Genomic DNA, 72,089 nt, shown 5'->3' with positions numbered 1-72,089 from the left:
CCAAGTAATACCTTACGTGAGTAAGGGTCGATCCCACGGAGATTGTCGGCATGAAGCAAGCTATGGTTACCTTGTAACTCTTAGTCAGGAGATTAATAATGAAAAAGGTTTTTGTTTGCAACGTAATAAAAGAGCATGAAATAAAAGGTACTTGTGATTCAGTAATGAAGAACAGGTTGGAGTTTTGGAGATGATCTGTCATCTGAATCTCTGCTTTCCTACTGTCTTCTTCTTCACACACGCAAGGCTCCTTCCATGGCAAGTTGTATGTTGGCGGATCACCGTTGTCAATGGCTACCATCCGTTCTCTCAGTGAAAAAGGTCCATGTACATGGCTAATCATCTATCGGTTCTCACTTATGTTGGAATAAGATCCACTGATCCTTTTGCATCTGTCACACGCCCAACATTCATGAGTTTGAAGCTCGTCACAGTCATCCCTTCCCAGATCCTACTCGGAATACCATAGACAAAGTTTAGACTTTCCAAATCTCAGGAATGTTGCCAAATGATTCTAGCTTATACCACGAAGACTCTGGTTGCACCAATTCAAGCAGTCTGTTGTCAGGAGAGATACTCAAATTCGTGAACCAGGAACCCAAGAGATGCACATTCAATATAAGGTAGAACGGGAGTGGTTGTCAAGCACGCGTTCATAGGTTGAGAATGGCAATGAGTGTCACAGATCATCACATTCATCATGTTGAGATGCGAATGAGTATCTTAGAATGGAAACAAGCGTGTTTGAATAGAAAACGAAAGTAATTACATTAATCTATCGAGACACAGCAGAGCTCCTCACCCCCAACAATGGAGTTTAGATACTCATGCCGTAGAGATACAATGTAAAACATGAAAGTGTCATGAGGTACAAAATAAATCTCTAAAAGTAGTTTTTATACTCAACTAGTAACCTAGGTTTACAGAAAATGAGTAAACTAAGATAGGTAGTGCAGAAATCCACTTCTGGGACCCACTTGGTGTGTGCTGGGGCTGAGCATTGGAGCTTTCACATGCATAGGCTATTCCTGGAGTTAAACGCCAGCTTTGGTGCTAGTTTGGACGTTTAACTCCAACTTTTATGCTAGTTCTGGCATTTTGACGCCAAAAAATGGGCAGAGAGCTGGCGTTTTGACGCCATTTTACATTGTTAAAACTCGCGCAAAGTATGGACCATTATATATTGCTGGAAAGCCCTGGATGTCCAATTTCCAACGCAATTGAGAGCGTGCCATTTGAAGTTCTGTAGCTCCAGAAAATACACTTCGAGTGCAGGGAGGTCAGAATCCAACAGCATCTGCAGTCCTTTTTCAGCCTCTGAATCAGATTTTTGCTCAGGTCCCTCAATTTCAACCAGAAAATACCTGAAATCACAGAAAAACACAAACTTATAGTAAAGTCCAGAAATATAATTTTTACACAAAACTAATAAAAAATATACTAAAAGTGGCTAAATCCTACTAAAAACTATATGAAAATACCCCCAAAAAGCATATAAAATATCCGCTCATCACAACACCAAACTTAAACTATTGCTTGTCCTCAAGCAACTAGATGAATGAAATAGGAAAAAGAAAATCAAGAGGCAATAGCATCTCAGAGTTTACATGAAGCTCAAATTCTAATTAGATGAGCGGGACTAGTAGCTTTTTGCTTCTAAATAGTTTTGGCATCTCCATTTATCCTTTGAAGTTCTGAATGACTGGCATCTATAGGAACTCATAATTCAAATAGTGTTATTGATTCTCCTAGTTTAGCATGTTGATTCTTGAACACAGCTACTTTATGAGTCTTGGCTGTGGCCCTAAGCATTATGTTTTCCAGTATTACCACCGGATACATAAATAGCACAGACACATAACTGAGTGAACCTTTTCAGATTGTGACTCAGCTTTGCTAAAGTCCCCAGTTAAATATGTCTAGAGTTCTTAAGCACACTCTTTTTGTGTTGGATCACGACTTTAACCACTCAGTCTCAAGTTTTTCACTTGGACCTGCATGCCACAAGGACATGGTTAGGACAGCTTGATTCAGCTGCTTAGGCTAGGATTTTATGCCTGTAGGCCCTCCTATCCATTGATGCTCAAAGCCTTGGATCCTCTTCACCCTTGTATTTTGGTTTAAAGGGCTATTGGCTTTTTCTGCTTGCTTTCTTCTTTTTCTTTCTTTTATTTTTCGTTTCAAGCTTTGTTCTTCACTGCTTTCTCTTGCTTCAAGAATCAATTCTATGAATTTTCAGATTATCAGCAACATTTCTCTTTTTTCATCATTCTTTCAAGAGCCAACAATTTCAACATTCATAAACTTCACTATTAAAATTTATGCACTGTTTAAGTATTCATTCAGAGAACAAAAAGTATTGTCACCACATATAAATAATTTGAATTTTTCTTATTAAGAACTTGAAAATAAAATTGCTTCCTTATTCTAAAAATCTACTACTTTATTCATGTTTAATGATGATGAGAAAAATAAATTATAGCTTACTTGGGGATAAAATTAAAAATGAAAAACAAAGACACTAATTACTACTATTCATATGACTCTTAAAATAGATTTCTAATAGCAGAGTTATCACTAAGTTAAGATTAGGACTCAACGATCTTTATTTTAGGAGGAGGATGCTCCTTCAATCTGTGGGGTGTCTGGCCCTTCAAGAGATAGCTTCTGGCGCTTCAGCTCCTGCAGTTCACGCCCTTGCTTCTCCTGTTCCTTAAGCAGCTTGCAAAGCATGCTATTTTGATTTTGCTGTTCTTCTTTCATTTGATTCATGGCTTCTTGCAGCTTGGTGATAGATGAAGCTAAGCGGTTCCAGTAGTCAATCTGTGGAATTTCTGGGAGAAACTCCTGCGCCCTCCTTTTGATGGGAATGTCTTGCACTTGTTGCCCTTCCATTGACTTTTTTCTGATTGGGAGATCAATTGAGATATACTCATCTACTCCCATCTTCACTCCAGCCTCTTTACATAGCAGAGAAATCAAGCTTGGGTAGGCCAATTTGGCTTCAGTAGAGTTCTTGTTTGCAATTGTATAAAGCTCACAAGCAATCAGATGATGAACTTCCACTTCGTTTCCCATCATGATGCAATGTATCATCACTGCTCTTTTAACAGTGACCTCAGAGCGATTGCTGGTGGGTAGTATGGAACGCCCAATAAAATCTAGCCAGCCTCTAGCAACTGGTTTAAGATCTGCTCTCTTGAGTTGAATTGGGACATTCTTTGTGTTGGTTACCCACTTGGCTCCAGGGATGCATAAGTCCTTTAGAACTTGGTCCAAGCGCTTATCTTGACTCACAATTCTCCTGTTAAAGGATTCCGGGTCATCTTGTAGTTGAGGTAGCTTGAAGATCTCTTTTATGCTGTCAAGGTGGAAGTAGATAATCCTCCCTCTGACCATAGTTCAAAGGGTATAGAAAGCGATTCCAGACATTCTCTATTTATCTATTTGCCACAAATTTGAGTAGAATTCCTGAACCATGTTTCTTCCCACCTTTGTCTCAGGATTAGCTAGGATTTTCCAGCCTCTGTTTTGAATTTGCTCTTGGATCTCCGGATATTCATCTTCTTTCAGATCAAATTTAACTTTTGGGATCACTGACCTCAGACCCATTATTTTATAATAATGTTCTGCATGTTCTTTGGTTAAGAACCTCTCTTGATTCCAAAGTGATTTTGGAATATTCTCTTTCTTGCCTCTTGAGGTGGTTTATTTTTCCTTAGAAGCCATGATCTTGGTGAGTCTTAGCTCAGTGATCATGAAAAGTACACCAAACTTAGAGGTTTGCTTGTCCTCAAGCAAAAGAAAGGAAAGGAGAGGAAGAGAAGGAGAGACAATTTCGAATGGCGAAGGAGAGGGGATGGCCGAATGTGAATTTAAAAGGGAGAGGGGTGGGTTCAAAAATTTTGAAAAAGATATGATAGAAGATATGATTTGTAAAAAGATAGTTATGATATGCAAAAGATGTGTTGTTAAAATTGAAAAGATAAGAGAAAGATTTGAAACGGATAAATCTAATTTTGAAAAGATAATGTGATGGGTTGAAAAAGATTTGAAAAGAAATAAAAAAAGATGTATGAGTTTTGGAAAAGATTTGAAAAGAAATAGAAAAAGAATTTTATTTTATTTTTTTTTGGATTAAGAAATTTTTGAAATTGAAATTGAAAGATGAGGATTTGTAACATATTCATGCAAGAAATGTGGGTGGAAATATGAAAATTTAAAAAAATTTGAGTTGGGAACAAGAACCTCCTCCCCTCCATGTTCCTGGCGTTAAACGCCAAGGAGTAGCATGTTTTGGGCATTTAACGCCCAATTGCTGCTTGTTTTGGGCGTTTAAATGCCCAGCCAGGTACCCTGGCTGGCGTTTAAACGCCAGATTTCCTTTGTCACTGGGCCTTTTTCTAAACGCCCAGGATGCTGCAAGTCTGGCGTTAAACGCCCAGAATGGCACCCATTCTGGTGTTTAACGCCCAGAAGGTGCTTCTTATTGGCGTTAAATGCCCAGAATCATACCCATTCTGGCGTTTAACGCCAAAAAATTCTCCTTACTGGCGTTTTTCTGTCAGTGAGCTCCTTTTCTCTATTTTCTGCTCTGAATCCTTCTGTAACTCTGTGAACTCCTATAATTGAAGATAAATTTTATATCAAACTCCTAAAATTATTATTTAAATATAAATATACTTAACCAATGGCTGGGTTGCCTCCCAGCAAGCGCTTCTTTATTGTCTTTAGCTGGACCTTACTGAGCATTATTCTAGTCTCAGTACTGAGCATTCTTGCTCAATATTACTTTCAAGATAGTGTTTGACTCTTTGTCCATTAACAATGAATCTTTTATCAGAGTCAGTATCCTGAAGCTCCACATATCCATTTGGTGACACACTTGTAATCACATATGGTCCCTTCCACCGGGATTTTAATTTCCCATGGAATAATCTGAGTCTAGAGTTGAATAACAAGACCTTTTGTCCTGGTTCAAAGACTCTGGATGACAATTTCTTGTCATGCCACCTTTTTGCTTTCTCCTTGTAAATTTTTGCATTCTCGAAAGCATTGAGCCTAAACTCCTCTAGCTCGTTCAACTGGAGCAATCTTTTCTCTCGAGCTAATTTAGCATCAAGGTTTAGGAATCTGGTTGCCCAGTAGGCCTTGTGTTCCAGTTCCACGGGCAGATGACAGGCCTTGCCATACACAAGTTGGTATGGAGAAGTTCCTATAGGAGTCTTGAATGCTGTTCTGTATGCCCACAAAGCATCATCCAAGCTTTTTACTCAATCCTTTCTACGGGCCATTACAGTCCATTCCAGGATTCTTTTTAGTTCTCTACTAGAGACCTCAGCTTGCCCATGTGTCTGTGGATGATACGGAGTTGCCACCTTGTGGCTAATTCCATACCGGACCATAGCAGAGTAAAGCTGTTTATTGCAGAAATGAGTTCCTCCATCACTGATTAATAATCTAAGGACACCAAATCTACTGAAGATGTGTTTTTGGAGGAACTTTATCACTGTTTTAGTATCATTAGTGGGTGTTGCAATTGTCTCTACCCATTTAGATACATAGTCCATTGCCACCAGAATATAAGTGTTTGAGTATGAAGGTGGGAACGGTCCCATGAAGTCAATACCCCATACGTCAAACAATTCAATCTCTAAGATACCTTGTTGAGGCATGGCATAACCATGAGGCAGATTACCAGCTCTCTGAAAACTGTCACAGTTCCGTACAAACTCTCGGGAGTCCTTATAGAGAGTAGGTGATGAGCGGATAATTTATACGCTTTTTGGCATTGTTTTTAGTATGTTTTTAGTATGTTTTAGTTAGTTTTTATTATATTTTTATTAGTTTTTAGTTAAAATTCACTTTTCTAGACATTACTATGAGTTTGTGTGTTTTTTTGTGATTTCAGGTATTTTCTGGCTGAAATTGAGGGACCTGAGCAAAAATCTGATTCAGAGGCTGAAAAGGACTGCAGATGCTGTTGAATTCTGACCTCCATGCACTCAAAGTAAATTTTCTGGAGCTACAGAAACCCAATTGGCACGCTCTCAATTGAGTTATAAAGTAGACATCCTGGGCTTTCTAGCAATATATAATTGTCCATACTTTGCCCGAGATTTGATGGCCCAAACAGGCGTTCCAAGTCAGCTCAAGAATTCTGGCGTAAAACGCCGGAACTGGCACAAGAATGGGAGTTAAACGCCCAAACTGGCACAAAAGCTGGTGTTTAACTCCAAGAAAAGTCTCTACACATGAAAGCTTCAATGCTCAGCCCAAGCACACACCAAGTGGGCCCGGAAGTGGATTTTTATGTCATTTACTCATCTTTGTAAACCCTAAGCTACTAGTTCTCTACAAATAGGACCTTTTACTATTGTATTAGGGAGATCTTTTGATCATGTTTTTATGATTGAACCCTCTTTGGGAGGCTGGCCATTCGGCCATGCCTAGACCTTGTTCTTATGTATTTTCAACGGTGGAGTTTCTACACACCATAGATTAAGGTGTGGAGCTTTGCTGTACCTCGAGTATTAATGCAATTACTATTGTTCTTCTATTCAATTCAGCTTATTCTTATTCTAAGATATTCATTTGCACCCAAGAACTTGATGAATGTGATGATTATGTGACACTCATCATCATTCTCACTTATGAACGCGTGCCTGACAACCACTTCCGTTCTACAAGCAAACAAGGCTTGAATGTTTATCTCTTGGATTTCTTAATCGGAATCTTTGTGGTATAAGCTAGAATTGATGGCGGCATTCAAGAGAATCTGGAAGGTCTAAACCTTGTCTGTGGTATTCTGAGTAGGATTCAAGGATTGAATGACTGTGACGAGCTTCAAACTCCTGAAGGCTGGGCGTTAGTAACAGACGCAAAAGAATCACTGGATTCTATTCCAACCTGATTGAGAACCGACAGATGATTAGCCGTGCTGTGACAGAGCGCGTTGAACATTTTCACTGAGAGGACGGGATTGTAGCCACTGACAACGGTGATGCCCAACATACAGCTTGCCATGGAAAGGAGTTAGAAGGATTGGATGAAGACAGTAGGAAAGCAGAGAGACGGAAGGGACAAAGCATCTCCATACGCTTATCTGAAATTCTCATCAATGAATTACATAAGTATCTCTATCTTTATTTTATGCTTTATTTATAAATCATTCATAACCATTTGAATCTGCCTGACTGAGATTTACAAGATGACCATAGCTTGCTTCATACCAACAATCTCCGTGGGATCGACCCTTACTCGCGTAAGGTTTATTACTTGGACGACCCAGTGCACTTGCTGGTTAGTTGTGCGAAGTTGTGATAAAGAGTTGAGATTGCAATTGAGCGTACCATTTTGATGGCGCCATCGATGATCACAATTTCGTGCACCAAGTTTTTGGCGCCGTTGCCGGGGATTGTTTGAGTTTGGACAACTGACGGTTCATCTTGTTGCTTAGATTAGGTATTTTTCTTCAAAATTTTTAAGAATGAATTCTAGAATTTCAAGGTGATGTTTTCATCATCACCAAATCTGATTGATTCTCATCAATTTAGCTCTTGAATGCAATGTCCTGCTGAAGCTTGGCTAGCCATGTCTAATTTCTTTAGACTAAAGCTTTAGACTAACATTGCATGATTCCTGGAATTCTTATTAAAAATTTTGAATCTCTTTATTTTCTTTTCCACTCAATTTTCAAAAAAATCCAAAAAAATTACAAAATCATAAAAACCAAAAATATTTTATGTTTCTTTTTGAGTCTAGTGTCTCATTTTAAGTTTGGTGTCAATTGCATGTTTCTATTCTTCTTGCATTTTTCGAATTCATTCATGTGTCTTCATTGATCTTCAAGTTGTTCTTGATGATTTCCTTGCTCTGATCTTTAAATTCTCTTGTCTTGAGTGTTTTGTTGTTTCTCATATGCATTCTCAATTTGTTAGTATCAGTAGTATACAAACTTCTAAGTTTGGTGTCTTTCATGCATTGTTTATTTGATCTTAGTTTCATTTTGATTATTCCTCATTATTAAAAATCCAAAAAAATTTTTAATTTGTGTCTTTTCATGTCAATAATACAGAGAATTGAAGATTCAGAACATACAGCAGAGGAATTACACAGAAAAAGTTGGGCGTTCAAAATGCCCAGTGAGGAAGGAAAACTGGCGTTTAAACGCCAGCCAGGGTGCCTGGCTAGGCGTTTAACCCCCAAAAGGGTAGCATTTTGGGCGTTAAACGCCAGAATGGATACCATTCTGGGCGTTTAACGCCAGGATGGCACAAGAGGGAAGATTTTGTTTTTAATTCAAATTTTTTTTTCAAGTTTCCATAATTTTTCAAAATCAAATCTTTTTCAAATCATATATTTTCAATCATATATTTTCAAAATCAATTTCTTTCCATTTTCAAAAATACTTGCTAACAATTAATGATTTGATTCGACATTTCAAGTATGTTGCCTTTTCTGTTGAGAAAGGTTTAACGTTTGAATCATATCTTTTCTTGTTAGCCAAGTCATTAATTTTAAAAATCAAATCTTTTTAAATTGTTTTTCAATCATATCTTTTTAAAACCATAACTTTTCAATCATATCATTTTAATCACATCTTTGTCAAAATAGTTTTCAATCATATCTCTTTGATTTCCAATTTCAAAATCATTTTCAAAATCACTTTATTTCTTTCTCAATCTTAGTTTTCGAAAATCAATTACCATTTTTTCAAAATTTCTTTTAATTAATTCACTTTAATTTTCGAATATTTCTTCCCCTCTTCTCACATCCTTCTATTTATGGACTAACATCCCTTCTCAATGCACAATTCGAACTCTATCTTTCTAAGTTCGAATTCTTCTACCTCTTCCTTCTATTTTTCTTTTCCTCTGACACATCAAGGAATCTCTATACTGTGACATAGAGGATTCCATATCTTCTTGTTTTCTTCTCTTTCATATGAGCAGGAGCAAAGACAAAAGCATTCTTGTTGAGGCTGACCCTGAACCTGAAAGGACCTTGAAGCGAAAACTAAGAGAAGCTAAAGCACAACTCTCTGTAGAGTACCTAACAGAAATCTTCAAAGAAGAAGACATGGCAGCCGAAAACAACAATGCCAACAATGCAAGGAAGCTGCTGGGTGACTTTGCTGCACCTACTCCCGACTTCTATAGGCACCATGACCTTTGAGAAGGCTCTGTGTGACCTAGGGTCAAGCATAAACCTCATGCCTTTCTCTGTAATGGAGAAGCTAAGGATCTTTGAGGTGCAAGCTGCAAGAACCTCACTAGAGATGGCAGACAATTCAAGAAAACAAGCTTATGGACTTGTAAAGGATGTTCTGGTAAAGATTGAAGACCATTACATCCTTGCTGATTTCATAGTCCTAGAGACTGGGAAGTGCATGGATGAATCCATCATCCTTGGCAGACCCTTCCTAGCCACAGCAAAGGCTGTGATTGATGTTGACAGAGGAGAATTGATCATTCAAGTGAATGAAGAATCCCTTGTGTTTAAGGCTCAAGGATATCCCTCTGTAACCATGGAGAGGAAGCATGAAGAGCTTCTCTCAAAACAGAGTCAAACAGAGCCCCCACAGTCAAACTCTAAGTTTGGGGTTGGGAGGCCACAACCAACTTCTAAATTTGGTGTTGAACCCCCACATTCAAACTCTAAGTTTGGTGTTGGAAGGTTCCAACATTGCTCTGAGTATCTGTGAGGCTCCATGAGAGTCCACTGTCAAGCTACTGACATTAAAGAAGCGCTTGTTGGGAGGCAACCCAATGTTATATTTATCTATTTTCCTTTGTTATTTTATGTTTTCTATAGGTTGATGATCATTGGAAGTCACAAAATCAATTGAAAAAGCAAAAACAGCATGAAAAACAGAAAGAAAAATAGCACACCCTGGAGGAAAACTTGCTGGCGTTTAAACGCCAGTAAGGGCAGCAAATGGGCGTTTATCGCCCAGTCTGGCACCATTCTGGGCGTTTAACGCCAGAAAGGGGCACCAGACTGGCATTAAACGCCAGGAAGGGGCAAGAAGCTGGCGTTAAACGCCAGAAATGGACACCAGCCCGGCGTTTAACGCCAGAATTGGCAGAAGGAGCATTTTTGCTCGCCACTTTGTGCAGGGATGAAGTTTCCTTGACACCTCAGGATCTGTGGATCCCACAGGATCCCCACCTACCCCACCACTCTCTCTCTTCTTCACCCATTCACCAATCACCTCAATACCTCTTCTCCAAAAACCCCTCACCTATCAAATCCCACCATTCTCTTCACCATTCACATTCATCCTTCATAAAACCCCACCTACCTCACCATCCAAATTCAAACCACTTTCCCTCCCAAACCCACCCATATTGGCCAAACCCTACCCCTTTCTCCACCCCTATATAAACCCATCTTCACTCCTTCATTTTCACACAACCTACACACTACTTCTCCCCCTTGACCGAACCACAAAGCCGCATCCGTCTCCTCTATTTCTTCTTCTTCTACTCTCTTCTTCCTTCTTTTGCTCAAGGACGAGCAAACCTTCTATGTTTGGTGTGGTAAAAGCGTTGCTTTTCGTTTTTCCATAACCATTTATGGCATCTAAGGCCAGAGAAACCTCTAGAAAGAGGAAAGGGAAGGCAAAAGCTTCCACCTCCGAGTCATGGGAGATGGAGAGATTCATCTCAAGGGTGCATCAAGACCACTTCTATGAAGTTGTGGCCATGAAGAAGGTGGTCCCCGAGATCCCTTTTCAAACTCAAAAAAGGTCAACTTTAATCAAAGGTTGGACCAAGTCCTCATGGATATCTGTGTGGAAGGAGCTCAATGCAAACATGAGATCCCACTCATAGACATGAGCATGAGGAAATTCCTCATCATGAAATCCCTGAGATGCCTCAAGGGATGCACTTTCCTCCATAAAACTATTGGGAGCAAATCAACACCTCCCTAGGAGAATTGAGTTCCAACATGGGACAACTAAGGGTGGAGCACCAAGAACATTCCATCCTCTTCCATGAAATTAGAGAAGATCAAAGAATCATGAGAGAGGAACAACAAAGGCAAGGAAGAGACATTGAGGAGTTCAAGCATTCCATAAGATCTTCAAGAGGAAGAACAAGCCACCATCACTAAGGTGGACCCGTTCTTTAATCTCCTTGTTCTTTAATTTTCTATTTTTCGAATTTTTATGCTTATGTTTATCTATGTTTGTGTCTTATGATCATTAGTGCCTTAGTGTCTATGCCTTAAAGTTATGAATGTCCTATGAATCCATCACCTTTCTTAAATGAAAAATGTTCTTAATTGAAAAAGAGAAGAATTGCATGAATTTCGAATTTTATAACAGATTAATTATTTTGATGTGGTGGCAATACTTTTGGTTTCTGAATGTATGCTTGAACAGTGCATATGTCTTTTGAATTTGTTGTTCATGAATGTTGGCTCTTAAAAGAATGATGAAAAAGGAGACATGTTACTGAGGATCTGAAAAACCATAAGAATGATTCTTGAAGCAAGAAAAAGCAGTGAATACAAAAAAAATAAAAATAAAAATAAAAAAATAAAGTCATGATCCAAGGCAAAAAGAGTGCGCTTAAGAACCCTAGACATCTCTAATTGGGGAGTCTAGCAAAGCTAACTCACAATATGAAAAGGTTCACCCAGTTATGTGTCTGTGGCATGTATGTAGCCGGTGGTAATACTGGAAGACAGAGTGCTTTGGGCCACGGCCAAGACTCATAAAGTAGCTATGTTCAAGAATCATCATACTTAACTAGGAGAGTCAATAACACTATCTGGATTCTAAGTTCCTATAGAAGCCAATCATTCTGAATTTCAAAGGATAGAGTGAGATGCCAAAACTGTTCAGAGACAAAAAGCTAAAAGCCCCGCTCATCTAATTAATACTGATCTTCATAGATGTTTTTGGAATTCATTGCATATTCTCTTCTTTTTATCTTATTTGATTTTCAGTTGCTTGGGGACAAGCAACAATTTAAGTTTGGTGTTGTGATGAGCGGATAATTTATACGCTTTTTGGCATTGTTTTTAGTATGTTTTTAGTATGTTTTGGTTAAATTTTATTATATTTTTATTAGTTTTTAGTTAAAATTCACTTTTCTGGACTTTACTATGAGTTTGTGTGTTTTTCTATGATTTCAGGTATTTTCTGACTGAAATTGAGGGACCTGAGCAAAAATCTGATTCAGAGGCTGAAAAGGACTGCAGAAGCTGTTGGATTCTGACCTCCCTGCACTCGAAGTGGATTTTCTGGAGCTAAAGAAGCCCAATTGGGGCGGTCTCAACTGCTTTGGAATGTAGACATCCTGGGCTCTCCAGCAATGTATAATAGTCCATACTTTGCCCGAGATTTGATGGCTCAAACAGGCGTTCCAATTCAGCTCAAGAATTCTGGCGTAAAACGCCGGAACTGGCACAAGAATGGAAGTTAAACACCCAAACTGGCACAAAAGCTGGAGTTTAACTCCAAGAAAAGTCTCTACACATGAAAGCTTCAATGCTCAGCCCAAGCACACACCAAGTGGGCCCGGAAGTGGATTTTTATGTCATTTACTCATCTTTGTAAACCCTAAGCTACTAGTTCTCTACAAATAGGACCTTTTGCTAATGTATTAGGGAGATCTTTTGATCATGTTTTTATGATTGAACCCTCTTTGGGAGGCTGGCCATTCGGCCATGCCTAGGCCTTGTTCTTATGTATTTTCAACGGTGGAGTTTCTACACACCATAGATTAAGGTGTGGAGCTCTGCTGTACCTCGAGTATTAATGCAATTACTATTGTTCTTCTATTCAATTCAGCTTATTCTTGTTCTAAGATATTCATTTGCACCCAAGAACTTGATGAATATGATGATTATGTGACACTCATTATCATTCTCACTTATGAACGCGTGCCTGACAACCACTTCCGTTCTACAAGCAAACAAGGCTTGAATGTTTATCTCTTGGATTTCTTAATTGGAATCTTCGTGGTATAAGCTAGAATTGATGGCGGCATTCAAGAGAATCCGGAAGGTCTAAACCTTGTCTGTGGTATTCTGAGTAGGATTCAAGGATTGAATGACTGTGACGAGCTTCAAACTCCTGAAGGCTGGGCGTTAGTGACAGACGCAAAAGAATCACTGGATTCTATTCCAACCTGATTGAGAACCGACAGATGATTAGCCGTGCTGTGACAGAGTGCGTTGAACATTTTCACTGAGAGGATGGGATTGTAGCCACTGACAATGGTGATGCCCAACATACAGCTCGCCATGAAAAGGAGTAAGAAGGATTAGATGAAGATAGTAGGAAAGCAGAGAGACGGAAGGGACAAAGCATCTCCATACGCTTATCTGAAATTCTCATCAATGAATTACATAAGTATCTCTATCTTTATTTTATGCTTTATTTATAAATCATTAATAACCATTTGAATATGCCTGACTGAGATTTACAAGATGACCATAGCTTGCTTCATACCAACAATCTTCGTGGGATCGACCCTTACTCGCGTAAGGTTTATTACTTGGACGACCCAGTAAGAGTCGTCCAAGTAATACCTTACGTGAGTAAGAGGCGATCCCACGGATATTGTCGGCTTGAACCAAGCTATGGTTACCTTATAACTCTTAGTCAGGAGATTAATAATGAAAAGGGTTTTTGTTTGCAACGTAATAAAAGAGCATGAAATAAAAGGTACTTGTGATTCAGTAATGGAGAACAGGTTGGAGTTTTGGAGATGCTCTGTCATCTGAATCTCTGCTTTCTTACTGTCTTCTTCTTCACACACGCAAGGCTCCTTCCATGGCAAGGTGTATGTTGGCGGATCACCGTTGTCAATGGCTACATCTGTCCTCTCAGTGAAAAAGGTCCATGTACATGGCTAATCATCTGTCGGTTCTCACTTATGTTGGAATAAGATCCACTGATCCTTTTGCGTCTATCACACGCCCAACATTCATGAGTTTGAAGCTCATCACAGTCATCCCTTCCCAGATCCTACTCGGAATACCACAGATAAGGTTTAGACTTTTTGAATCTCAAGAATGCTGCCAAATGATTCTAGCTTATACCACGAAGACTCTGGTTGCACAGATTCAAGCACTCTGTTGTCAGGAGAGATACTCAAATTCGTGAACCAGGAACCCAAGAGATACACATTCAATCTAAGGTAGAATGAGAGTGGTTGTCAGACACGCGTTCATAGGTTGAGAATGGCGATAAGTGTCATGGATCTTCACATTCATCATGTTGAGATGCGAATGAGTATCTTAGAATGGAAACAAGCGTGTTTGAATAGAAAACGGAAGTAATTACATTAATCCATCAAGATACAGCAGAGCTCCTCACCCCCAACAATGGAGTTTAGAGACTCATGTCGTAGAGATACAATGTAAAATGTGAAAGTGTCATGAGGTACAAAATAAATCTCTAAAAGTAGTTTTTATTCTCAACTAATAACCTAGGTTTACAGAAAATGAGTAAACTAAGATAGGTAGTGTAGAAATCTACTTCTGGGGCCCACTTGGTGTGTGCTGGGGCTGAGCATTGGAGCTTTCATGTGCATAGGCTATTCCTAGAATTAAACGCCAGCTTTGGTGCTAGTTTGGGCATTTAACTCCAACTTTTATGCCAGTTCTGGCGTTTTGACGCCAAAAAATGGGGCAGAGAGCAGGCATTTTGACACCCTTTTACGTCATCAAAACTCATGCAAAATATAGACTATTATATATTGCTAGAAAGCCCTGGATATCTACTTTTTAACACAATTAAAAGCGCGCCATTTGGAGTTCGGTAGCTCCAGAAAATCTACTTCGAGTGCAGGGAGGTCAGAATTCAATAGCGTCTACAGTCCTTTTTCAGCCTCTGAATCAGATATTTGCTCAGGTCCCTCAATTTCAGCCAGAAAATACCTGAAATCACAGAAAAATACACAAACTCATAGTAAAATCCAGAAATATGATTTTTGCACAAAAACTAATAAAAAATATACTAAAAAGTGGCTAAATCCTACTTAAAACGATATGAAAATACCCCCAAAAAGCGTATAAAATACCCGCTCATCACTCTTTCATTCAAATCACATATGCATTCCTTATTCATTTTTCTTTCTCTTTTTGGTAACTTTTGTCCCCTTTCTTGATTTTTTTTCAATCAAGAGAAATGCATATGGTTTAATAGTTCATACATGAGTGCACCCATTTTTCAAAATTTTTAATGAAGATCCAAAATAAAAATTTTCTCTACCAATTGGTGCATGAAATTGTGATCACACTTTTCACAACTCCGCACAACTAACCAGCAAGTGCACTAGGTCGTCCAAGTAATAAAACCTTACGCGAGTAAGGGTCGATCCCATAGAGATTGTCGACTTGAAGCAAGTTATGGTCATCATGTAAATCTCAGTCAGGCGGATTCAAATGGTTATGAGGATTTAATAATTAAAAGATAAATAAAACGGAAAATAACATAGAGATACTTATGTAATTCATTGGTGGAAATTTCAGATAAGCGTTTGGAGATGCTTTGTTGCTTCTGAACCTCTGCTTTCCTATTGTCTTCATCCAATCATGCGAACTCCCTTCCATGGCAAGCTGTATGATCCTCTCAGTGAAAATGGTCCAACTACGGTTTCTGTACGGCTAATCAACTGTCGAATTTCTCATCTCGGATTAAAAATACCAGGCACAGCTACTGTAGGGCTAATCATCTGTCGGTTCACACTTGTGTCGGAATAGAATCCCTTGATCCTTTTGCACACTGTCACTGCGCCCAACAGTCGTGAGTTTGAAGCTCATCACAGTCATCCCGTCCTAGATCCTACTTGGAATACCACAGACAAGGTTTAGACTTTTCAGATCTCAGGAATGCTGCCAATTATTTCTAGCCTATACCACGAAGGTTCTAATCTCATATTCGGATGCTCTGTTATCAGGAGAGACGATGTGAATTGAGGATCAGAGACCCAAGAAAATATACTCCGGCTGTCATCCAATGACTACGTTGAACATCATGTAAACCGCTTGTGGTTGTCAGGCACGCGGATCTTGGCTAAGCGAGTAACGAAGATAGTAGGTGATTGTCACGGGTCACCCCCTTCATTCTGACTTAACTGAATTAAGTACAAGAGTACATCTTGGAGAAGAATTAGGCGTGAATTGAAAGAGAAAGAATAATACTTGCGTTAGTTCATGAAGAACAGCATAGCTCCTCACCTTAATCTATGAGGTGTAGAAACACCACCGTTGGAAAATATATAAGAACAAAATTGTCTAGGCATGGCTGAATGGCTAGCCTCCAAAAAGGGTTCGAAGAACTCCAAAAGGTCAAAGACTCTCAATACAATAGTAGAAAGTGCTAGCTATACTAAACTAGTAAACTAGCTTTATAGAAATGAGTAACTAAGTGCAGATAGTGCAGAAATCCACTTCCGGGGCCCACTTGGTGTGTGTTTGGGCTGAGCTTTGAAGCTTTCATGTGCATAGGCCACTCTTGGAGTTAAACACCAGCTTGGATGCCAGTTTGGGTGTTTAACTCCAGTTCTAGTGCCAGTTCCGGCGTTTTATGCCAGAAAAAGGTCTCTGGTGGGCGTTTGGACGCCAGTTTGGGCCATCAAATCTCGGGCAAAGTATAGACTATTGATGAGCGGATAATTTATACGCTTTTTGGCATTGTTTTTAGATAGTTTTTAGTAAGTTTGAGCTACTTTTAGGGATGTTTTCATTAGTTTTTATGTTAAATTCACATTTCTAGACTTTACTATGAGTTTGTGTGTTTTTCTGTGATTTCAGGTAATTTCTGGCTGAAATTGAGGGACTTGAGCAAAACTCTGAAAAAGGCTGACAAAAGGACTGCTGATGCTGTTGGAATCTGACCTCCCTGCACTCGAAATAGATTTTCTGGAGCTACAGAACTCCAATTGGCGCGCTCTCAACGACGTTGGAAAGTAGACATCCAGAGCTTTCCAGCAATATATAATAGTCCATACTTTATTCGGAAATTGATGACGTAACTTGGCGTTGAACGCCAAGTACATGCTGCTGTCTGGAGTTAAACGCCAGAAAAACGTCATGATCCGGAGTTGAACGCCCAAAACACGTCATAACTTGGAGTTCAACTCCAAGAGAAGCCTCAGCTCGTGGATTAATCAAGCTCAGCCCAAGCATACACCAAGTGGGCCCCGAAAGTGGATTTATGCATCAATTACTTACTCATGTAAACCCTAGTAGCTAGTTTATTATAAATAGGACTTTTTACCAGTGTATTAGACATCTTGGGACGATTAGTTCTCAGATCATGGGGGCTGGCCATTCGGCCATGCCTGAACCTTTTGCTTATGTATTTTCAACGGTGGAGTTTCTGCACACCATAGATTAAGGGGTGTGGAGCTCTGCTGTACCTCAAGTATTAATGCAATTCTATCTTCTTTTATTCAAATCTCTCTTATTCTTATTCCAAGATATTCATTCGTACCCAAGAACATGATGAATGTGATGATAAGTAACCCTCATTATCATTCTCACCTATGAACGCACGTGATTGACAACCACTTCCGTTCTACATGCAACAGAGCTTGAATGTGTATCTCTTAGATTCCCCAACAGAATCTTCGTGGTATAAGCTAGATAGATGGCGGCATTTATGAGGATCCGGAAAGTCTCACCTTGTCTGTGGTATTCCGAGTAGGATTTCGGTAATGAATGACTGTGACGTGCTTCAAACTCGCAAGTGCTGGGCGTTAGTGACAGACGCAAAAGAATCAAGGGATTCTATTCCAGTAGGAGCGGGAACCAACCAGTGATTAGCCGTGCTGTGACAGAGTGCGTGAGCGTAGTTTTCACTGCGAGGATGGGATGTAGCCATCAACCATGGGTGATGCCTCCAGACGATTAGCCATGCGAGTGACAGCCGCAGAGGATCATTTTCCCGAGAGGATTGAAAGTAGCCACCGCTGATGGTGAACCCCTATACATAGCTTGCCATGGAAAGGAGTAAGAAGGATTGAGTTGACGCAGTAGGAAAGTAGGCGTCCTTGAGCCATACAGTATCTCCATTCGCTTATCTGAAATTCCTACTATTGATTTACATAAGTATTTCTATCCCTTTTACTTATTTTATTTATCCAATTTAATTCCATTTGACCCTATGATTTCACTCACTAACTGAGATCTACAAGATGACCATAGCTTGCTTCATACCAACAATCTCTGTGGGATCGACCCTTACTCACGTAAGGTTTATTACTTGGACGACCCAGTACACTTGCTGGTTAGTTGAACGGAGTTGTGTCCACTCGTGCCAATTTCAAATTCCATAAAAGTACAACTTAAAGAATAGTGATCACAATTTCGTCCATCAACTATTATACATTTATGGAAATCCCAAGATGTCTACTTTCCAATGCAATTAAGAGAGCACCAATTGGGCTTCTGTAGCTCCGGAAAATCCATTTTGAGTTCAGGAGGGTCAGAATCCAACAGCATCTATAGTCCTTTCTCAGCCTCTGAATCAGATTTTTGCTCAGGTCCCTCAATTTCAGCCAGAAAATACCTAAAATCACAGAAAAACACACAAACTCATATTAAAGTCCAGAAATATGATTTTTGCATTAAAATTAATAAAAATATACTAAAAAGTAACTAAAATATACTAAAAACTACCTAAAAACAATGCCAAAAAACGTATAAATTATCCGCTCATCACCAATGCCTCCCAAAATTCCCCCACACTTCAATAAACACAATGGAGTCAATTAAGGCTCAAAGGGGGTTAACAAAGGTAGATGCAAGGGTAAGTCTATATGGGTTAGTGAGCTATACAAAGATGGTCTCAATCATGCTCAATACATTCAAACATCAAACATCAAAAATAAAGAATCAAGCGAAACCAAGATTACAATCATAAAAGAGATGTAGCACACAATGAACAAAAAAATTTATGGTTATAAATTGTAACCACTCATTATAGGCTCAAATCTCACAAGATATTTTGTTCTTTCCTCTTCTATGCTCCATAAAAATCATTCAAGCAAGTTTTAAAAATAATTTTCCAAATCAATTCAATAGAACGCCCTAAAAATAAAATTCTTGAAAATTTTTGTTGTTTTTCACCAAAATTATTTCTTATATGTATGTATGTATGTTGTGATGGATACAAAGTTCAAAATTTTCTAGTTCTTTTCCTAATTTTCAACATCCAAAAACTAACATGAACAATTAGGATCAAAATTGAGCTAGGCACTATGCTATTCACATTATTCAATCACAACCAAAATCTATAAGCTATATATCAAGTAAAATAAAGTGCAATATATATATATATATATATATATATATATATATATATATATATATATATATATATATATATAATATATAAACCATAATGAAAATGCAATACTAAGGATAAGCTAGAAGCAAACTAATATATATACAAATTATCAAAATAATAGTATGTAGCATAAGACAAAGTACTAAAAATATCCACAAGATCATAATAAAATTAAAATAAACTAAATAAAGAGTGTTTGGGAGAAAATATTTACACCCAAAAGTTAAAATAAGATCCTCCCCCACACTTAAATGGTGCACAGTCTTTCGTGCCAAAAATCAGACCGGGGGTGGCTAACTCTGAGAAGTTCCACCGTCTGGCGGTGGTGGGTGCAGTAGTGGCTGGTGGATGATGATATCCTGGGTCGGCTCTGTGGTGGTCTCAGCTGCCGGCTCCTGAACAGTTTGGTCAGCTGCCTCCTCGGCTACTGTCTCTGCTGCCTGCTCAGCTCTCTCCTCAGCTCTATCAACTGCTGCCTCCTCCACTGCTGCCTCCTCAGTCTCAGCATCTGGTGTAGCTACAGGAGGTGGACCAGGGTCTCGACCATCTAGCTTAGCTGCCAACCACTGAAATCAGCGCTCATTGCAGTGCTCACTGCGATGGATGGCCTAAAGAATGTCCTGGGCCAACTCATAAGGGGTCCGAGGTGCAAGTGTAGGTGTATGTGCTATAGTTGCTGAGGGTGCTGATGATGATGGTGACTCTGTAGTCTTCCTCTTCTTTTGCAGCGGTCCCTTGTACTCTCCGTATGGCATAAATGGCTGGTACTGATATAGACAGACGTCCGGTCTCCCGGTCGCCTCTCTACCCCAGATAAGGTGGCCAAATAGGTGATCATCGATGGGAAGGGAATGTTGTATTTCTGTTGTTGGTTCACCTTCCACATCGACTCTCTGATGAGGGGCAGAACAGAGATCCTCTTCCCCTCCAGAATGGCCCAAAGTAGTACTGCCACACAGACTCGAATGTGTGTATCATGCATACTCGGCAAAATATAATCGACAATGATCTGCTGCCAGATCCTTGCCTCCGGGTGTAAATGAGCACATGCAATGCTAACGGGGACTGCATTCTCTCCTCGGCTGTATTCCCATTGGGCCTCAGGTAGGCCAATCCTCTTCAGAACGCTATCCAATGATAACTTTCCCTGAGTCAACTCCGTCAGTATCTTCGGGTAAGCATCGCGGCTCAGCAGAATATGCGAAAGCTACAAGAGAGCCTCTAAAGTGCGATCGGAGGTGTCTAAGGTGACCCCCCTCAGAAAAACAGTGTCAACATCTCTCTTCAATAGATTTTCGTAGAATTTTTTGACCATGTGTTCATTAATTTCCACTGGGTCGAATTCTACAAATTTCCACTGGTAAAAATCAAGTCTGTTGTGGATTATTTCTGCATGTTTCTCCGGCAAGCTAAGCTTCCTCTCATACTGGAAAGCTTTTTGTTTCAACTTCTCGTATTGATCTTGGGCTTCCTCATTGATAAAGGTGTTCGGCTGAGTGCTCGGACGTGCAGGAGAAGGAGCCAAAGGGTTGGCTTTCTCCTTACCCTTACGACGCATCCTGAAAAAGAACAAAACGGGATACAACTTAGGAGAAACAGATAAAAGGCACAAAAGCAAAGAGCAGATAATCAAACAATGCAAATTAGAGCCAATGAGGCAAACATATACTTAATTGAGGAAAACATATTCAAAAGAAGTGATATGCTCGAAAGAAAATGTAGTTTTCCACAATCAAGAAACCTAAGTAATGAACAAAGAATAAATGCACTTGAAGCAGGAATCACTTAGGTTGAAACAATAAAAGTGAATTGATTTAGAATTTTGTTATTGCAATTAGGCTATGAAAGTTTGAGATTTCATAAAAACCTGCATAAAGGCAATAACCAGTTCAACATAAAAGTGGAAACTTATTCATGTCAAAATTGGATGTGATCATATAAACATAAGCCTTATTCAAAAAGCAGTAGATTTGATTAAAAATCAACTTCAATTGCTCAAAAATTTGGAGGAAAAAGTAATTGCGTATATGATCATTTATAATAAAAAAAACACATGAATAAGTTATTCAATTCACTCAAACAATGTGATATGCACTTAACACATAACACCAAATGGATAATTTGAATTGAGATTAAAAATCATTTTTGGTGTTCAAACCACCTTAATCTCTATGTGCATAATCAAAGTTTAATATCAATCATCATCCAAGATTACAGAAAACTGCACAAGATGAGTTACAATGCCTAATGAAAACAAAATTTAAAGCCTATGCTGATCAAACATAAGAATTAAATAAAAAATATTCATTCAGGCAATATATCAAACATGTGGTGTGCAAAATTTTCAAACAGCAATCTCAGTTCAGTCTAAACATCAATCAACCCAGTAAAATAAACAGTCACAGAAATTCAGTCCATAAACACAATGTAACTAACCTAACAATTTAAGCCTAATCTAACTACTAGAATTTAGAATTGAAAATAGGTAAAAGCAGTGAAAGTAAAAAGAAACAGGAGAAGCAGAGAAGAAAATGGAACCTGTGTATGAGGAGAAAAGGAAAGAGAAGAATGGGGGTATGGAGCAGTGGTGGTGCAGCGGCACAAAACTTTGCCGCCGCTGGTGGTTGCTCATCGGAACAGAAGACGCAAACTAAGGCTGGCGCGGAGATAGGGATGACGTGCACAGAAAAGAAGAAATGGAGAAATGGGGAAGGAAAGGGAAGAAGGAAGGGAGAAAGGGTAGGCGACAATGGTCGCCGGTGGTAGTGTCGTCGGACAGACAGAGGTGGTCGGGTGGTGTGGTTGGGTTGGTTCGGGGGTTAGAGTCAGAGAAGAAGAGAAGAAGAGAGGGTTTATGGGTGAACCACGATTGATCTCCCCTTTTCGAATTAAGGATCGAAAAGGGCCTTGTGCGTACGCACAAGGCTATGTGTGAGCGCACACGAGGGAAAATGAGGGGGAATGCACACGCACAGCAGCATGCGGGCACTGCAAACAGAAGAGGTATTAATTCTTGTGCGTGCGCACAAGGGGGTGTGCGTGCGCACACAAGGAAAAAGAAAGGGATGTTCCCACGCACACTGGGTGCGTGTGCTACGAGCAGAATGGGTGCCCAAGGTTGTGCGCGCGCACGAGGGTGTGCTCACGCACAAGTAGCTTCCTTTTTTTCTTTTCTTTTTTAAGAAACAGGGTGAGGTGTGCGTGCGCACAACAAAGGGTGTGTACGCACGGATGGAAAAAGAGATAGGGTGCTCACGAACAGCTGGTGCTAGTGCCCTGAATAGACTGGGTGCTAAGGAGTGTGTTCGCGCACAGGGCTGTGCGTATGCACAGATTGCAAAAAATAAGGGAGGTGGGCACGCACACAGATACGTGCGTACGCACAGGACTCTGTTTCTGCAAAATTTTTAGTGCCTTAAGGGCACGAACATGACATCTAAAATAGATTTTCAAGCTCCAAAACATGTTAAAACTCCAAAAACACATTATTCCACTAAGATTACCAAACTAACATCAAAATGCAACTAACTAACTAAGCAACATAACCAATTATTCAAGAAATAAAAGCTAAAATAGAGAAAGTTAGAAGAATATTACGATGGTGGGGTGTCTCCCACCTAACACTTTGGTTTAAAGTCTTCAAGTTAAACTTTTTGAGGAAGCTTGTGTTATGGTGGCTTGTACTTCCACTCTTCCTTGAATTACCAAGGTAAGGTTAAATTAAGGACTAAATTGGGTGGCAATTCCAAATTAACCTTGAGGATCCATAAGTGTTGAGTGTTGAAACTAATGCCTGGATCACATACTCTAGTCTCTTGTTCATCTTCTTGTTGATCTTGTTGTTGCACTTAGATGAACATTGTCCTAAATCAATTAGAACACTTGGACATTCCCCGAGAACCACTCAATTGAATCTCGCACCATAATTGAACTCTAAATGTTGAATTGGCTTCTATGATGAACTTCCTATTTCTTTGCTAATTGACACTCTTCTCTCCACCATCTAACACTCTAAGAAGGGTTTGAAGTTGTTGATCCGTCTCCAAGATGGCATATTGATGTGGGCCTATAAAGCTTGTTGGTTAAATCTTCACCTACTCAATTCACTCTTGCACAAGTACCTTCACTTCTTGGTAACTAAAATCTTCCTCAACTTCCTTTAAATCTTCATCATTATCACTCAAGTAAGAAATTGGAGGTTGTGTGTGGTGCACGAATCCCCACACTCTATACAGTTGTACCAACAAGTGCATTAGGTCGTCTAAGTAATACCTGAGCGAGTCAAGGTCGATCCCACGAGGATTGTGGTTTGAAGCAAGCTATGGTTATCTTGCAGCTCTTAGTCAGGGAAAATCAGAAGTTGTTGGATTAGGGAAAATATTCATAATTTGTATTTGTGAATTGGAATGGAATCAGTAAGAAGGATATAGTTGAAGATTGGAGTTGCTTTATCTTTTTGAATTAACTCTGGTATTACTGTCTTCTTTGCTTGCGAATGATCTCTTTTATGACAGGCTATATGTGATCAATGCCATTGCTCATGGTCATTGATCTCCTCTATTTCAGATCAAACGATATTGCCCGTGGTCATCTAATCTGAATAAGGGTGAAGCTCTAGCAGTTCATTCTCTTGGCGATCCTACTCAAAACGCCACAGACAAGGTTGAATCTTATCAGAGAATGCTGCTCCTTTGGATTCTAGCCTCTACCACAGAGACCCTAATCTCTCCAGAAATTGGTTGAACTGGTGTCTCGAGAAGTCTCTAACGAAGTCGTGGATTAGCCGTCTAAGAAATGTATAATCAAGCTGGCGGTTCGTGCTTTCTAGCCACGTACTCACACGAACCCAAGTAGACACGGGTGTTTGTCAGGCACGCGGTCCTAGTATGATGAAAATAGCTGATTGTCACTATCATCCTATTCACCATGTTGAAGAACGAGTATACATCTTAGAATTAAATCAAACACGGATTGAAGAAGAAACAGTAATACTTTTATTAATTCATAGGACTCAACAAGGCTCCTCCCCTCAACCTAGGAAGTTTAAAAACTCATACTGAAAGGAAGATACAATGGTAAAAACATGTAAAGTCTATAAAAGAGGTGAAAAAAGGTATTTAATAACATAAATCTAATCCCATAAATACTAAACATATGACTAGTAAGGGTATAACAGTCTTTTTAGTGCTAAAATCCACTCCTGGGGCCTACTTGGTGAGTATTTCGGCTGAGCTTTGATGAGATCCATGTGCTATAAGGTCTCTAAGGCATGAAATGCTGGGCTCTACTCTGTGGGCGCTGGATGCCTAGAAGAGGGTAGGAAGCTGGCGTTGTAAGCCTGTTTTGGGCCTTCTAATCCGGAGCAAAGTATGAAATATTATACATTGCTGGAAAGCTCTGAAAGTCAGCTTTTCATATCCATTAAGAATGCTTCATTAGACTTCTGTAACTCTAGAAAAGCTCTTCCGAGTACAAAGAGGTCAAATCCGGACAGCATCTGTAGTGCTTTCTCTGTCTCTGAATCAGACTTTTGCTCCAGCTTGTCAATTTCATCCAAAATTTACCTAAAATTGTAAAAAAACACAAAAACTCATAGTTGAATCCAAAAATGTGAATTTAACACTAAAACCTATAAAAACCTAATAAAAACTAAACAAAACATGCTAAAAACTATATGAAAATGATGCCAAAAAGCGTATAAAATATCTGCTCATCAGTGTGAAGTCCATATCGACATCTTCTTCAAATTCAATCAAGGGAGGCTCATGAAGGTCATTGAAGGAGTTAAACAAATTGGACAAAAAATCTTGGATGATGGAATCTATTTGATCAATCTCCAACAATTCTTCAAGTGCCTCCTCTTGTACTTCATGTTGCAAACTCTCATCTTCTACTTGATTTTCCAATTCTTCGTTCACTCCACACCTTGGTTCTTCATATTCAACCATTAGAGCCTCTTGATTTTGGCTTGAGTGCAATGAAGCTAATCAGTCAAGAGTTTCCGCCAAAGTAGAAAGGTAAGTGTTTGGGTTCCATGGGGGTGAATTGTGGTAATGGTGTGAAAAAGTCATAAAGAAAGTATAAACAAAACTTACTAACAAAAGCAAACAAACAACTAAAAAGTGCTATTTACACTATTAACATATTCACAACAACTAAAAACATAACACCGATTGCATTCCCCGGCAACGACGCCAAAAACTTAATAATGAGAATTATGCCGGTTTAGAAATTCACAATATAGAATCTCTTCGTTGCAAGCATAGCCTAGACCGACAAGCAATCCCCTAAATTAAAGTTTGATTTTTTCCAAATTCAAATTATAACCTAGAGTAGTTAAACCTCGAGTCGTTCTCCCTAGGAATGCAATTGAAATGTCATGCTCTTGGTTGTGAGGTGATGAGCGGATAATTTATACACTTTTTGGCATTGTTTTTAGTATGTTTTAGTTAGTTTTTATTATATTTTTATTAGTTTTTATTTAAAATTCAATTTTCTAGACTTTACTATGAGTTTGTGTGTTTTTCTATGATTTCAGGTATTTTCTGGTTGAAATTGAGGGACCTGAGCAAAAATCTGATTCAGAGGCTGAAAAAGAACTGCAGATGCTGTTGGATTCTAACCTCCCTACACTTGAAGTAGATTTTCTGGAGCTAAAGAAGCCCAATTTGCGTGCTCTCAATTACGTTGGAAAGTAGACATCCTGGGCTTTCCAAAAATATATAATAGTCCATACTTTGCCCGAGATTTGATGGCCCAAACCGGCGTTCCAAATCAGCTCAAGACTGCCCGGCGTTTAACGTCGGAACTGGCACAGAAGTGGGAGTTAAACGCCCAAACTGGCACAAAAGCTGGCGTTTAACTCCAAGAAAAGTCTCTACATATAGAATCTCCAATGCTCAGCCGAAGCACACACCAAGTGGGCCCGGAAGTGGATTTTTACGTCATTTACTCATTTTTGTAAACCCTAAGCTACTAGTTCTCTATAAATAGGACCTTTTGCTATTGTATTTTCATCTTTGGATCACTTTAGATCTTTTGATCATCTTTGGATGTCTAGTTCTTAGATCATGGGGCTGGCCTCACGGCCATGCCTAGACCTTGTTCTTATGTATTTTCAACGGTGGAGTTTCTACACACTATAGATTAAAGTGTGGAGCTCTGCTGTACCTCGAGTATTAATGCAATTACTATTGTTCTTCTATTCAATTTAGCTTATTCTTGTTCTAAGATATCACTTGTTCCTCAACTTGATGAATGTGATGATTCGTGACACTCATCATCATTCTCACCTATCAACGTGTGCCTGACAACCACCTCCGTTCCACCTTAGATTGAGTGGATATCTCTTGGATTCCTTAATCAGAATCTTCGTGGTATAAGCTAGAATTGATGGCGGCATTCTTGAGAATCCGGAAGGTCTAAACCTTGACTGTGGTATTCTGAGTAGGATTCAAGGATTGAATGACTGTGACGAGCTTCAAACTCGCGATTGTGGGGCGTTAGTGACAGACGCAAAAGAATCACTGGATTCTATTCCGACATGATCGAGAACCGACAGATGAATAGTCGTGCTGTGACAGAGCGCGTTGAACATTTTCACTGAGAGGACGGGACTGTAGCCATTGACAACGGTGATGCCCAACATACAGCTTGCCATGGAAAGGAGTAAGAAGGATTGGATGAAGACAGTAGGAAAGCAGAGAGACGGAAGGGACAAAGCATCTCCATACGCTTATCTAAAATTCTCACCAATGAATTACATAAGTATCTCTATCTTTATTTTATGTTTTATTCATCTTTTAATTATCAATCCTCCATAACCATTTGAATCCGCCTGACTGAGATTTACAAGATGACCATAGCTTGCTTCATACCAACAATCTCCGTGGGATCGACCCTTACTCGCGTAAGGTTTATTACTTGGACGACCCAGTGCACTTGCTGGTTAGTTGTGCGAAGTTGTGATAAAGAGTTAAGATTGCAATTGAGCCTACCATGTTGATGGCGCCATTGATGATCACAATTTCGTGCACCAAGTTTTTGGCGCCGTTGCCGGGGATTGTTTGAGTTTGGACAACAGACGGTTCATCTTGTTGCTTTGATTAGGTATTTTTCTTCAGAATTTTTAAGAATGAATTCTAGAGTTTCAAGGTGATATTTTTATCATCACCAAAGCTGATTGATTCTCATCAATTTAGCTCTTGAATGTAATGTCCTGCTGAAGCTTGGCTAGCCATGTCTAATCTCTTTAGACTAAAGCTTTAGACTAACATTGCATGATTCCTGGAATTCTTATTAAAAATTTTGAATCTCTTTATTTTCTTTTCCACATAATTTTCGAAAAATCCAAAAAATTACAAAAGTCATAAAAATCAAAAATATTTTATGTTTCTCGTTTGAGTCTAGTGTCTCATTTTAAGTTTGGTGTCAATTGCATGTTTGTGTTCTTCTTGCATTTTTCGAATTCATTCATGTGTCTTCATTAATCTTCAAGTTGTTCTTGATGATTTCCTTGCTCTGATCTTTAGATTCTCTTGTTTTGTGTGTTTTGTTATTTCTCATATGCATTCTCAATTTGTTAGTGTCAATAGTATACAAACTTCTAAGTTTGGTGTCTTGCATGCATTGTTTATTTGATTTTAGCTGCATTTTGATTATTCCTCATCATTAAAAATTCAAAAAAAATTCTTAATATGTGTCTTTTCAAGTCAATAATACAGAGAATTGAAGATTCAGAACATACAGCAGAGGAATTACACAGAAAAAGCTGGGCATTCAAAACGCCTAGTGAAGAAGGAAAACTGGCATTTAAACGCCAGCCAGGGCACCTGGCTGGGCGTTTAACGCCCAAAAGGGTAGCATTTTGGGCGTTAAACGCCAGAATAGATACCATTCTGGGCGTTTAACGCCAGGATGGCATAAGAGGGAAGATTTTGTTTTTAATGCAAATTTTTTTCAAGTTTTCATAATTTTTCAAAATCAAATCTTTTTCAAATCATATCTTTTCAATCATATCTTTTCAAAATCAATTTCTTTCATTTTTCAAAAATACTTGCTAACAATTAATGATTTGATTCAACATTTCAAGTATGTTGCCTTTTCTGTTGAGAAAGGTTTAATGTCTGAATCATATCTTTTAAATTTCTTGTTAGCCAAGTCATTAATTTTAAAAATCAAATCTTTTTAAATTATTTTTCAATCATATCTTCTTAATCACATCTTTTTCAAAATAGTTTTCAATCATATCTTTTTGATTTCTAATTTCAAAATCTTTTTCAAAAATCACTTAATTTCTTTCCCACTCTTAATTTTCGAAAATTCTTCCCCTCTTCTTACATCCTTCCATTTAAGGACTAACACTCCTCCTCAATGCACAATTTGAACTCTATCCCTCTTGATAAGTTCGAATCCTTCTACCTCCTCCTTCTATTCTTCTTTTCCTCTGACACCTCAAGGAATCTCTATACTGTGACATAGAGGATTCCATATTTTCTTGTTCTCTTCTCTTTCATATGAGCAGGAACAAAGACAAAAGCATTCTTGTTGAGGCTGACCCTGAACCTGAAAGGACCTTGAAGCGAAAGCTAAGAGAAGCTAAAGCACTACTCTCTGTAGAGGACCTAACAGAAATCTTCAAACAAGAAGAAGACATGGCAGCCGAAAACAACAACAATGCCAACAATGCAAGGAAGGTGCTTGGTGACTTTACTGCACCTACTCCCGACTTCTATGGGAGAAGCATCTCTATCCCTGCCATTGGAGTAAACAACTTTGAGCTTAAGCCTCAATTAGTTTCTCTAATGCAACAGAATTGCAAGTTCCATGGACTTCCATTGGAAGATCCTCATCAGTTTTTAGTTGAATTCTTGCAAATCTGTGACACTGTCAAGACCAATGGGGTTAACCCTGAGGTCTACAGACTTATGCTATTCCCTTTTGCTGTAAGAGACAGAGCTAGGACATGGTTGGACCCACAACCTAAAGAAAGCCTGAACTCTTGGGAAAAGCTAGTCAATGCCTTCTTGGCAAAGTTCTTTCCACCTTAAAAATTGAGTAAGCTTAGAGTGCAAGTCCAAACCTTCAGACAGAAGGAAGGTGAATCTCTCTATGAAGCTTGGGAAAGATACAAACAATTTATCAGAAAGTGTCCTTCTGACATGCTTTCTGAATGGAGCATCATAGGTATCTTCTATGATGGTCTGTCTGAACTGTCTAAGATGTCATTGGACAGCTCTGCTGGAGGATCTCTTCATCTGAAGAAGACGCCTGCAGAAGCCCAAGAACTCATTGAAATGGTTGCAAATAACCAATTCATGTACACTTCTGAAATGAATCCTGTGAACAATGGGACAAATCAGAAGAAAGGAGTTCTTGAGATTGATACTCTGAATGCCATATTGGCTCAGAACAAAATATTGACTCAGCAAGTCAATATGATTTCTCAAAGTCTGTCTGGAATGCAAGCTGCACCAAGCAGTACTAAGGACGCTTCATCTGAAGAAGAAGCCTATGATCCTGAGAACCCATCAATGGAAGAGGTGAATTACATGGGAGAACCCTATGGAAACACCTATAATCCTTCATGGAGAAATCATCCAAATCTCTCATGGAAGGATCAATAGAGACCTCAACAAGGTTTCAACAATAATAATAGTGGAAGAAACAGGTTTAGCAATGGCAAGCCTTTTCCATCATCTTCTCAGAAACAGACAGAGAATTCTAAGTAGAGCCACTCTGACTTAGCAACCATGGTCTCTGATCTAATCAAAACCACTCAAAGTTTCATGACTGAAACAAGGTCCTCCATTAGAAACATGAAGGCACAAGTGGGTCAACTGAGTAAGAAAGTTACTAAACTCCCTCCTAGTACTCTTCCAAGCAATACAGAAGAGAATCCAAAAGGAGAGTATAAGGCCATAAACATGGCTGAATTTGGAGAGGAGAAAGAGGCAGTGATCGCAACTGAGGAAGACCTCAATGGACGTCCACTGGCCTCCAATGAGTTCCCTAATGAGGAACCATGGGAATCTGAGGCTCACACTGAGACCATAGAGATTTCATTGGATTTAATTCTGCCATTCATGAGCTCTGATGAGTATTCTTCCTCTGAAGAGGACGAAGATGTCACTGAAGAGCAAGTTGCTAAGTACCTTGGAGCAATCATGAAGCTAAATGACAAGTTATTTAGTAATGAGACTTGGGAGGATGAACCCCCTTTGCTCACCAAAGAACTGGATGACTTGACTAGGCAGAGATTACCTCAAAAGAGACAGGACCCTGGGAAGTTCTTAATACCTTATACGGTAGGCACCATGACCTTCAAGAAGGCTCTGTGTGACCTAGGGTCAAGCATAAACCTCATGCCTCTCTCTGTAATGGAGAAGCTAGGGATGTTTGAGGTACAAGCTGCAAGAATCTCACTAGAGATGGCAGACAATTCAAGAAAACAAGCTTATGGACGTGTAGAGGATGTTATGGTAAAGATTGAAGACCATTACATCCCTGCTGATTTCATAGTCCTAGAGACTGGGAAGTGTATGGATGAATCCATCATCCTTGGCAGACCCTTCCTAGCCACAGCAAAGGCTGTGATTGATGTTGACAGAGGAGAATTAATCATTCAAGTGAATGAAGAATCCTTTGTGTTTAAGGCTCAAGGATATCCCTCTGTAACCATGGAGAGGAAGCATGAAGAGTTTCTCTCAAAACAGAGTCAAACAGAGCCCCACAGTCAAACTCTAAGTTTGGTGTTGGGAAGCCACAACCAAATTCTAAGTTTGGTGTTGAACCCCCACATTCAAACTCTAAGTTTGGTGTTGGGAGGTTCCAACATTGCTCTGAACATCTGTGAGGCTCCATGAGAGCCCACTGTCAAGCTACTGACATTAAAGAAGCGCTTGTTGGGAGGCAACCCAATGTTATATTTATCTATTTTTCTTTTGTTATTTTATGTTTTCTGTAGGTTGATGATCATGTGAAGTCACAAAAACAATTGAAAAAGCAAAAACAGAATAAAAAATAGAATGAAAAACAACACACCCTGGAGGAAAAACTTGCTGGCGTTTAAACGCCAGTAAGGGCAGCAAATGGGCATTTAACGCCCAGTCTGGCACCATTCTGGGCGTTTAACGCCAGAAAGGGGCACCAGACTGGCGTTTAACGCCAGGAATGGGCAAGAAGCTGGCGTTAAATACCTGAAAGGGGCAGCAGCCCGGCGTTTAACGCCAGGATTGGCAGAAAGGGCATTTTTGCACGCCACTTGGTGCAGGGATGAGCTATCCTTGACACCTCAGGATCTGTGGACCCCACAGGATCCCCACCTACCCCACTTACCCCACCACTCTCTCTCTTCTTCACCCATTCACCAATCACCTCAATACCTCTTCCCCAAAAACCCCTCACCTATCAAATCCCACCATTCTCTTCACCACTCACATCCATATTTCATAAAACCCCACTTACCTCACCATCCAAATTCAAACCACTTTCCCTCCCAAACCTACCCATAATGACCAAACCCTACCCCCCTCTCCACCCCTATATAAACCCTTCTTCACTCCTTCATTTTCACACAACCTAAACACTACTTCTCCCCCTTGGCCGAACCACAAAGCCCCCTCTATCTCCTCCATTTTCTTCTTCTTCTACTCCCTTCTTTCTTTTTTTGCTCGAGAATGAGCAAACCTTCTATGTTTGGTGTGGTAAAAGCGTTGCTTTTCATTTTTCCATAACCTTTATGGCACCTAAGGCTGGAGAAACCTCTAGAAAGAGGAAAGGAAAGGCAAAAGCCCCCACCTCCGAGTCATGGGAGATGGAGAGATTCATCTCAAGGATGCATCAAGACCACTTCTATGAAGTTGTGGCCAAAAATAAGGTGATCCCCGAGGTCCCTTTCAAACTAAAAAAGGTTCAACTTTGATCAAAAGTTGGACCAAGTCCTCATGGATACCACTACGAAAAGGATGGAGCAAACAAGAGATCCCACTCATGGACATGAGAAAATTCCTCATCATGAAATCCCTGAGATGCCTCAAGGGATGCACTTTCTTCCACAAAATTATTGGGAGAAAATCAACACCTCCCTAGGAGAATTGAGTTCCAACATAGGACAACTAAGGGTGGAGCACCAAGAACATTCCATCCTCCTCTATGAAATTAGAGAAGATCAAAGAATCATGAGAGAGGAGCAAAAAAGGCAAGGAAGAGACATTGAGGAGTTCAAGCACTCCATAAGATCTTCAAGAGGAAGAACAAGCCGCCATCACTAAGGTGGACCCGTTCTTTAACTTTCTTGTTCTTTATTTTCCTGTTTATCGAAAATTATGCTTTATGTTTTATTTATGTTTGTGTCTTATGATCATTAGTGTCTTAGTGTCTATGCCTTAAAGTTATGAATGTCCTATGAATCCATCACCTTTCTTAAATAAAAAATGTTCTTAATTGAAAAAGAGAAGAATTGCATAAATTTCGAATTTTATAACAGATTAATTATATTGATGTGGTGGCAATACTTTTGATTTCTGAATGTATGCTTGAACAGTGCATATGTCTTTTGAATTTGTTGTTCATGAATGTTAAAATTGTTGGCTCTTGAAAGAATGATGGAAAAGGAGAAATATTACTGAGGATCTGAAAAATCATCAAATTGATTCTTGAAGCAAGAAAAAGCAGTGAAAAGCTTGCAGAAAAAAAAAGAGAGTATATGCGAAAAAAAAAGAGAAAGAGCAAGCAGAAAAAGCCAATAGCCCTTTAAACCAAAAGGCAAGGGTAAAAAAATAAAAAGGATCCAAGGCTTTGAGCATTGGATAGGAGGGCTGATGAGCGGATAATTTATACGCTTTTTGGCATTGTTTTTAGTATGTTTTAATTAGTTTTTATTATATTTTTATTAGTTTTTAGTTAAAATTCACTTTTCTGGACTTTACTATGAGTTTGTGTGTTTTTCTATGATTTCAGGTATTTTCTGGCTGAAATTGAGGGACCTGAGCAAAAATCTGATTCAGATGCTGAAAAGGACTGTAGATGCTGTTGGATTCTGACCTCCCTGCACTCGAAGTGGATTTTCTGGAGTTACAGAAGCCCAATTGGCGCACTCTCAATGGCCTTGGAAAGTAGACATCCTGGGCTTTCCAGAAATGTATAATACTCCATACTTTTCCCAAGATTTGATGGCCCAAACTGGCGTTCCAAATCAGCTCAAAACTGCCCGGCGTTAAACGCCGGAACTGGCACAAGAATGGGAGTTAAACGCCCAAACTGGCACAAAAGCTGGCGTTTAACTCCAAGAAAAGTCTCTACACATGAAAGCTTCAATGCTCAGCCCAAGCACACACCAAGTGGGCCCGGAAGTGGATTTTTATGTAATTTACTCATCTTTGTAAACCCTAGGCTACTAGTTCTCTACAAATAGGACCTTTTACTATTGTATTTTTATCTTTTGATCACTTTAGATCTTAGATCAGATCTTGGTTCTTCTGGTTCCCTCTCTGGGGCCGAAGCCAATGATCACTATTATCACTTATGTATTTTCAACGGTGGAGTTTCTACACACCATAGATTAAGGTGTAGAGCTCTGCTGTACCTCGAGTATTAATGCAATTACTATTGTTCTTCTATTCAATTCAGCTTATTCTTGTTCTAAGATATTCATTTGCACCCAAGAACATGATGAATGTGATGATTATGTGACACTCATCCTCATTCTCACTTATGAACGAGTGCCTGACAACCACTTCTGTTCTACAAGCAAACAAGGCTTGAATGTTTATCTCTTGGATCCCTTAATCGGAATCTTCATGGTATAAGCTAGAATTGATGGCGGCATTCAAGAGAATCCGAAAGGTCTAAACCTTGTCTGTGGTATTCTGAGTAGGATTCAATGATTGAATGACTGTGACGAGCTTCAAACTCCTGAAGGCTGGGCGTTAGTGACAGACGTAAAAGAATCACTGGATTATATTCCAACCTGATTGAAAACTGACAGATGATTAGCCGTGCCGTGACAGGGTGTGTTGAACATTTTCACTGAGAGGACGGGATTGTAGCCACTGACAACGGTGATGCCCAACATACAGTTTGCCATGGAAAGGAGTAAGAAGGATTGGATGAAGATAGTAGGAAAGCAGAGAGACGGAAGGGACAAAGCATCTCCATACGCTTATCTGAAGTTCTCACCAATGAATTACATAAGTATCTCTATCTTTATGCCTTATTCGTATATCATCCATAACCATTTGAATCTACCTGACTAAGATTTACAAGGTGACCATAGCTTGCTTCATACCAACAATCTCCGTGGGATCGACCCTTACTCGCGTAAGGTTTATTACTTGGACGACCCAGTACACTTGCTGGTTAGTTGTGCGAAGTTGTGATAAATAGTTGAGATTGCAATTGAGCGTACCATGTTGATGGCGCCATTGATGATCACAATTTCGTGCACCAAGGGCCTACAGGATTAACATCCTAGCCTAAGCGGCTAAACCAAGCTGTCCCTAACCATGTGCTTGTGGCGTGAAGGTGTCAAGTGAAAACTTGAGACTGAGTAGTTAAAGTCATGATCCGAAGCAAAAAGAGTGTGCTTAAAAACCCTGGACACCTCTAATTGGGGACTCTAGCAAGGCTGAGTCACAATTTGAAAAGGTTCACCCAGTTCTGTGTCTGTGGCATGGATGTATCCAGTGGTAATACTGGAAAACAGAATGCTTTGGGCCACGGCCAAGACTCATGAAGTAGCTGTGTTCAAGAATCAACATACTTAACTAGGAGAATCAATAACACTATCTGGATTCTGAGTTCCTATAGAAGCCAATCATTCTAAACTTCAAAGGATAAAGTGAGATGCCAAAACTGTTCAGAGGCAAAAAGCTAAAAGCCCCGCTAATCTAATTAATACTGATCTTCATAGGTGTTTTTGGAATTCATTGTATATTCTCTTCTTTTTATCCTATTTGATTTTCAGTTGCTTGGGGACAAGCAACAATTTAAGTTTGGTGTTGTGACGAGCGGATAATTTATACGCTTTTTGGCATTGTTTTTAGTATGTTTTAGTTAGTTTTTATTATATTTTTATTAGTTTTTATTTAAAATTCACTTTTCTGGACTTTACTATGAGTTTGTGTATTTTTCTGTGATTTCAGGTATTTTCTGGCTGAAATTGAGGGACCTGAGCAAAAATCTGATTCAGAGGCTGAAAAAGGACTGCAGATGCTGTTGGATTCTGACCTCCCTGCACTCGAAGTGGATTTTCTGGAGCTACAGATACCCAATTTCCGTGCTCTCAATTGCGTTGGAAAATAGAAATCCTGGGCTTTCCAGCAATATATAATGGTTTATACTTTGCCCGAGATTTGATGGCCCAAAACGGCGTTTAAAATCAGCTCAAGACTGCCCGGCGTTTAACGCCGGAACTGGCACAGAAGTGGGAGTTAAACGCCCAAACTGGCACAAAAGCTGGCGTTTAACTCCAAGAAAAGTCTCTACACATAGAAGCTTCAATGCTCAGCCGAAGCACACACCAAGTGGGCCCGGAAGTGGATTTTTACGTCATTTACTCATTTTTGTAAACCCTAAGCTACTAGTTCTCTATAAATAGGACCTTTTGCTATTGTATTTTCATCTTTGGATCACTTTAGATATTTTGATCATCTTTGGATGTCTAGGTCTTAGATCATGGGGCTGGCCTCACGGCCATGCCTAGACCTTGTTCTTATGTATTTTCAATGGTGGAGTTTCTACACACCATAGATTAAGGTGTGGAGCTCTGCTGTACCTCGAGTATTAATGCAATTACTATTGTTCTTCTATTCAATTCAGCTTATTCTTGTTCTAAGATATCACTTGTTCCTTAACTTGATGAATGTGATGATTCGTGACACTCATCATTATTCTCACCTATCAACGTGTGCCTGACAACCACCTCTGTTCTACCATAGATTGAGTGGATATCTCTTGGATTCCTTAATCAGAATCTTCGTGGTATAAGCTAGAATTGATGGCGGCATTCTTGAGAATCCGGAAGGTCTAAACCTTGTCTGTGGTATTCTGAGTAGGATTCAAGGATTGAATGACTATGACGAGCTTCAAACTCGCGATTGTGGGGCGTTTGTGACAGACGCAAAAGAATCACTGGATTCTATTCCGACATGATCGAGAACCGACAGATGAATAGCCGTGCTGTGACAGAGCGCGTTGAACATTTTCACTGAGAGGACAAGACTGTAGCCATTGACAACGGTGATGCCCAACATACAACTTGCCATGGAAAGGAGTAAGAAGGATTGAATGAAGACAGTAGGAAAGCAGAGAGACGGAAGGGACAAAGCATCTCCATACGCTTATCTGAAATTCTCACCAATGAATTACATAAGTATCTCTATCTTTATTTTATGTTTTATTCATCTTTTAGTTATCAATCCTCCATAACCATTTGAATTCGCCTGACTGAGATTTACAAGATGACCATAGCTTGCTTCATACCAACAATCTCCGTGGGATCGACCCTTACTCGCGTAAGGTTTATTACTTGGACGACCCAGTGCACTTGCTGGTTAGTTGTGCGAAGTTGTGATAAAGAGTTGAGATTGCAATTGAGCGTACCATGTTGATGGCGCCATTGATGATCACAATTTCGTGCACCATGAGGAAAAAGGAGTTTTACATCAAAGGACAAAAGATTAAAAGAACTAAGAAATGATCAAAGTTGTAATTAATGCAAGTAAAAGGAATATGAGATTAAAACTTAGTGAAATTTCTAGAAATGCATAAAGAGTCTTGACTTGGGAATGAGAATCCAAGGAATCCTATCATTCATAACCACAACTATGGCAACTATAATGAGTCAATCTCGCTTAGGCAACCCCTAACATCGAGGAGTAGGTCAACCAAGTATAATTGACCTTGATCCATAAGTCATAGCTAACTTACCAAATTAATCGGTAAAAAGCTAACATCTATGGATACAAGAGTCAACTAACTACCCAAGAGTTATCATTAAATGTCAGACATCATGACTCTAGTATCGTAGAAACTCAAATCCCAAGCCATGGTATGAAGATCTACTCAAAATTACTAAGTGGCATTTTCACAAACACTTGGTGGGCATAAAACCAAAACATGGGAAATTGCAAAGGAAAAAAAGAAAAATATATCCAAACTATTCACAAAATCAACAATCAACATGCAATCAAGTAATATAAACCATAAAAGACAAAATTCATTAATCAAAACTACTTCAAGAACTTAAAATTGCAAATATTAACAAAGTACTTGAACCAAAGGAAAATGAGAGTAAAGATGATGTAATTAAAGAGAAAATTGAGAGTACTAACAATAAAGATGAGTGAAATCCAAGATCAAAACTTACTATAAAATGCTACAATGGAAATTTAATAAACCCTAAGAGAGAATTTGCTTATCTACACTACTCCTACTCCTATTTAAGCTTCCTACTACTAATGAAAACTAACTAAAACCTAATGTAAGCTAATCTTCATATGTGGTCATTCCCCTTTCATATAGCACTCCCATTCAGCATCAAGCCTTCCGAAATTGGGCCTAAAGCCCCCAAAATTCATGGATCACGTATTTCATTAATGAATTCACGTGCAGGGACCTGTGCATACACACAGATGTGTGCGCACGCACACTTTGCTGAATGTTCACTTGTGCATACGCAAAGAGGGTTGTGTGCACGCACACCAGCCGATTTTCTTCTTGTGCACACGCACACTTGCTTGTGCACACGCACACTTGACTGTGTGTGCTTTTCCTTGTTTTCTTTATGTATTCTCCCTTGTACATGCTTTCTTCCACTTTTGCCTAGCCAATCTTGCCTCTAAAGCCTGAAATCACTCAATAAATATATCACAGTAAGCACAAAAATGCATGTTTTTACATTTAGGTTCAATTTAGAGATCAAACACAAAAGTATGCTATTTTGGTGATTAGGTGTGAGTTTATATGATGAAATCTGTCCAAATCAAGTCAAAATATCTCATCAAATATGGACTCATCAGCGCGTCACGTGCCGCGTATGCATCCATATCTGAAACCAGAAAATTGGATATGTTGCAGAAATCAATTTTTCAGTCCAACTTTTAAAACCTCATAACTTTTTTTGAAAAATTCCATTTTCAATCATTCTTGAACCATTAGAAAGATCGATAAATGAATTTTCATAACAATCCAATTTTGAAAGTTTTTCAACTCCAAAGACCAAGTTACGGCCCACCGAAGTTGCCCAAAAATATGTTTTTACCAAAAAGACACATTTACCAATTTTCCAATAATTCACAAGTCTCAATCATTTTCAATCAACAAAATGAACCCAAACCAACTCAAGTCACATATCCACACACAACCAAATCCAAACTTACTCCATCTACATATTCCAACCCAAATACATTCATTCCACATTTCAAAAAACTCATTTTTCACTATTTCATCAATCAATCAAATTCTCATATATTCCATACCAATTCTTCATTCAATCTCATACATTATCACATAATTCAATAATCACTTACTGTCCTTACCTTTTCCTGGCCTCTGGCCCAAAATTCACGGCCTTTGGCCCAAATTCACAATTTCAATGCATATTCCACAAACCAATAATCATTATCTAATTCATCGAATTTCTCAACACATCAAACATGCAAATTCACACAATTCTCAACTCAATCATTAACTTCCATAACATATCAACTATACATATTAATACCGACTATTTGCACACTCTAAACCTAATCCTAAGGGCATCTAGCCTAGGAATTCTCATCACACCATACGGTACTTAAATGAAACTTAAAATGTACCTTAATGACAGCAGTTCACACTCAAACATATCATAACTCAAGCTTCCAAGGCTCTCTATCATCACCAATAAGCTTTAGCTACCAACACCTTGTTCCAAGTGCTCCAAATACACCCAACAACACTAACATAACCAATTTCACATATACATTAATCTAGGGTTGATAAAATTTAATAAACAACAAGGGTTTGAGGATTCTTTACCTTAGACCATACAAAATAGGGATAGAACCCACTTAGAATTCATGTTAGAGTATCCCTGAACAACCAAAATCACAAAATTTCAACACTTACTATCCAAAAACGCGTAATAGTGAGAAATTTCAAAAACTGGACAGAGATTTCAGATTTTTTTACTTCAATACTTACATAAAAATGAAGAGGACGAGGAGGGCGACGCGTGGCCATAAACGGCTTGTCAATCGGAGCACCGGAGCAAAAATTTTGGAGGTTTGAAGTTGATGGTGGCTAAGGTGTCTCTCTTCCTCCTCTCTTCACCATTTCAGCGTGTTTCTCTCTCAAAAAGGGACAAAATGGATTGTTTTGTGCTGAAATGATTCTTATATACTGTAGACTTGGGTCCACTTGAGTCCAGTTCACTTGGTTTAGCCCGTTGGCCTAACTTTGGGACAAAATCTTTAAGATTAGCGCTTTAATTCGTATTCTAATTTATTTTCACTTTCCAAATCTATAAATTTTAACTTCTTAACTTGTTTACTCCAAAATTAAATTCCTCACTCACAGTTCTGGATAGATTTAAGCCGGTACAGCTGGCTAAAATACCAGTACACATTCTTACGCATATTTCCGCAAAAAATTATATTTTTCCACTCGAAAAATCCAATGAATCCAATTATCATTGTTAAATTTTTAAATTCCTAAGTCTTGATTTTCGACCCCGTCCAGGCATGTTTTAGCTATTTCAATTTAAAGATTAATTATTTAATTAAATTCTTTTATAATTTTTCAAGATCTCACATCCTACCCACCTAATTAAAAATTTTGTTCTTAAAATTTACTTGCATCCAATCTCAAAGCCAACACAAGTATTTCACTCTATGAGGTCTTAGTTGTTATGAGATATAAACCACATGTTTTGATATTACATCAATACATAACCTAAACTCTTTAAGAATGCATAACAACAAACTTCAAATGCTTCATAGGCTCAGGTAACACGAGTTTTGGCATTATAGTTAATCCTTCCTTCAAATTTTAAATTTTTCTCGCAGCCGGACGTCCACACCAACGGTGCATCCTTGCTAATCAATTTATGAAAATTAAAACTTCATAACTCTTCATGATGTCGCATACACACAAGTTTTGTATTTTTCATTCTCAACTCGTGTTCTAAGGACCCAACGTCTCGAGGGTTACGTCGAAGGAATTACATGTAATGTCGAATAAGCTTGAGTTGATATTGAAAGGATACTAAGCTCAAAAGAAGAATGAACAACACGAATGGTAGCTGCAAGAAATTGGGAAGATACCTTGCATTACACTTGAGCAAAATCGTAGAAAATAATGGAATGTACCAAAAAGAGAATTAAAGTGCATCTCAAGAGAAGATCCCAAACTAGTAATCTTTGATAGAAAGAACAATGCATATCAATTAAATAAGTTTCATCTGATTTTAAGGAAATACAAGATCACATAAGAAAACAACCCAACACAACAATAAGTCACTGAGGACGTAATATCACTCTGGAGTCCACCTTGGTAGATCTTGGAAAACTAACATAGCTCTTTTAACTTTCATTCATCTCGAGCTCTCATCTTAATCCTTCAATCATTTCAATACGTCCGACTCCATAAACTCTCTATTCCCTCACAACATTCTTAATTGAATTTTCGAGAATGACTATTCTTAAGACTCTAAATTCTTAAATATAAGTGCTTCATATCTCATTACGTCTGTCAACAACAATTCGCATAATTTAGTCTTGATTCATGTCTAACTGCCAACTCTAGTTTTCAAATAACTAACTTGAGGTTTCAAACTCACTCGTCATCAAGCGTCAGCCAATTCAATCGATCTTTATTATGTTGAAAATCTTAATAATCTGACATGTGCTTAACTACATTAATATAGCATCACCATCTCTTATTGTTCTGATCAATTAGCTAACTTATTGCGATTCACTATCTTGTATGTATCAAGATATTGAAAGCTTAAACCTCTTCTTAAGGACATTTCTTTTCAAAACACAAGCGTTCTAGCTTAAGGCATCCCAGACATACTAATTTCACCTCTTCATCTATCAGTCATTCCTTGAAGAACTAATGTCTCGGTTCCAATTTTCTAGGAATTACGCGCAACACTGAGATAAGTGTGAGTATGTTTAAAGAGATACAAATCTCAGGAAAGAAAGAATAAGCTACAAGGAGAAAAGTTGCATAAATTTGAAACAACAACGTACAGGCATGAGAAAACATCCCAGAAAAAAGGTCATTTCGTATCTTAATAAGAAATTTGAATCCAGGAGCTCCAAAAGAGACAAGTAAAAGGTAGTGATAAATTAGATCAAAATAAGTTCAAAACTAATTAGAAAAGCATAAAGTTCACAAGAATATAAAAGAATGGTTTGAATCACAAGTAGCAAGGAAGGTTAACTACCATAAAGTGTGCCGAAATGAAAATTAAATTACGAAAAAGAATCTAGAATCCAAAGAATTGTGATAGGAATAGTAGGCGGAGAAAAGGTGTGTGGTTTTTGAAATAAGGCTTAGCTGAGTCAAGAAGTACATAGTTCATAGGAAAATGACTAAAGCCGATCACATTGTTCACAAAATTTAAGAGAAAGATTAAGAACACCGTCATATAACATATTCACAAGGGACGAAAAAACTTAAGAAGGAATGAATTTACTTTTTCGAAGGAAAAATATGAAACCACATTTTTTTTCAAAAGCAATACTAAAGGTATAAATAGATCCAAGTCAAAATAAATCATGCGAAATTTGTAAAATTAGAATTAATTGGGTTATGAATAGAAACTTTGGGTCTCAAGAATCTCAAAGGATACTTAGGGGCGTAATCATATAAGAATTATGCATCAAATCACAACAAGGTTGATAGAAAATCAAGTCAGGTCTAAGGAAAAAAGTCTAAAGTAAACTTTCTCCATCCGTCAAATAGAGAATAAGTGATGCATTGTAATAAACAAATTTAAACTACAATAATAAAGTTCCAAAGTGTATACAAGGGGATGTATGCTGAATTTGACAATGATCTTATCAAAATGTCAAAAATAGTTGTGAAAATAGTCAAGTAAGAGGAGAACTAAGTTGAAATCTCTATCAAGAGGCTCAGAAACAAGAATGCCAGGGAGAATTTACAAGGAAAGCCATATTGCACCAAAACACATTCAGATTTGATCAAGAAATTACATCGTCCACGTAATGAAATGCAAGATCAACGACAACCTTATAGAAGAATCAACTAAATCATTCTTCAAAAGATCTAGTACAAAACTCTGAGAGGGTTTCAGAAAATGTAACATATCATCGCAGAGCAACTTCAAGTCACCTCAAGGATTTCATAGCTCATATAGAGGAATGTGAAGTCAACAACCCTGTTGCAAGAATCAAAAGGAGCAACTAAGAGTGTGATTAATCAAATTACGCATATGAAAACTCGAATCATGTTTTAAGAAAAGGCAGTGAAATAGGGAATTTCAAGATGAGAAAAAAGAAGGATAAGTGATTCGCCAAACAATGTGGCAAGAATATAGCGCATCCATCTACATACACTAGTTAAAAGGAATACCTAATGTTTTTCAAAGATTTAAGGATCATTATCGTGATGGAACAGTTTAATTCAAAACAAGAACACAAGATTCACAAGCAAGAGTAGGTGAATCAGGGGTTAATGTTTCTGGAGATCCCAGAATCATTTGTTGCACTGGAACAAATCCAAAAATTAAATTATTAAGCAAGGAATTTGTGAAAAAAAGCTATAAGTAGTGATAAGGATAAACGTGTCAAGGGATTCATGATACAACCAGATAAAGACTCATGTAAGGGCATTCATGAATGATAAGATAAAGGGTGGGAAAATAAGTCGATCACATTCCAAGAAAGAAATAAAGAATAAGGAATCTTAATGCAATTGATAGAGAAAGAGGTACTGCCAAGCACGAGTAAAGAGCATACGTCGAAATAGAACAATTCCCTAAAACTCACGTATCTAAACTTAGCGATCCCCATCACTTCTCAATTTGAATTTGTCTTTGATAACCTATTAGTGTTCCCAATACACAAACCCATAGCATTAGGTTGGCCAAATCAAATACCACAAAATGTGCACGGTAGACTAATAGAGTTAAATCAGCAGTCGGTCATGTGCATAAAGATCTAAATCTTGTCATATGGACAAGACCTACTACATGACGGACACTCAGAGTATGCAATTGAAGCATAAGCAGTCCACCCCTCAGGCTCATGAGGACGAACTGATCTAATACTATAATGTAGCACCCTAATATTCAAATCCTTATGCTCGAGCCATAAGTCAATGATAACAAGACGGTACGACTCAAGGTGGATTATAATATATATATATATATATATATATATATATATATATATATATATATATATATATATATATATATATATATATATATATATATAAGTTGAAAGGAAGCATTAAACGAGAAGTCTGAAAAAAGAGTAAAATAAAATTGCGAAACGAAACACTCACGTTTCGATAAACAGAAAAGGAGGCGCACCCAAAAAGTGACATAAACAGAACGCAGTAAAAGAGAATAAAATAAAGACAGGATATAACTATATAACATAAGTAAATAGTCATTAGTCGCGACCTGCGAAGTTTCAGCCGACTAGGGTACAGAATGAAATCAGTTTGACAACAATATTTTCTATCTCTCCCAAAATATACATCAAAGCCTCTATAGGCAAATTTTTCAAAATGATAAATATATATAAGTAATTTTTCAAAATAAATACGAAGAGATTTTAAGCTAAAGTAAAACAGGAGTCCAATTATCTTCACCATCTTTCATATGAATCACAGCTCACTGCTGAGCTCCAGGACCTGCATCTAAAAAACAAGAGATATATACCGAATGAGAACCCCCAACCCATGGGTTCCCAGTACGGTAAAAGTGCCAAATAAATACAATGCACTATAATAGGAACTCACTAAGCATCCTAAGCTTCCTTTCATCAAATATTCATCCTAGGTTCTCATTAATCCATAAATAGGCAACTGTCAAAAGGGAACACTAAATCTAATTCATCTTTCTCATATTTCCCAACTTTCCAACTCTCCAACATAACAGAACCAGAATCATAAGTAGAACCATTACCAGCTATTTTGTCTCAGTAATTCTATATCTATACCCTATATCTTCACCTGAAGCAAGTGAAATCACTTCACTGTGTCTACCCAGGGAGTTCAAGTCATCTCGTTCAATATTCATCATTATTAACCAATCATCTTGTCATCTCATTTCAACAGGGATAGCCCTTAGCGTCAACCGACACCAGCATGAGGGACCTCTCAGTTGTACAAACACAAGCAATGCAGACAAGTAAAATACAAGTAGATACAAGTAAGGCAAATAGCACATAATCACATAGTATGGCATATTCAAGTAGGCAAACAAAATACAAATAAACAAACCCAAATAAATCAAACATATGCAAATAATGTATGCTTGTCCTATGGCTAATGATATCATCTGTCGGTTATATAGCCAACTTGACATATCCTGGTAGCTAACTATTGGACAGTCTGTGCGAGCGCGCATCCCCAAGCCACACTTACGATGTAGGATCAACAGAATCTCGAATCTCAACCTGAAGCAAGTGGAGCCAACCCACTGCATCTACCTAAGGAAATCTGAAACTCAGATAATTTCTCAAATCATTCTCGACTGGGAGCAAGTGGGAGCTAACCATGGCATCTATCCCAGGAGACTAAAACCAAACCCAGAGCAAGTGGATCATCACCACTACATCTACCCAAGCAGGTATATTAAATTCAGAATCAAACTCAGATAATATTCTCATATTAATTATCATTCTCATCATCAATCTCATAATCACCATCATTCTCATTATCAATCTCGTAATCGTCATCATTCTCATTAGCAATCTCATAATCATCATTATTCTCACTTAGCATCTTGTTCTTTTCTCTCAATTTTACTAACTCAACTCATTTAGCCTTATCCCTAACTCTTCCATCCTTAATTCCACCGGCTCTAGACTCGTATCAAAATTTATAAAGGTTTGACATAAAAATACATTTTTCCAAATTCTGGAAGGTGTGCATACGCATACATGTGGTGTGCGTATGCACAGGTTGAAACTTGGGTGTCTGCATACGCATGCAAAGGCCCGCATATGCATACACCGATTTTTGGACCATACCGCGTATACAGGCAATGTCCGCGTACGCAGAAGCACTTGGCAGAGACCAATACCTGTGTACGCACGTCACGTGCCGCGTACACATCCATATCAGAAACTAGAAAACCTGATATATTGCAGAAATCAGTTGTTCAGTCCAATTTTTAAAACCTCATAACTTTTTCGACAAAATTTCACTTTCAACCCTTCTTGAACTGTTGGAAAGATCGATAAATGAATTTTTATAAAAATCCAATTTTGAAAGTTTTCCAACATCGAGGATCGAGTTACGGCCCACCAAAGTTAGCCAAAAATATGTTTTTACCAAACACACACATTTACTAATTTTTTAATAATTCACAAGTCTCAATCATTTTCAACCAACAAAATGAACCCAAACCAACTCAAGTCACATATTCACACACAACCAAATCCAAACCTACTCCATCTACACATTCTAACTCAAATACATCCATTTCATATTTCAAAAATCTCATTTTTCACTATTTTATCAATCAATCAAATTCTCATACATTTCCTACCAATTCTTCATTCGATCTCATTCATTATCACACAATTCAGTTATCACTTACCGTCCTTATCTTTTTCTGACCTCCGGCTCAAAATTTACGCCCCAAATTCACAATTTCAATGCATATTCCACAAACCAATAATCATTATCCAATTCATCAAATTTCTCAACACACCAAACATGTAAATTCATACAATTCTCAACCCAATCATTAATTTCCACAACATATCAACTATACATATTAATACCAACCATTTGCACAATTCAAACACAATTCTAGGGGCATCTAGCCTAGAAATTCTCATCACACCACACGGTACTTAAATAAAACTTAAACCGTACCTTAATGATGGTGGTTCACACCCAAACATACCATATCTCAAGCTTCTAAGGCTCTCATCATCACCAATAAGCTTTAGCTACCAACACCTTGTTCCAAGTGCTCCAAATACACCCAACAACACTAACGTAACCAATTTCACATATACATTAATCTAGGCTTCATAAAATTTGATAAATCACAAGGATTTGAGGATTCCTTACCTTAGCCCATATGACATAGGGATAGAACCCACTTAGAATTCATATTAGAATATTCCTAAACAACCAAAATCACAAGATTTCAACACTAACTACCCAAAAATGTGTAACAGTGGAAAATTTCAAAAATTGGGCAGAGATTTTAGATTTTCTTACTGCAATACTTACATAGAAATGAAGAGGACGAGGAAAGCAACGCGTGGTCGTAACGGCTCGTCAATCGGGGCACCGGAGCAAAAGTTATGGAGGTTTGAAGTTGATGGTGGCTAGCTAAGGTTTCTCTCTTCCTCCTCTATTTACCATTTCAGCATGTTTCTCTCTCAAAAATGGGGGAAATTGGTTGTTTTGTGCTGGAATGAGTTCTTATATAGTATAGACTTGGGTCTACTTGGGCCCAGTTCACTTGGTTTAGCCCGTTGGCTTAACTTTGGGCCAAAACCTTTAAGAATAGCGCTTTAATTTGTATTCTAATTATTTTCACTTTCCAAATCTATAAATTTTAACTTCGTAACTGTTTACTCATAAATTAATTTTCTCACTCACAGTTCCGAGAAGATTTAAGCCGATACATTTGGCTAAAATACCAGTACGCATTCTTATGTGTATTTCCGCAGAAAATTATATTTTTCCACTCAAAAGAATTCACTGAATCCAATTATCATTGTTAAATTTCTAAATTTCTAAATCTTTATTTTCGACCCCGTCCGGACGCGTGTTAGCTATTTCAATTTAAAGATGATTAATTATTTAATTAAATCCTTTTATAATTTTTCAGGATCTTACAATTTACTTCGGAAAATAATTATTTATATGATTAACTATCATTCACTTTAGAAAATGATTATGTTCATAATTAATTATTATTCACTTTGAAGAATAATTATCTATATGATTAATTATCATTCACTTCGAAAAATGATATTATATTAAATAAAATGTCACACATAAAATATAAATAATATAAATAAATCAAATAATAATAATAGTGTAACAAATAAGAGATAAAATAGGAAGGAAAGAAAAACAATTTTAGAACAAATTATGAAACCACAGAAGAAGGAAAAAAAATGGCGTACGAGTTTCTTAAAAAAATAAAAAATTGGCTGAGGAAAAAAAACATCACGTATATGATGTACATATATCAGCATATGAATTAAAAAGAAAAAGAATACACTTATATAAAAAGTTCAATGATCTTGAAGGATAACAAATTTATAATTAAGTAATGGATAAAATACTTGAATATGATCCTTATTTAAAAAAAAAAAAATTAGCAATGATGTTTAAGATGAAGAAAGAATAAGACTGTGTGTTGTGAGCATCATTGTGATGTAAAGAAAAAGAGAAGAATAAAGTGAATAATAAAGAGAAGATAATTACTTAGTCTTAGTCTTAAAGTAGAACTTGTATTAATATCGTATTATGAAAATAAAAATTAGGGTTTAAGAAAGGAAGAAAGATAAAAGAGAATAAAAAGAAAAAAAGATAATCCTATTAATGATTGATGTTGTATACAGAACCTTACAAGAGGATTATTTATTGTCGAAGGCCCAACTTTTAAATGACTCAACTAAGTTACATCTATAACTAATTCTATCTACTTGAAATTTAAATTATAGTTACAATTTTGGGAATCCATAATAAATATATTTATAACATGTTTTAACTTTTGATTATTATCTTTAACTTTTAAAAAATAAAAATACTAATGTTTGGTTTGATTATTTTTAATATACAAAAAAAAATTAAAATATTATATAAATAATAGTCATACATAAATTCATTCTTTTTAAAATGTGATAGTCATGTATAAATTCATTCTTCTTAAAATGTCATAGTCATGTATAAATCCATTTTATTCTTTTTAAACTCCAATTAGTTCTTTCGCAAATATAAATATTAACAAATAAACTAAAACTGACACACAAAAAATGCAAGCAATTTTTTAAACTAATTACTAATAAAATAGTAAAAACACAATCTTATTAAATCATCCAAAATCACATTATGCTCAACATATTTGTGTCATATATTAAGTATATCTATTATATAATACTCAATAGTTGTAATTAGTTTACAATTTATTTGCAATTGTATTTCGCATGTACATTATTTGATTTGTTTGAGTACCATCACTACTCATGTTTTGTTGGTCTACCCTTTAAATTATCAAAAGAATAGCGACAGAAGACCGTACGTAAGAGAGCAACGATCAATTAAAAAAAATGAAGAGAATGAAAAAGATGAAAATAGCATAAAAAATAAAATAAAATAAAATAAAATAAAATAAAATAAAGAGGGATATTTAGGAAAAATATGGTTTTTTTTGTTGTGATGAGAATCAAAAAAAGACACTCCATAATTACATATGTGCTAGAGTGTTTTCAATATTTTTAAATAAATTTGTGATTTCCAAATAAAAATGGTGAAAATAGAAAATCAGTCTTTTTTTATTTTCACCTTATTTTAAAAAAATTCATAGAAACAATTTTTATTAAAAATAAAACTAATATGTATTCATCTCTATTTTTCATTTTGAGCGGAAATGAAAATTAAAAACACTCAAACCAAATACATCAATTATTAACGATAATCCAAGAGGTAATAGCAGTGCTATTGTTAAATTGGGCTTTCCTAAAACGACCAAGTTCGTAACCGTGCTACTCGCTGCCTCTCAACAATCCTTTGTTAATTGGGCTTTTCCCAGCCCATTAAGATAAAAAACAAAAAACAATATAGGCAAATGAAGTTAAAAATTCTCTTTGTAAAAACTATTGCCTTAGGGTACATTATATTATAGAAAGATGTTCAAGATATCATTGTATTTACTTGGAATATGATATTTCAATTTTTATAACCATTGAGATTTATACTAAACAATATCTGTGGTCAAGATTTGGTGAATAAAAATGTGCACAACAATCATAGAAACACTACAAAAACTTGCCACGGGTTCTTTTTTCAGGTTGAAATGGATCAAAATGTCCAATTTACCCAACTTGCATTAAACTGTTGCATCATAATGTGTGTATGATGAGTCAATGATTTCTGTAAGTTATGTCAAGTCTTTTTTTTTTTTTTTCCCAAGGCATGAGTCCTCAGCTCAACTTGTACATTGGGTTTAAAATTTATATTTATTTTTTTAAATTGGCCTCTTAAATACTTGTATATTGTATTATCATGAATGTTGTAGGACTAAAAGCTTACTAAAAAATCAATGGAAAATAATGTAAAAATTTTTAATTTATTTAAAATTTTTAATTTGTGTAAAATTTTAAAATTTATTATTTTATATTTCATTTTCATATTTTGTTAACAAAATATATAAAAAAATCTTGGTTATATTTTGTAATTTTATGTATGAAAAATATGTAAATATTTCGTTTTTATATAAGCGAAATATACACAACTAATTCAAACAAAAAAATTAAAAGAAAAAAATTATTTTGAGTGTCACTATAAAAGTTATATTCATATGTTAAATTTTTTTTATTTTCAACTGAGCCATTTCTCAAGTATTACATTAAATAGTTTGAATTGATTGTTATTTGTACTTTAAAATTAAATTAATTAAGCCATCCTTTTTACTTTACAAATTTCGGTCTTTTTTCTTTTTATTAGTCTTTAATTTTTTTCATAAGTTTAAATTTATTTTCAATATATATCAGATATTTAATACAAGTTTTTTTTGTATATAATTTTGTTCATTACGAATAAAGGCTCTATCTTAATTAAAGTGTGTATTTAAGATTAATAATTAAAAATATTCTTTTCATATATAATTTTGTTAATTTTTTTATCTTTTGAGACTAGATTAGTAATTTTATAAATTTTGATTTAATATATTCATAATTCGCGCATACATATATATATATATATATATATATATATATATATATATATATATATATATATATATATATATATATATATATATATAAGGATTTTATTTTATAGAAAACAAAGTTGTTAAATTCTCGAGTTAATTCTTAAATTTTTATAAATTAGTAACTTAGATTAATAAAATGAGTAAATTTAATAACTAATAATTTAGAGTTGAATAAACTAGGATGAATTTGAATAGATTTTTAAATTCGGATAAACTTATAAACTCAAGAATCCTCGAATATATTATTTTAAATTTATTTTGACCTCTTAAGTATTAAAATATATAATTTTAAATTAAAATTTTAAAATTAAAGATTTGACATTTATATCTAATAAATTTTAGTTGTTAATATTACATATTTGTGATTTATTCAAAGATAGATGATTAGGATAAAAAAAAGAATATTTAATAAAATAAGATAAAATTATACTATTATGTGTTTAATTGCTTATTGATGTGAGAAAAGTAAATTAGAAAATATTCAAAATCGGTTTATAACAAAATATTGGCATATAAATAAAAGAATTGCATGTTTCAAGTAATCTTAAAAATAAACTCTATAATTTAATTATCAAATTAAATAATAATTTAGTAAATATTAGAATACTTGTTAATGTATGAGTTTATATGTTTAATATTAAACGAGTAGTAAATAAGTCATATTATATTTAGAATTGGTTGTTCTTTTATGTATACTAATATTATGATTTATGCAAAAATATTATATATACATAAAAATTAATTACTAAATTAACTATTATATATTTGTGTATAATATATATAATATTTAATTTATTTTTAATATATTTTAATATATATTTTATGTAAGTAGTTATTTTTAATATACATATAATATAGTTAATAACCTACATGATTTTATTAAACTTTTTAAAATATTAAATTATAACTATTTATTTATTATTAACTTATTGTTTTACTCAAATTTTATTAATGTTCAAAAAAAATGTAAGTATCTCAATATCACAATTATAACGTAAACAAAAATTAAAAAAAAGTTAAAAGTAACAAATAAACAAAGAAATACAAAGTGTCAGAGGCAAAGTAAATTGTAAAAACTAAAACAAATAAGAAATTAAAGAGAAGATGAAGAAAGAAACAATAAACATAAAAGAGAGAAACATGTAAAAGTAGAAAAATTTTATTAATAAAAACTAGAAGAAAATAAATTACAGGTGTTTGAGTTAAGAGAAATTACTTAAGATTCTTAATTTTTACTCTATGATACCAAGGGGTTGAAAGTGTTTTAGATTTTTAAATATTTTCCAAAATAACTTAATTCCCTTACCATGCTAATCTAAGACCTATTTGTAAACTTCCTATGTCAACCGACAGTTATATTTAATACTTCATTTTTCGGCCAATTTAAATGGCCTCTTGTATAACTGTTCTGTACTCTTTGCTTGATGCCAATTCAAAAATAAAAAAAATAACTAAATGACCTAATTTAATTAAAATAAATATAAATATTATATACAAAAATACCAACATATAATTAATTATTTTTTACATAATTTTTTTATAAAAATAATATTTTTTGTCTAATATAATGCTTCCAAAATTTTTTACTTAAAATCGTATAATAATAAAATGTAAAAAAATTTTATTGTTTATAATAACAATAAAAATATATACAAACATATATATATATGTTTGTATATATTTATATATATATATATATATAGCAGAATACTAGCAAAGATATGCAAACATGACATCTGAACTTGCAAAATGGCCAAAGAATTTTGTCTATGCAATTTCTCTTTTTTTTAATTTTAAAAATAAATAAATAAATAAAATAGCTCACTACGCTATACACTATTATTTGGTAATGCTTATTAAAAAAAATACGTTAGTGTTTGAACAATCAAAAACTTTTTTTTTAATTCTGTGTTTCACATCCTTCCTAATTTTATCTGTAATGGTGAATTTCTTCTACTCACAAAGATTCAATTATACGTAACTTTTCTAATATTTCAAGTAAGATTTAATTGCTAACTCCATTTTTTATCTTTCTCTTTCTCATCGTTTGTTTAGAAAAATCTTAATTACACAAAAATAATATGAACAAACATCTCTTGTGTTATTTATAAGTACCAAAATTTTACACCGAAGAGCTTTTCCCTTTTCTCTTTTACATTTATTGGCTCGAATTAAAATTTGATTTCTAAACCCTTATCCTTCAATTTTATTATGTTACTGTCTTTTTTTTCATTTTTTTTATATTCATTTTTTTAATTGGATTAATGTGATCTTACGAGCCAATTTTGTTATTTAGTAAATTGCCTAAGTTGCTAATATTTACAGTGATAAATTTGTGGTTTTTTTTACTATGATTTTGTTTAATTTATTTTTTGTTCATCAAATTACATACATACTCCACTGAATTGAATTATATATATATATATGAACCAAAAGTTAAAGATTGTTTTCTTGAATCAAAAGTTAAAGATTGCTTTTTTGAGCATGTTCATATGTGTTGGAATTAAAAATGCTTCTTAACTTAGTCCTTTTGAATTGAAAAAATAGTTAAATATTCTAATTTCTAAAGAGACGTTGCTTCTTTTATCTTTTGGTCCTATTATAAATTAGTGATAAAATCCCAATTTATAAATAAATAGGCTGCTAACATTTTTTTATATATTCATGAATATTGGCAAGTATAGTATTAAGTCTTATTCCATGTTAAATTTTTGTTTTACTATTTAAACCAAATTAAATCTATATAAGCTTAACTTTTATTCATTTTTTATGCACTACTTTCTATTTTTACAGCTTGTTCGTTTATTATTAACAACTTCGAAATCCAATACTTGGATTCTTCAATCTGTACTCTTATGGCACCCTCAAGTCACAATATGTCAATAAGTCTTTCTTTATCTAAAGTGGTCATTTGTGAAAAGCCTGTTATCAAAAATGACAAAGATTTTACTTTTAGATCAGAGGTATCAAAATAAAAAATATGAGAATTCTAGGTGTTACTCCCTTTTACCATTAACAGTGTAGACTCAGCTTTTATCGGCCCTATCATCTCTCCCAATGTTGCAAACAAGATCAAAAATTTTTTTCTGGTCACTCTCAAAGAAAATCCATTGCTTTCCAAGATTCTATTTTCATTGAATACTTCAACTCATACAACAGGCTATTCAGAAATTTCCAAAGACCAACATTGAAGGTTACCATACTTGGTTAGATATGATTGAAACTGAGAAGATGGCCCTGTGAAAAGAAATTGGAATATACGATCTAATTCAGTTTAGTAAAAATTCTTACACTATTAATTCAGGACTAATAGGAAGTGCATTGTATTTATGTGATGAGACTTCTCATAATTTTCACACCCCATATGACATGATTACTCCTACTTTTCTGGATGTAGCTGCTATAACTGGTCTACCTCCTTTAGGAGAGAAAATTTTAACTACTACTAAGTTGACCACAGGAGTTGAGTATTCCATTGACCTCTCTTTCACCACCTATCAAAGCTTCATCCATAATAACAAAGGTCAAAATGAAGAACCTGTTTCAGATAATGAGCATATAGCTTTCCTTCTATAATGGTTGAGCAGCGTTGTTTTCTATGTCTGGAGTATTCAAGTCGAAGCCACTTATCTTCCATTGGCCATTATGTGAGCCGAAGGTAAGAAGTTGTGTCTAGACAAATTATTCCTGGCTCAATTATATCTCGTTTTAAACTGAATCACAAACCTTATGAGAGAGAAAAAGAGAATCACTAATGCTGACGGTCCCATTTGGTTTTTCAATTATGGCTTTCTGCCATTTTTTAGTCTGAGCTACAACCATATTGGACCCAAAAAATTCTTACAGATTCTGTGATTGCAAGACACCGTTTGCTTAACTTAATTTTTTTGACAAATTAATGGTCTTCACATGATAAAATGAAACACTTCTTCCGTGCTTTTTGTTACTTATCAGAGAAATGCCACAACATCAATCTGACTCCTTTTGCTAACTGTCAAACTAGTCCATAATGGTTGACGTAATCTCTTACCCCAACTAAGATTACACAAGAGGAAAATATCACTATTTGGTCATAATTCTTGACTCCCCAACTATTTTTTGCTAGATTCCTAGGTGGAGAGGACCTAAGAACAGCGGTCTATATGCCAAACGCTGTTTCTAGAAAATTTGGGTTAGTTTAAGCCATTCTGTCTACTTATCATCTTCAAGAGTCTCAATCTTTGTATACTAAAGACGTTTCTCTATAAGAACTGTTGAACTTTCAGAAAGACAATGCTTTGCGGAGAAATAAATTTCAACTATTCCCTTTTAAGCCTTGTCTATTGACCACATATTCATTCTTTTTTTGGTGAAAAATCTATTACTCTTCCATTAAAATCGCTTTTAGTATATGTTGTCAAAGAATGACCATTGCTCTTATGATGCAACAAGTGAAGAGAGCATCAATCATAAAAAAGTAATAACAAGTAAATCATTTATCCATTTGAATTCAACAAATTATGCTCTTCTCTGTGTTATTGTTATTAATATTATTTTTTCTTCATGCATGATGTTTTCTAAGACCATCACAATGGTATCTGTTTTAATGTGTTCTTTTACAGAAAAATTACCTCACTTGCTCCCAATCTTCCTTTGAGAAAGACTTCTGGTAGACTTGTAGAAAAAAAGAAACTCAATCTTAATTACTCAAGCCGCCAGCTAAAAAAAACTTGAACCAATTATGGTGTCATCATCTTCAAATAATGATGATAGTAAAGACACTTTAAGTACATCAAATGACAACAATGATGGACTGGTAGTCTCTCAAAACAATGAAGAGGAAGACGAGAGTAACCCGTCTAGTGATAAAGAAGTAAGTAACTCATCTTCTGCAGATAATGATGCTGATGCCCTCAGCCTCAGTGGTCAACTTATTTCTCAAGTATATTCATATATTCTCACATCCTCCATGGTAAAAATAACATTATTGTCTTGAAGAACTTAAATGTTGATGATATCTCTCATGCTAATTTTTTTTATCATATGTTAATCTCATTAATTACCTTCATCCTTATCTCACTTCTCGTTTTAGATCACCGTGGCTCCTACCACTTCATTGATAAACCTACACCTAACACCAAATCTAATAAGGCATGTTATATCATTTAGGCTAATTAATATCTCTTTTTTATATCCCCTTTTTTATGTTGACACCTTCTTTTATATTTTTGTTTAGATTCAAAATTTTAAAATTCCTTCGAGTGAACTGTCAAAAAAATAAATGCCAATCATTTCTATCCATGCTCATACTTTTAATGTGGTGAATGATTTGTTGTCTGACTTAGAAGGTTTGAATGAAGCATATGCATGTAGTATGGATACGAAGAAGGCCATACTTAAATCTTGCTCTACCATCCAAAGTCACCTTCCAACAGAACAGTTTGATATTACACCTCCCACAGCCAAGACTGTTGACAAATTCATCCTGTTTTCCTTGGCCAAACAACTTGGTGACATCCTATCCAAACCTCTTTTGACATTTGTCACTGATCTGAACCTTAAGTCTCAACTTTTTAATATTCTTCAAACTTTTTCAATTACACCACATCCTAAGACTATTGATTCTTTGTTAGCTAGCTTGCGAAAGGTTTATGAGATCTTTTACGTTAAATTTTTGAACTCTCAAGTAGCTATCTCATAAAATTGAAATAAGACACCTCGTCTTTTGAGATTGCTAAAATTATCCTGGCTGTCCATATTGCAAAAGCTAAAGATCGGGCTCATGAATTATTTAAAAAGATTTAAAACTTGGAATAACAGTTGACTGTCAAGAGATTGATAAAAAGAAGGCTGGACGCTGCTTTAATAAAGAATGAAGGTCAATTTGTCAAAGCAAATAACATGCTTGATAGTAGCAATATATCCTTATAATCCCTCGAAAAGAAAATGCTTTCCTCGCATCAAGCTGCAAAAAAAGTTAGGAACTTCCAAACCGCTCTCCAAACTGAAGTTACCTGTTTAAAAGAGATCTTTGAGATTTAGTCTTGTATTTTTCATATGAACTTCTTTTTTTTTAATATGTCCCTGTAATTTTTACTTTTTATTTTTTAGAGTTTTTTTTAATTTTTTTCTATGCACTCTATCTTTATTTTATAGACTAGTTGACACTTGCTATATTTGGAAAGTTATTATATTACTTCATACTAAGCTAATTATTGATACCACAGTGACTTCTTTTATATTTCATTTGAGATTACCTCCATATTTGTCTATATCAAGTTGCACTGGCGCATGCCATCTCGTGTGCATTTGCCTAGTATTGTCAAAGTAAATCAAGGGTGCATTTGTTGACATACTTCTAACTTTACACAAGTTTATTCACTATACTTTTCATTTTGATATGTTGGCATGTATTAGACTGCACTCATAAAGTATTAAATTATTTTTTGCATAAACTCTTATTTTAAATTAATACCTTGGACACATAGATATGTCAGCTTTTACAAATTAAATTGCAAATATGTCATAGGAATCACATGGATATGTCAGCTTTTACAAATTAAATTGCAAATATTAGTTAGTTCGTTATTTTAAACTTTGACATTTCACCTGGACATTTTTATATCCCTAAATATGTGAAATGTTTATCTCATGAATGCTTGACTTATATACTTTCAAATACTTGCCATTTATTGAAGGAATTCTTTTTTCTAATCCTATTTCAATAATTTTATAGGCATTTTCAGAATAAATTTTATCACATAAGGTCTTTTCCAAGTTGGAGACCACTTACCATAACTTTTTAAATTTTCTTCATAGGCAAAATTATTTTTCACACTAAATTTCTAACTGCAAATGTCTTTACTTTAACTTGGCAGTTGTATGATTTTGACATAATCTCTTTTTTCTTGATCACCCACTCTAAAGCTCTTAACCTTTCATTATCTAGTTCATTGAGCTCATCATACAAAGAATTCTAATAATAAATTACTGGTATCTCATCTTATCTAACCACCCTTATATTTTGCAAATTAATATCAATTAGCAACACTGCATCATGACTGTAAACTAACTTATACGGGTAATTCCAATAGAATTTTTTGGAGAATTTTGGTAAGCCCAAAGATCTTGATTGAGAGTTTGGTGCCAATTTCTTGGTTACCTTCCAATGTGTTTTTTAATTAATGCAATCAAAATTTTATTCGCTGCCTCCACCTGTCCATTTGCTTGGGCAGAATAAGATGTAGAAAAAAATATTTTTATATCCCTAGATTTGGCATATTTTATGAATATTTTTTGAATAAACATGGTTCCTTGACCAGTGATAATAGATTGAGGAATCCCAAACCTATGCACAATATGCTCTTCAATGAAATCAATTATTTCATTGTGAGTCACCTCCCTTAAAGAGATAGCCTCTACCCACTTAGAAAAATAATCAATACCAACCAAAATGAACTTATGTCCTTTAAAAGAACGTGGGTGAATCTGCCCAATAAAATCTAAAGTCCAACCTCTAAACGGTTATGGTTTAATTATAACATGCAATTCTAACGCTAGAATATGTTGAAGATTTTCATGTTTTTAGCATTTCTCATAAGACCTAGCATAACCACTTCCTAAAGAAGTTCACCTGCCTTCAAGGTTAGTCCAGTCAAGTCAGCTACTCGGAAGTAAAGGTTCTTGCATTCCTTTATGAGGTCCTATCGGGATAGGTAGGCCCAGCCCAAGCCTTTCCCCTCCCCCTGCTTAGCATTCCACTTGTGATCCTGGATACTGTGGAGGATTTGACGCGCCAGAAAGTTTCCCCTCCCCCTCCATAAGAACCTATTCCTCTTTCTCCCTCGAGAAAGAGAAAGAAGAGAAGAAAGGGTTAATTATCTTCTTAAATGTGAATAGCCCTATCTCATTTACAGATAGATAATATTAATATATTAATATATATAATAATATTATATATTAATAATATAAGAAAAAAATTCAACTCAAAATTGATAAAACTCATTTTTTAAAAAAAATAAACTATCGAATCGAATATGAATCTTATTCATACAATATCGAAGGAATTTGCGGTTTAAGTAGTTGGATTTGAGTGCATCGGATAAGCGAAAGCTAGCAGTAGATCGATAAAAGAAATCATACGTATTGCAACCTACAGATGAAGCAGATGAAGAATCAGCTTCATTGTTCCCACCATGTATTATCAGCCAAGAATAAGAATTCTATATAATAAGAGTAAGAATCAATCATTCAGTGATCGCTACGCTTGACAAAAGAGAAAGAAGAAGAAAGAATGCTTGCTGGTCATACTTGCTTGCCTGAATCAAGGTGGGTTTTCAAGTCAATCTGAGTAAGGAGAGGGGAAAGTCTCGAACTTCTTCTTCCTGATTTCCTCTTAGGCACCTAAGCTCTTTCGGAAGTGACAGAGAAGTCAACCTTCTTTTGAACTCTTCCATTGGCACGTTTAGTTACTTTGTCAATGGTTCGATTAGATGCTCTTCTACAAACAGAACTTGTCGAGTCTGGTTCGAATCGGGACTGATTGAGTAGAGGATGGTATTTTCGCTTTTTATTTCTCAATTTGCTCTCTAAGCGTATCAAAGCAGAGATCCATAAGCCTATCGGCCATATTCTCTGCATTGAGGCTCGTCCTTTCTCAATATGGGTCTGGGACCACCAATCCCGCCTTAGGAAAAGCTCGGGATGATGATGGGGTGCAACGGGTGGGTCACTACTTCTGTTACTTGTTCATTTTTTGTGAAATTATATGGGAATTTATTGAGAAGGCACTAATGGCCAAGCAATTGAAAGGATTGAATTCTGGGATTTAAGCTTTAATTTAAGCATAGAGGACAAAGATGCAGCAGGCGAGGATGAAGAAGAAAAGGGGGGCAGAGGTAAGCTCACATACCGCTACCAAGCATTAGTCCAGCAATCTCCATTGCGTATAGTATAGAAGCAAATAGAGGCAAATTCTTTGTCTGGTTATTAGTCTTATCGAGGAGAGTGAATTGACTTCCAGGGTCAGTCACGAACTATATTCAATAGCTATTGACTCAAACGCTGGGATTGGAATGCTTGACTTGCTTTCAAAGCCTTTCTATGCTAACTCTTCGCTAAGCCCATTAGTGGACACCCACCACTTTTCACCGGTTAGAGAGGCCCTCTTTAATACATTAAGAAAATATGTTCACAGGGGCCAGAAAGACTCGGTCATAGAAACTTAGACCGCCTACGCGCTGGTAAACAAAAACCACCTCGACCAGATCAGAGTAAACAACAATGTCGAATCAGGCCGCCCCTTGCCTTGAAAGAATTCACAGGCCAAATCCTTCTATTATTAAGTACGGCTGGTACCATTTCGATGTGTTTTGATTCTTCCGAACAAGAGAGGTTTGATGCTTCTGAATCTCGCAAATGAGCAACCCGATCGACAGTTCTTTTATGCGATAAGACAGGACTGTGCCGGTTTAAAACTCGAAGTCATAATTAGGCCTGCCGTTCTTAAAGAGAAGAATGATGAAAAAGAGGATTTGACATAAAGAGAGACCAAGTAAGAAGGAAGGAGATGAATGGAAAACAACATTGAAAACGAAAAGGGAGGACGAAAGAGGCCCTGGCGAACTGTCATAATTAGTTAACAAGTGTAAGCTTCACTGCCCGACTCGCCGTGGGAAACTTCCAAACGAGTAATGCTTCCCATTCGATTATTCACACAAACCTTTCGATGACTTATCGGCTGCCTCAACCTTTAAGGCTAGAATTCTATTTCATTTGTTCGAGAATTCTTAAGATTTGCTGCAGTTTGAGCGGAGAAGCCGTTTCCAGTCTAAGATCGTCAAAAAGCTTCTGGAGCATGTCCTTCCTTGGTTTCCTACCTTTTACTATAAAGAAAACTTTTTCAATACGGTTTTTCAACCACATCGGATTAGGGGCTTCCGACACCCCCTTGTACCTTAAGGGGGATTGGTCAAATCGCTGACTGGTGGGGACTCTCCCATCAATGAATGAGGTGTTTTTCATGCACTCCCTTATTTTCTTGGTTGGTGGAGATCTCGACCTCTTCCGAGTCAAAGCTAAAAAGAAAGCTCCTTTATTTATAATAAGATGTAATCCGCCAGATGAGCCAGGACGAAGCCAATCACATTGAGTTGTAGATTGACATAGTTAACCTTCAGTGCACTTCAAATACAAAGTCAGAATTGAAGCTGAGCGTTCACCATAGTGGCACCTCTGACCTCAGATGCATGTGTTAAGCATATAACTAGCGAGCGAACCATACTTCGGATATCGCCCCTATTCGTAGCTTGGCAGGGAGAGAAAGAAGAGAAGGAGAAGAGGAAGTACGACGAAAAGGGTGGGGACTGCTTGAATGGCTAAGGCTGATACGAAGGCTGGCTCTTCTCAAAGGAACCGTACGTGAGACTCTCGCGTCATACGGCTCTGATGACAAGTCATCATATACCCATTTTTCAAGCTAATTTCACTTGTTTTATTAGTCTTTATGCACTTTCTTGCATCCTAAGTAAGTGATTTGGAATGAAAATGCATAACTTCTTTAAATCAAGCAACTACCATTAAATCGATGCTAAATCATGAGGTTTGAGCAAGAATTAATTGATTTTTAATGAATTATAAACCTTGTGAATTTAGAGATACTTTGAGTGGTTGTTTTGGTTTCTTGTAGGTGAAGAAAGAAAGAAAAAAAGGAAAAACGTGGCTTAAGAAAGCGTGGCCCAAGGAGAAAAGAGTGTGGCGCATGGAAGGGAGGAAGCAAACATTGCCCTCCACAAGGGCACACTGCCCTCCAGGAGGGCAACATAATGAAACAAGCTTGAGAAGCAACACTGCCCTGCCCTCCTCAAGGGCGGAGCACAATTTGATGCCAAGGATCAAGGAGAGCAAAAACTCTGCCCTGCCCTCCTCAAGAGCAATATCGGGCTCATCAAAGAAATAAATTCAAGGAAAAAGCTTACCAATGCTTGCCACAAGGATCGAACTTGGCACCATGAGGAAGCAATGAACTAGGCCTTACTTTGGTGCCAAGAAAACCAAGGAAAAGAAGTAGCGTGTGCCTCCACCGAGTTTCGAACGCGGGGCTTCACTTTTGGAAACATTGCCCTGCCCTCCGCGAGGGCAGGGCAGCATTTTGTGGTGCACGGCCAGCGCACAAGAATCTGGCACACCAAGGAGTCTTGGCCAGCAAGCACGCACGCACGGGCAGAATCTGGCGCACCAAAAAACTCTGCCCTGCCCTCCACAAGGGTAGGGCAGCATCCTGCAGCACCACACGCACCAAACACGCACGCATAAGGCCGCACGCACAATTTCCTGCCCTGCCCTCTACAAGGGCAGGGCAGCCTCCTGGAAGCAATTTTTCATGGGTTGAAAATGGGATTAAAAATCCAATTTAATTCATTTCTTCACCAAATCAAAAGCCCATCCAAATCCCAAGATCCAAGAATAGAAAGTGTATAAATAGGAGATAGTTTGATGTAATTAGGACCTTTCTTTTGAGCTTTTGAATTTTTACTTTACTTTGAGCTTTTAAACCTTCTTTTGAGTTTTGAATTCTGAGACTTCATTGAGAGCTAGGAACAGAGATTTTAGAAAATTGGGGAGGAGAATTGATCTCTCTTCTTCCTCGTTCTTTCTTGAGCATTTTTACTTTTCTTGTTTGAGTCTTGGGTGTGAAGAATTGAGGAATTTCTGTCTCAATCTCCATTCAAGATCTCTTTAATTTCTCTTCTGCATAATTGAGTTCAACTACATTTCCTTTACTGCTTCTTCTTTAATTTCTTGTTAATTGCTTTGTGAACTTAGATCTGGGAAGGCAATTGAGATCTAGACTTTGCTGTCTAGTCTCTGGAGTCCTGAGATCCCATTTTCCTTTTGGGTTCTTCTGTGAACCCCTGCTGCAATTAAATTTTCATTTCTGTTTGAGATCTAGTCTATTTCAATTCATCTCTTGTTTAGTTAATTGTTGCAATTTAATTTCCCTTGTTTGAATTCTGAGATCCCAGTCCTCAAATCCCTTTTCTATTCAAGCAATTTATATTTCTTGCACTTTAAGTTACTAAAATTTACATTTCTTGCACTTTAAGTTTCAGTCATTTAATTTCTTGTTCTTTAAGATTCAGCATCTTTACTTTCTGTTCTCTTAAATTTCTACAATTCATCCCTCTCCCTTTACATTTCCTGCTATTTACTTACTGTTGGCTACAAAATCACTCAATCAATACTTGATTCGCTTGACTAAATCAACCACTGAACTAAAATTGCTCAATCCTTCAATCCCTGTGGGATCGACCTCACTCCCGTGAGTTTTATTACTTGATGTGACCCGGTACACTTGCCGGTGAGTTTTGTGTTGGATCGTTTTCCACACCATCAAGTTTTTGGCGCCGTTGCCGGGGATTGAAATAGATTGACAATGATTAAGTGAAGTGGAGGTCTAGATTAAGCACTTTTTCTTTTCTGTTTCTTTAATTTTTTTTTACCAACACACTAACTGTTTGAATTTTTGCATAAACTAACTAAAACTTCATTTCCCAATCAACCAGAAGGAGGAGCCAACAATAACCCACAACAAAGAAGAGTACTGGCTTCCTACACATTTGCAAATGCTAGACACTGTGGGAGTAGCATTCTTACTCCTAATGTCAATGCAAACAACTTTGAACTAAAGCCACAACTCATCACTTTGGTCCAAAACAACTGCTCTTTTGGAGGAGGGCCATTGGAGGACCCAAATCAACACTTATCTACCTTCTTGAGGATTTGTGACACTGTCAAAACCAATGGTGTGCCTCCTGACAGCTACAAGTTACTGCTCTTCCCATTCTCTCTCAGGGACAAAGCCACTCAATGGCTAGAAACATTTCCAAAGGAGAGCATCAACACTTGGGATGATTTGGTGAGCAAGTTTCTTGCCAAATTTTACCCCCCTCAAAGGATCATAAGATTGAAGACTGAGGTGCAGACATTCACTCAAATGGATGCTGAAAATTTATATGAAGCATGGGAAAGATTTAAGGCACTGCTGAGGAAATGTCCACCAGAGATGTTCACTGAGTGGGACAAGCTGCAGAACTTCTATGAGGGACTTACTCTAAAGGCTCAAGAAGCACTTGATCATTCAGCCGGAGGCTCATTACAACTCATGAAAACTACAGAGGAAGCTCAAAATCTCATTGATATGGTGGCTAACAACCAATATTTCTTTGCTCACCAAAGGCAACGCCAACCATCACAAAGGAGAGGAGTAATGGAGTTGGAAGGAGTGGATTCAATCTTAGCTCAAAACAAAATGATGCAGCAGCAGATTCAGCAACAATTTGAGCAAATGGCCAAAAGAATTGATGGCCTGCAAGTTGCATCAGTGAGTGCCACAAGCCAACCATCAACTACTTGGGGGCAAAATGAAGAAATTCAAGAGGAGCAACAGCAAGAGCAAGTCCAATACATGCATAACCAAAATCCTGGAACAAATGAAGTCTATGGTGATACTACAACCCCTCTTGGAAAAACCATCCCAACCTCAGATGGGGAGACAACCACAATCAAGCTCAACAGCCATGGCAAAGGAACTCAACTCAAAACAATTGGAAAAACACAAACCACAATAACTAGCCAAACACTAACCAAAACACATACAGAAAACCACAAAATACTTATCCCAACTCTAACTATTATCCACCCAGTAACCACCCAACTAACCAAAACACCTATCATCATCCATCAACACCCCAAAGCCAACCAATCTCACAAGACTCTCAGAGGATTACTAATCTAGAGATGCTCATGGAGAAGATGATGAAGAACTAAGAATTGACAACAAAGAACCAAGAAGCCTCCATGAAGAATCTAGAAAGGCAGATTGGACAAATCTCCAAGCAGATTTCTGTTGAAAAATCATCAAGCTCACTACCAAGTGACACCATTCCTAATCCAAAAGAGGAGTGCAAAGTAATACAGTTAAGGAGTGGAAAAATCCTGCTGAAAGATGAAGAAGCCATCAAGAAGCCCAAGGAAAGTGACAAGAAACAAGTTGAAAAAGAGGCAACCAATGATGAAGATGCAACAGCAAGCAATCACCCTCAGAATCAACCTCAAGAAAAAGAAGATAGACCACAAAATTTGAAGAAGGGAAAGCAGATCATGGAAGAACCAAATCCAAGACAACTTCAAGTGGAGAGAAACTTGACACCTCCACTGCCTTATCCCCAAAGATTCCACAAAGAGGTTAAGGACCAACACTTTTCTAAATTTCTTGAGATTTTCAAGAAGCTAGAGATCAACATACCCTTGGCTGAAGCATTGGAGCAAATGCCTCTATATGCCAAGTTCTTAAAAGAGCTTATTAACAAAAAAAGGAGTTGGATTGAAAAAGAGACTGTGCTGCTCACTGAAGAATGCAGTGCATTAATCAGAAAAGGGCTCCCTCCCAAGCTTGAAGATCCTGGAGGTTTCTTCCTGCCTTGCACTATTGGAAGCCTATGTATCAACAAGGGGATGTGTGACTTAGGAGCAAATATAAATCTAATTCCATCTTCTTTAGTGAAAAAGCTTGGCATAGGAGAGGTGAAACCAATACAGATGTCCTTGGAATTGGTGCACCAATCAGTGGTATATCCTAAAGGGTTGATTGAAAACCTTTTAGTTAAGGTTGACAAGTTCATCTTTCCTACAGACTTTGTGATCCTAGATTCAGCAGAGAATGAAAATGACTCCATAATACTTGGTCGACCATTTTTGGCCACTGCTAGAGCCATTGTAGATATAGAGCAGGGAGAGCTAACTCTCAGGATGCATGAAGAAAGCATCACCCTAAAAGTATTTCCAGAATCACAGAGTAATGAAGGAACAAGCAAGACAAGTAGTGACTCTCTTCCAAAGCAAGCAACCAACAATACACTAGAACAGAAAAATGAGCAGGTGCAAGAAGGAAAAGGAATTCAAAAAGAAGCCGGGATGATAAACAAACAGGAAGGTATCACAACTCAAGTCACTGTCAGGAGAGAAAGATCAACAAGAAAGAAAAAGAAGAAGAACAAGAAGAAGGCTTACAAAGGGTGGAAAAATAAGAAAATCCCAACTGAAGGATTTTCCAAAGGTGACAAGGTGCAACTAGTATATCAACAGCTGGGAACAGAAGATCATTACACTGTCAACCAAGTACTCTCTCTTGAGCACATTGAAATTGAGCATCAAGGCACACAGAGAAAGCTTACAGTGAGAGGGGACAAATTGAGACACCACCAGCATCACCCGCCCTAAAGGGAGTTCAATGTCAAGCTAGTGACAATAAAAGAGCGCTTCATGGGAGGCAACCCATGATTTAAGATTTCTGTCTTTTCTTTTATCCAATAAGCTATGATTACCTGCGCATGATTTTGAACTTTCATATTTGATAAATGCATACATTGTTTTAGAGCATAAGTCAGACTTTCTAAGTTTGGTGTACCTTAAAGCACACCCAATATTTGCTTTTCAAAAAGAAAGGAGGTTGTTCTTAGAACATATGTAAAATCATTTTGATGAAGCATATGACCAAACAATAAGTTTGGTGTCTGCATATGTAACACTGTTCAGCAGATCATTTCCTATTCATGGAATCAAAACCATACAGAAAGGGATCATGCATCATAATTTTTTTTTTGAAATATAAAATACATCAATTGTGAAGAATGGTTTGCATTACTAAGCCATCCCCTCAATAAGAGATAAGTTTGGTGTTCACCAACTTTTAGCATCTCTAATTAAGGGACACAATTGATCACTAAAAAAAGAAAAAAAAAGAAAGAAAAAAATAATAATAAACAAAACAAAACAACTTTCTTCTTTATTGCAAATCACTTGCCAACGTCTATATTAATATTCTAAGGCTAGCTGTTTTGGTTTATTTAGGAGGAAGAGATTGCGACAAATGCAAGGAGGGGCCACGGCTAGGACAAGCTAAGTGAGGAATGGTCACATGTGCCTAGAGAAATGCGCTCCTTGGGAAGCAGAATTTGCATGCATGCATCATCGAACACCTAAATGCATGCAACCAATGAGAAGAGAATCCTCGTCAAAGCCTCAATTAGGCATGCAGACCGTTCAATCCATGAACCTTCTGTATGATCAACTCAATCTCAACCCTTCATGAGCATCAACGAACTCTTTCCTCATTCATTATGGTTTTGTTAGAAAGTTTGAAGAATTTGCCTATAAATAGCCGTTAGCACTAAATGGCTTACACATTCATACAAACCACTTTCACTTGTAAACCATAATCTCCTCTACTCCCGAAACTAAAGCCAACAATTCTTTTCTCTTGCACAACAAAACCGAGCATCATCCCAAAAACAACACATTCTTCTCTTACTTCCATTTTCCCTCCTTTTCACTTCAAATCTAATGGCCTCCTCAAGTTCAAAAAGAAGGTCAGGAAAGGAACCAATGGTGACCGAGCCTCCATCATACGATACAAGAAAATTTAGGTCCCAGTTCCATGAAGGGAGATATCATAGATTCATGAAGACAAAGAATGTTATCTATGAGAAGGGCCTTGAGTTGAAGGACGGGGAATACCCCATCATGAGGCAGATCACTAAAGAAAGAAGGTGGGAACTTTTATGTGCCCCTCTCGTTGACATCAGTGCAGTCATGATCAGGAAGTTCTATGCAAATGCTGTAAAAGAGAACAAAGATAGTGTCCCCTACACAAGTTATGTCAGAGGAGTTGAAGTGAATTTCAGTCCAGCAGCCATCACTAGGGCCCTAAAGTTGAGAACCATAACTTATGCAGAGCCTAGTTATGAGACCAGATTGCAGATGGAAAACAATCCTGATGAGATCTTGCAAGGGTTATGTGTGGAAAATACAGACTGGGAAAGAGATTCAAAAGGAGTTCCAAGCCACTTGAGGAGAATAAATCTTACTCCTGTGGCCAAAGGATGGTATGAGATAGTAATGAGGTCTATCCTCCCTACTGGAAACGCCTCTTGGGTCACAATCAAACGAGCACTCTTGACATACTGCATCTTACATGGAGGTGAAGTCAACCTCGCACAACTCATAGCCGACAGTATTCAAGAGATGGCTAACAGCACAAGTAAATCAAGTGGTCTTGGACATCCAAGTACCATCCTTAGGCTATGCAACAAAGCTGGAGTGATCTTTGAAGATGAGGAGACAGAAAAGGTGAAAAAGGGGAAAGGAATCACCAAGAAAAGTATGGAAGGAATGAATGAAGAAGATGATCAAGAGGGGGTGGTAGCTCCCAGACAAAGGAGATCACAAAGAGAGGAAGGACGAAATCAAGCTCATGGTGCCATAGACATGAGCCAGCTACAAAGAACAATTGAAGAGCTATCTCAGCAACTCATGCAAGCTCAACAAGACCAAAATCAGGGGCGCCAAGAGCAATATCTAGAGCCCCATCCAGAGTTTAGGGAGCAATATTTGAAGGACAAAGAGGAACGAGAAGCTTGGCAGTGTCAAATGGAGGAGAAGCAAGAGAGATGGCAACAACAAATGATAACTCAGCAGCAAGAATTTCAAGCACAGATTCTTGAAGGACAAAAAGAGCAATACAAAGAATTCAAAGAATCATATGATAAGCTGTATTTTAATCAAGCTAAAGCAGGGGAATATAGTCACAACCTGTATCAATGGAAGAATATTCATCACACTATGGAAGAAATTAGATATGTGCAAAGAATGGAGAGTGATGAAAACATACAAGCAAGGTTGGAGTATTTGACCCACAATTTGCCAACACTCAATCCACAGATCAAGCCATTTGAGCAATGCCCTGAATTTGAAGCCAAGCAAAAAGCAAGATCTCATCATTACACGGAGTTAACACTTAACAGATTGGAAGAAGTTGGACTCTCAGGGCTCTTAGATTCTGTCTGGGATAGAAGATGCCCTGGTGAAGAAGTCCGAGACTACTCCAAGCTAGGGAAGAGAAAGAAGAAAAAGGGAGAATCAAGCAGCAGCCACAATCATTAGAAGGTGGCAAAGTTCTTTCATACTTCTTCCTTCATACCCTTAATAAGGAGATGCATGTCTGAAACATGATATGCCTCCATTGTTTAATTCTTTTACTTTGTGCATTTTTTTATTTTTCTTTGTCACTTAATAAATAGCTAGAGAAATGCTAAATCTGAATTTTGCTTGTCATCCATCACCTAGCTGAATTTTGTTTTGTTTCCCATATGCTTGAATAAAAGAGAATTGTTTGAATTAGAAAGTAAATATCCAAATTTGCATAAGTTAGAATGGAAGTTAATGGTGGTGTATGTGTTTGATTAAATGCATAACTCATGAAATAATTGCTGCATAGTATCATTTTCATTGAAGTGTGAGCTAGCTTGCTGTTATAAAAGTTCCTATCAATAAAGAAAAAAAGCCCTTGAGAACAAAAGAAAATGAAACAGAAAGAAAAGGAAGAAGAAAAAGCCAATGTGGCAAGAAAAACAAAGAATAAAGGTTGGACACCAATAGCTTGGACCCTAGGACACATGCCTGTGGTGTTCTTGTACTAGGATATGCTTGGATAAGTAAATTCTGAGGGGTATTTCAAAACCCGGTCACTTAGATCAACTGATTTGGGATGACCAATTGAAAGTCCACAATAAAGAGCAACCTAGATACAGAACATTTAGTTATCCAAAGAGATGCTGGGCATCAATGATCCTAGGAGGAAATAATGAGCCATGTGTCTGTGGTGGAAAGATGTTTAGTAAAAATAAAGCCAAAGGCTACTACTGCAACATTAGACACCAAGCCTCCAAAAGAATAATAAGCTTATTAAGCAACATGAGAAAAGAAAAGTTAGCAAGGGAATAATTAAAGAGCAAACCTTATAACAGCAAGTTTAGTAAGCCTTTGAGGAAAGATGTATATTATGTAACAACAAACAATAACTTGGGTTGTCATTGTCTGCATAAAAACTCCATAAATCAAGTTCTGCTATATGCCTAATAAGGATATGTTTGCTATTCTTGTTCATTTCATTTTCTCTTAGTTTTGATGCTTGCTTGGGGACAAGCAAGATTTAAGTTTGGTGTTGTGATGACAAGTCATCATATACCCATTTTTCAAGCTAATTTCACTTGTTTTATTAGTCTTTATGCACTTTCTTGCATCCTAAGTAAGTGATTTGGAATGAAAATGCATAACTTCTTTAAATCAACCAACTACCATTAAATTGATGCTAAATCATGAGGTTTAAGCAAGAATTAATTGATTTTTCATGAATTATAAACCTTGTGAATTTAGAGATACTTTGAGTGGTTGTTTTGGTTTCTTGTAGGTGAAGAAAGAAAGAAAAAAAGGAAAAACGTGGCTTAAGAAAGCGTGGCCCAAGGAGAAAAGAGTGTGGCGCATGGAAGGGAGGAAGCAAACATTGCCCTCCACAAGGGCACACTGCCCTCCAGGAGGGCAACATAATGAAACAAGCTTGAGAAGCAACACTGCCCTGCCCTCCTCAAGGGCGGAGCACAATTTGATGCCAAGGATCAAGGAGAGCAAAAACTCTGCCCTGCCCTCCTCAAGAGCAATATCGGGCTCATCAAAGAAATAAATTCAAGGAAAAAGCTTACCAATGCTTGCCACAAGGATCGAACTTGGCACCATGAGGAAGCAATGAACTAGGCCTTACTTTGGTGCCAAGAAAACCAAGGAAAAGAAGTAGCGTGTGCCTCCACCGAGTTTCGAACGCGGGGCTTCACTTTTGGAAACATTGCCCTGCCCTCCGCGAGGGCAGGGCAGCATTTTGTGGTGCACGGCCAGCGCACAAGAATCTGGCGCACCAAAGAGTCTCGACCAGTAAGCACGCACGCACGGGCAGAATCTGGCGCACCAAAAAACTCTGCCCTGCCCTCCACAAGGGCAGGGCAGCATCCTGCAGCACCACATGCACCAAACACGCACGCACAAGGCCGCATGCACAATTTCCTGCCCTGCCCTCCACAAGGGTAGGGCAGCCTCCTGGAAGCAATTTTTTATGGGCTGAAAATGGGATTAAAAATCCAATTTAATTCATTTCTTCACCAAATCAAAAGCCCATCCAAATCCCAAGATCCAAGAATAGAAAGTGTATAAATAGGAGATAGTTTGATGTAATTAGGACCTTTCTTTTGAGCTTTTGAATTTTTACTTTACTTTGAGCTTTTGAACCTTCTTTTGAGTTTTGAATTCTGAGACTTCATTGAGAGCTAGGAACGGAGATTTCAGAAAATTGGGGAGGAGAATTGATCTCTCTTCTTCCTCGTTCTTGCTTGAGCATTTTTACTTTTCTTGTTTGAGTCTTGGGTGTGAAGAATTGAGGAATTTCTGTCTCAATCTCCATTCAAGATCTCTTTAATTTCTCTTCTGTATAATTGAGTTCAACTACATTTCCTTTACTGCTTCTTCTTTAATTTCTTGTTAATTGCTTTGTGAACTTAGATCTGGGAAGGCAATTGAGATCTAGACTTTGCTGTCTAGTCTCTGGAGTCCTGAGATCCCATTTTCCTTTTGGGTTCTTCTGTGAACCCCTGCTGCAATTAAATTTCCATTTCTGTTTGAGATCTAGTCTATTTTAATTCATCTCTTGTTTAGTTAATTGTTGCAATTTAATTTCCCTTGTTTGAATTCTGAGATCCCAGTCCTCAAATCCCTTTTTCATTCAAGCAATTTATATTTCTTGCACTTTAAGTTACTGAAATTTACATTTCTTGCACTTTAAGTTTCAGTCATTTAATTTCTTGTTCTTTAAGATTCAGCATCTTTACTTTCTGTTCTCTTAAATTTCTGCAATTCATCCCTCTCCCTTTACATTTCGTGCTATTTACTTACTGTTGGCTACAAAATCACTCAATCAATACTTGATTCGCTTGACTAAATCAACCACTGAACTAAAATTGCTCAATCCTTCAATCCCTGTGGGATCGACCTCACTCCCGTGAGTTTTATTACTTGATGCGACCCGGTACACTTGCCGGTGAGTTTTGTGTTGGATCGTTTTCCACACACCGCCCCGGAAGAAGGACCCCCCTTTCCTTTGCCGCTTTTCTCTCTTTCCTGAAGCGGAACTTCACCGCAGTTAATCCATAAGAGGAGGAAAGAGCAAGCAGCTTTCTAGAGGCGAAATAAGGCTCAAAATAACCTATTCAATGCAAAAAGCGGCTATGCTGATATTAAAGCAGAATTCCATTCAAGCAAGAATGAAGGTATTTTATTCACCCTCGGCTTGGAGAACTTCACTACCTTGAAAGGAATGCTTTCCCTCTGGCCGAAGTCGGAAAGAAGTAAATCTATTGTGTTACGAAAGCCGTAACTAATAACTACCAATAGGAGGTAGCCCATATCTCTAAGAATCTCTTCCTAATCCCAGGGGAAGAACTTCAAAAACTCCTTCACAATTGGAACTTCGAACTACCGTAACTCCTAATAAATCCAATAAGCCTGGGTGGGACAAAAGCCTGGGATTCAATGCAACTAGTCAACAAGGTTAGCTTCAAGGTCTAGTGTATATAATATAATAGGAAGTCTAACAGGGGAAATGAAATCAGATCCTTTAGCTGCTTAATGCGTTCGTGTCCCTCAGCCTAGCTGCTGAATTGTCGACTAGACCTAGCAGCAGAAAGGCCGCTATTC

This window comes from Arachis hypogaea, chromosome 3 (genome assembly GCF_003086295.3).
Source record: "Arachis hypogaea cultivar Tifrunner chromosome 3, arahy.Tifrunner.gnm2.J5K5, whole genome shotgun sequence".
NCBI lineage: Eukaryota > Viridiplantae > Streptophyta > Magnoliopsida > Fabales > Fabaceae > Arachis > Arachis hypogaea.
This window is presented reverse-complemented; position numbering follows the sequence as displayed.